Source organism: Callithrix jacchus, chromosome X (genome assembly GCF_049354715.1).
Source record: "Callithrix jacchus isolate 240 chromosome X, calJac240_pri, whole genome shotgun sequence".
Classification (NCBI taxonomy): domain Eukaryota; kingdom Metazoa; phylum Chordata; class Mammalia; order Primates; family Cebidae; genus Callithrix; species Callithrix jacchus.
Genome location: NC_133524.1, coordinates 131,522,832 through 131,594,920, shown reverse-complemented (window position 1 = coordinate 131,594,920; position 72,089 = coordinate 131,522,832). Strand labels below are relative to the sequence as shown.

General features: G+C 42.8%; 3 protein-coding genes across 3 annotated transcripts; 1 reads left to right on the top strand and 2 right to left on the bottom strand.

Annotated features, from left to right (window-relative positions):
- Positions 1 to 11,995: 11,995 nt before the first annotated feature.
- On the bottom strand, positions 11,996 to 25,451 carry LOC128930689 (uncharacterized). Its single transcript, XM_054251316.2, is given in 28 exon segments — positions 11,996 to 12,202; positions 12,205 to 12,251; positions 12,636 to 12,729; positions 13,090 to 13,224; positions 13,709 to 13,849; positions 14,095 to 14,235; positions 15,239 to 15,379; positions 15,626 to 15,766; positions 16,017 to 16,157; positions 16,413 to 16,547; positions 16,794 to 16,934; positions 17,185 to 17,325; positions 17,581 to 17,715; positions 18,350 to 18,490; positions 18,740 to 18,880; positions 19,124 to 19,264; positions 19,515 to 19,655; positions 19,910 to 20,044; positions 20,679 to 20,819; positions 21,067 to 21,207; positions 21,454 to 21,591; positions 21,842 to 21,982; positions 22,238 to 22,372; positions 22,646 to 22,756; positions 23,086 to 23,145; positions 23,391 to 23,531; positions 23,774 to 23,914; positions 24,149 to 25,451. Coding segments are annotated over 28 exon segments (3,582 nt in total). The 5' UTR covers positions 24,255 to 25,451; the 3' UTR covers positions 11,996 to 12,107.
- A 127-nt stretch (positions 25,452 to 25,578) lies between these two features.
- On the bottom strand, positions 25,579 to 42,866 carry LOC144581107 (uncharacterized). The gene is made up of 7 exons (XM_078363442.1): positions 42,727 to 42,866; positions 42,460 to 42,527; positions 40,100 to 40,186; positions 29,306 to 29,408; positions 26,865 to 27,005; positions 26,526 to 26,618; positions 25,579 to 25,848 (listed from the first exon to the last, which is right to left on the bottom strand). Exons 1-7 carry the CDS (start codon positions 42,794 to 42,796, stop codon positions 25,691 to 25,693), a joined length of 720 nt encoding a protein of 239 aa, XP_078219568.1. The 5' UTR covers positions 42,797 to 42,866; the 3' UTR covers positions 25,579 to 25,690.
- A 5,251-nt stretch (positions 42,867 to 48,117) lies between these two features.
- On the top strand, positions 48,118 to 69,651 carry LOC100400178 (uncharacterized). Its single transcript, XM_078363043.1, is given in 28 exon segments — positions 48,118 to 48,241; positions 50,544 to 50,684; positions 50,931 to 51,023; positions 51,701 to 51,841; positions 52,844 to 52,903; positions 53,238 to 53,378; positions 53,613 to 53,753; positions 53,996 to 54,136; positions 54,382 to 54,441; positions 54,771 to 54,881; positions 55,155 to 55,295; positions 55,545 to 55,685; positions 55,936 to 56,073; positions 56,320 to 56,460; positions 56,708 to 56,848; positions 57,495 to 57,635; positions 57,884 to 58,024; positions 58,275 to 58,415; positions 58,659 to 58,799; positions 59,049 to 59,189; positions 60,210 to 60,350; positions 60,601 to 60,741; positions 65,210 to 65,350; positions 67,916 to 68,056; positions 68,541 to 68,675; positions 69,030 to 69,123; positions 69,508 to 69,551; positions 69,554 to 69,651. Coding segments are annotated over 28 exon segments (3,495 nt in total).
- Positions 69,652 to 72,089: the final 2,438 nt, after the last annotated feature.

Sequence of the window (72,089 nt, the reverse complement as noted above, 5' to 3'; positions counted from 1 at the left end):
ATTCTTTTTATCCCAGTGCACCTGTCCTTTCAGTTTCTATTTGCCTTTGAGTGGACAGATCCAAATACACGGAACACGCACAGTACACCCGGGCGTTATAGCTCCTGGGCTTTCAAGATAGCCCTCATCTATTTGCACTAGCCCGAGGCAAAGATCTTTGAAAGTTACCGCTTAGGGAAGGCACTGTCCTACACTATGCAGATACCATCTTAATGTGTAGCCCTGCTGAGGAAACATCTGACAAGAATACCATCACAGTCTTACATTTTCTTGGAACAAGCAGATATAAAGTTTCAAATAACAAGGCACAATTAACCAAACAAAGAGTAACTTACTGAGGGTATATTATAATCCCTGGGATAAGGCGGCTCTCAGGAAAAAGCAAACAGGCCACACTAGAGTTGCCTAGCTCCCAAACCAAGAGACAACGCAGAACTTTGCTTGCAATGTATGGTCCTGTAGAATCCTGATTCCTGGATTTGGACTAACGGCTCATCCTCGCTCTGAGATCACTAAAGGGCCCGACACCGATCTTACAACGGGAAGAAGAACGAACGAGGGCATTTCAAGACATTACCAAAGGCCCTTATTGAGGTTCCTGCCCTGGAAATTCCCGACTTGGAACATCCAGGCACTTTATATGGGGCAGAGAAACAGGACCTCCTCACCAAAAACTGGGAGAACCACCTGATCCAGTTGGCTACGTTTCAAAGCACATGACTTCATGGCCTGTGGATAGCCTGGTTGCCCTAGGACAATCGCAGCCACTGCCATTCTAGTGGAGGAAGCCCTAAAGCTGACTTTTAGACACACCTTAGAGGTCCTCATCCCCCATCAAGTGCAGCTAGTTTTAGAAACTCCTCGGTCACACTGCGCAATGGAAGGGCTGGCAGGGAAGTTAGGAGGTCAGCCACGGAAGCTGTAGCCCAGCTGGCCTTCTTCCTCTCTACCCATTCCCTTTATTTCTTATTTTTTTATTTTTATTTTTTTTGAGATGGAGTCTTGCTCTGTGGCTTAGGCTGGAGTACAGTGGCGCACTCTTAGCTCACTGCAATCTGTACCTCTCTCACTCAAGCAATTCTCCTGCCTCAGCCTCCGGAGTAGCTGGTATTACAGGCTCATGCCACCACACCTGTCTAATCTTTGTATTTTCAGTAAAGACGGGGTTTCGCCACATCGGCCAGGCTGGTCTTGGGCTCCTGACCACAAGTGATCGGCTGACCTTAGCCTCCCAAAGTGGTGAAATGGACAAATGCGAGTTACCAGGCTTGGCTCCATTCTTCTGATATAAATAGATCCTATACTATAGAAAACAAGCATGGGCTCAAGAAAATCAGAAGACCCTGAATCCTGAGGGTTGGAGGTTCATAGATTTGCAGCTCTTGCTAATGCCACCCATGAAAAATTGTTAGAAATGTACATAATTCCCTCCATGTGGGGCAGGACGCTATGACCACCTGGATGGACCATGTGCTTACAGGTAAAGGCCTGGCGACCACAATAAGAAGGTGACTCCGGCCTGTGAACTTTGCTCTCAAAATTGCCATGTGGGCAGACAAAACAGGTCCCCTCCTCTATTAACCTCAAAACAGGTCCCCTCCTCTATTAACCTCAGTCCAGTGGTGAGGAACCTATTCTGGTGAGGACTGGCAAATTCACTGCACCCAAAGGCCCTCCTTCCAGGTTTTAAAATACCTTTTAGTTTCTGTAGACGCCTTTACTGAATGGGTAGAAGCTTTCCCCACCAGAACAGAGAAAGCTACAGGAGTGGCCAAGGCACTGCCGAGAGTTCATAACAGGATTTGGCCTCCCCTGCTCCTTCCAGAGTGACGGAGGGCCCTGTTTTCTTGTAACTGTGACCCAAGAGACAGCACAAGCTTTGGAAATTAAACTTCATCTCCACTCCTCATGGAGTCCACACTCCTCACGCAAAGTTAATAGGACTAATCAAACTTTAAGGCAGACCCTGGCGAAACCGTGCCAGGGAACTTCTGGACCTTGGTACACTCTGTTGCCTATAGCCCTCATGAGAATACGAGTGGCACCCAAGGAAAAGAGAAAACTTGGTCCGTTTGAAAAGACTTCTGGGAGACCCTTCCTGACCTTAGACCTGTTAATCAAACCAGAAACCCAGTCTAATACACAATATATTCAAAATCTAAGCCAGGGCTCAGGCGCGGTGATTCACAGCTGCACTCTCGTCACTTTGGGAGACCGAGGTGGGCAGATCACTGGAGGTCAGTGGTTCCGGACCAGTCTGGCCAACATGGCGAAACCCCCAAAATACAAAAATGACCCAGGCATGGAGGCGTCGGCCTTTAATCCCAGCTACTTGGGTGGCTGAGCCAGGAGAGTTGCTTGAACCCGAGAGGCGAAGGTTGCAGTGAGCCGAGACTGGACCACTGCACTCCCGCCTGGGCGACAGAATGACACTCTGCTGCCTAAAAACAAACAAACAAACAAACAAACAAACAAACAAACAAACAAACAAAACTGCTGTCTTAGGAAAAAAATCTAAGCTCTATACAGCAGGCTATCCAGGAATATAGCGATGCGGTGCTGCCCTCATGTGGACAAGTGGAAGGCATCCCCACGATCATACCTGTAGACGGGGTTCTATTGAAAACTTGGAAGGAAGGCAACCAGGCTGATCAACTTTTCTTTGTTCGTTTGTTTGATTTTTACTTCTTTTAAAATGACAGGGGCCCTAGTAAGTACTACTAACCACCCCGATGGCGGTCAAGCTGCAAGGAATAGCCAATAGGGTTCACATGGCCAGAATTAAAGGTTGCAGTACACATTTACGGGAACCAGAGGGAGCTACTAATGACACCTGCCAGGCCATAGAGGCTCTAAAGCTTCTGTTCAAGAACACAATTCCAGATAAAGCCAATCTGGAAGACAAGCAATATCTCATCTTTGTTTTCTTAGCACTGCCTGCCATACTCTAATGGCTTTTAGAGATAGTGGCCTGTGTGCTGGGGAAGTAATTAACCACAGTGTTCGTCTATTAAACAACTCACCCCTGGGCACAGCGGCTCGGCCCATAATCCCAGCACTTGGGGAGACTGAGGCAGGTGGATCACCGGAGGTCAGGAATTTTGAAACCAGCCTGACCAACATGGTGAAACGCTGTCTCGATTAAAAACACAAAATCAGCCAGGCGTGGTGGTGCATGCCTGTAATCCCAGCCACGTCAAAGGCTGAGGTACGAGAATCACTTGAACCCAGGAGGCAGAGGTTGCAGTGAGGCGAGATTATACCACTGCACTCCAGCCTTGGCAACAAGAGCAGAATTGCATGTCAAAAATAAAATTTTGAAAAAATAAACTTAACCTTGTTGACTTTGGTTCACTACCAAAAGTTGGGGATATGCCAGACCTGGGCCCTTAGAAGACTGGCCTGGCATCCCAGCACATCTCCAGGGACAAACTCACTGGGCCAAAGAATGGGGATGTCAGGCCCGACGGTCAATGCAAAGGGATTTTATTCGGTCAGGTCCTGAGTTCCTTATCAACAGCAGTTCAAATGTCCCAAACAGAAAAAAAAAAAATGCTTTCTTACATAACTTTTATTCACAGCAATTCCCTTTCTGCCTTTACAATAATTATGCCAGTGCTGTCACTTTCATGGAATTCCAAGAGAGACAGTGTAGCTGATACTTTGTCGCTGGGTCACCTATCTGCGTCAATACCTCTGCAGGAACTAAACTAATAAGTGGACACCTCACCCAGGAAACCAGTTCTTTGCTCTATTTCCTATCAATAAAGCTACAACCTCTAGATTTCGCTGAGGCCATCCTCTCACAGAAACCCCTTATTCACCTGATCTCAATATATGTCCCAGGGACTGTCAACATATCCTATCGAAAGATAACTATGCCTTGTGGTCAAACCCTAAAGGAGGAGCTTTAATTAAAGAACTTATTAATGCCACTGCCCAACTCCAGCATTCAGTTTTGGACCCAGTAACCACTACCAACTTGGCTGCACATAACCTTTCACTTACAGGCCACAAAACAGGAGACCCCTTTTATAGACCCTCCACTGCTTTCACCAGAGTAATGCAAAATATTTTGCAGCAGAAATTTCACCACCACAAGGAATGTTTGTGGTTTGTGGTACATCTGGGGTATATGAAATATTGTGATACAGACAACAATGTGTAATAAACACATCAAGGTAAATGGGGCATCTATCACCTCAAGCTTTTATCTTTTGTGTTACAGATAATCCAATTATACTCTTGCTATTTTTAATGTACAATTATATTATTACTGACTGTAGTCACCCTGTCATGCTATCAAATCGTTTTGTACGTATTAATCATCTGCACTTCCCCCCACCCCCACTAACCTTCCCAGCCTCTGGCAGTCATCCATTCCACTCTCTATCTCCAGTAGTTCAGTTGTTTAAAATTTCTGCTCCCACCAATAAGTGAGAACATGCGAAGTTTGTCTTTTTGTGCCTGGCTTATTCCACTTAACGTAATGACCTTCAGTTCCATCCATGTTGTTGCACAAGACTGAATCTCATTCTTTTCTATGGCCGAACAGCACTCCTTTGTGTATATGTACCGCGTTTTCCTTACCCATTCATCTGTTGGTGGACACTTAGGTTGCTTCCAAAGCTTGGCTACTGTGGACGGTGCTGCAATGAACACAGGAGTGCAGATATCTCTGCGGTATACTGACTTCCTTTCTCTTGGGACTATACCCAGCAGTGGGATTACTGGATCATATGATTGCTCCATGTTCAGGTTTTCGAGGAACCTCCAAACTGTTCTTCATAGTTGTCATAGTAAATTATATTCTCAACAAGAGTGTATGAAGCTTCCCTTTTCTTCACACCCTCGCCAGCATTTGTTATTGCCTGGCTAGACTACCCCTTACCATGCAGGTGCATTTCTGTCTCCATGCTGACTGTTACTTCATCCTTCTATCTCCCACAGTGCTTCCTACAGCATAGGTTCTTTGGCTCTCTTTTGGTTAATGACACGTCTCTTTCTTTTCAGGTATATGAGAGGAGACTTAATTCCGCACCTTGAAAAGAGACTGGAAGAAATGACATCTGGCTACTTGTCCAAGAAGGAACATCAGACCCTAAATGCATAATCTCTTTAATGATTGAGGAGGAAAGAGGATCAAACTGCTCTTTCCTACAATCGAGCAGGATATGGCTGAGGCCTCCTAGCATGTGTTAGTGAATAAAATGGCCTCCCAGAGGCTAAGAAATTTCTGTCAGTAAACGTTGGTCTTTTTCCCTAAGCATTTCATTTGAAAGGATAACTTATTTGTTGGTTTGTTGATTTTCCCACCTGTGCTGGCAGACATGATTAACCCATCATTTACATACTATTACAGTCGTGGTTTCTGCAGCAGCCCACATTGTTGTAGCTGGTATTTATAACTGCCTTCTTTCACTCCCCATTTCTCATTCCCTTTGCCTTGAGATGCCATGTCAGCTGCTCATGGTGCTCGGTCTGGCAGGATGACTCAAACCTTCATTACTGAACAGTCTGAACCATTAGATGTCCTGCCTAGATGGCGTTGCTGTAATTTTTCATTAACTCTGATCATAAAACACAGGAGTACTAAGAAGCTCTCTAGATATGTCAGGCATAGTGTTCCTTAGCCCCTGGTCTAGTAGGAACCCAATATCCGTTTTTGTTTGTTTTGTTTTTGTTTTTTACTTTCCATCAGCCGAGCCAGTAGTGGATCCCCTCAAGCCAGTCTCTTAGTTCAGATGAATGAAGAGTTCAAAGTGGTCAGCTTGTAGACACAACTTCCATTTCAATGGAATCATTTTTGGTTCCCCTGTTGAAAAAATTTCTCAATTCGTAACTAATACCTCTAGTCCCGCAGAGACGAAAGTTTGCTTCTTGATATCAAAGTTTGGTTTTGGAGCACAAGAAGCAAAATTTTGCTACTAGATACCCAGGAGTAACAGTGAGAGAGGCCTGCATATTGCCTCCTTCATTCCTGAGGGCATAGATGTAGCTATAGGAAAAATAGTTCCATATACTTGATGCTGCGATACAGCATTGCCAAGCCCCCAAGGCACTGCCGGGAAGGCATTCCTACATCTCAGGTTTTAAAAGATCATTGCACTCTACTATTGAGCCAACCATTTCAGCATGGGGAAGAACATCAGGAGACTCGTGTAATGCATTAGTATGATCTCATTGCCATATTCATTTCCTGTAAAGTGAGTTGCATGTTTAAAACTGGTGCAGTATGGGATACCACGATAGTTGATACAGCCTTTCGTTACAGCCTTTCCTAATACCACAGTGTTGGTTTTCTTGAAGCGCCGTGGGTAGGAATGAAAATCCTTATGCAGAAGAAGAGTCTGTTTGAGGAAGATCAAAGTGATGCCCCTTTACCTGTGGAAGCAGACCAAAGTAATCAGCGTGCCACCTGGAAGCTGACTGACCAGTCTGGGACATGGTGCAATACTGGGGAATCAGCATTGGTCTCTGCAGCTAGCAGGTGGAATAGTCAGCAGTTACTGTAGTGAGGTGGACCTGGTAAATGAAAGTTAGTGTTGCCAAGCCCATGAACAACCTCTGTCTCAGCCACCATAGTCATGATGCGCCATGACTGCTTAAAAGATAGCGGGGTGCACCTAAGGAGGTATGGATGTGGGTCAAGTAGCTTACTGTGGCCTCGGCGAAGACCACAAGTATATGGGTACCTCAGTTCTACAACTTTAAGAAGTTAGACCTGCCAGTAACACAAATGAGCTTGAAAAGAGTTTCTCTCTGAGTCTTCAATTAGTCACCAGCCTGGTTGATACCTTAACTTTGATTTTGTGAGACCCTAAGCAGAGAATCATATCCAGACAGCCTGGATTTCTGATCTACAGAACTGCTTATATATTTGCATTGTTCTAAGCTGCTAAATGGGGGATGATTTCTTTTGCCGCAGTAACAAACTAATACATGTGGTGCCTGCATATTCGGAAGTAACAAATGAAAATCAGTTATGATGTTTTTTATTATCTAGTCTACTGGTCACAGGGCACTACACATGAGACCACCGGTGTAGGATGAGAGAATTTTCTCTTTTTTCTGGGCCCAATCCATGCTAACAGGGTTTGTCACTTGTCAGTGGGTCACGGTACTGAACAACATTGAGGAATGTGCTAAAACAAGCACCTATTACAAAAAAAAACAAACCCAAAACTTAACCTTGTTGACTTTGCGTAACTACCAAAACTGGGGATATGCCAGACCTGGATCCTTAGAAGACTGGCCTGGCATCCCAGCACATCTCCAGGGGCAAACTCACTGGACCAAAGAATGGGGATGTCAGGCCCAACAGTCAATACCAAGGGATTTTGTTGCATCAAGTCATGGGTTCCTTAAGTTCCTCCTCTTAATTATCAACAGTAGTTCAAATGTCCCAAAAGGAAAAAGTGCTTTCCTACATACCTTTTATCCAGAGCAGTTCCCCTTCTGCCTTTACAGTAATCATGCCAGTGCTGCCACTTTCGTAGAACTCCAGGACAGACAGTGTAGCTGAAACTTTGTCACCGGGTCACCTATCTGAGTCAATGCATCTGCAGGAACTAAACTAATAAGTGGACACCTCACCCAGGAAACCAATTTTTTTGCTCTATGATGTCCCTGGACCGGCACCACCTCTATTTCCTGTCAACAAAGCTACAACCTCTAGGTTTTGCTGAGGCCATCCTTGCATGAAAAGCCCTTGTTCGCCCCATCTCAACGTATCCCCCAGGGACTGTCAACATAGCCTGTCTAGAGATAACTCTGCCTGTGGTCCAACCCTAAAAGGGGAAGTCCATTGAAAGATCTTACTAATGCCGCCACCGAACTCTACCATTCATTAACGGGTCCAGTAACCACTGCCGACTTAGCGGCACAGAAACTTTCAATTATACGCCAGAAAACGGGAGACCCCTTTTATCGGCCCTCCACTGCTTTCACCACTTTAATGCAAAATACTTTTGCAGCAGAAATTTCAGCATCAAACAAATTTTGGGGGTTTGAGGATCTTCAGCATATCTACAATTACCCACTGTGGAAGGGGCGATGCTCTATCACTTACGTTTCCCTTATCTAACTTTCACATGGGCTAACACGTCTCTCCCTTTCCCCGTGTACCAGCGTAGCAAGATTCAGCTAACAGCAAGACCCTGTATTCCCTTAAGTTTACTACTGCCCTCTCTATGGGGATTATCATGGTCAGCTACGGGAGGTAGAGCCTCGACATCCAGCATAACCGGTTTGAGGAGATGACGGTGGCCCTCCCACGAACGGCAGAGGGCCTCCCTACACTTCAACAGCAGCTGGACTCCCTAGCCATTATAGTCCGACAAAACCGAAAAGCCTTCAATCTTCTCACAGACGGTCAAAGACACACGTTGGTATGTGAGAGATGAATGCTCTTTTTACATCAATCAGTCTGGTTTAGCCCAAGAAAATATCAGAAATGTCATCACCCAGGCAAACGAAATGAACACTTTAGGAACTTCCATGGGAACTGGAAGCATTAGCTATTGTCTGCTCTGCTCCCTTTAACATTGCCAGTCGTTAACATACTTTTAGCTTTGACTTTTGGTCCCAGTGTGTTTAAAATGCTGATTTCTTACTCTCTTGCTTACAGCTTCTCCAGGTCCATATGATGGTCTTGCAAGGCTTTCAACCTTGGGTTGCTAATGAGCTATCTCATGTCTTGCCCACCAGTCCAGTGAAACATGTGGTTCCCACCCTGTAGGATCAGGCAGGAAGAGACGTTAGGGCCCAGGCTAGGCAGGGAGAATGCTCAACTCAGCAGGAAACAGCGTTAGAAGAACATTAATCGACCTAAAACAACACACGTGTATTATCCACAGTTCTGCAAGTCAAGACCAGGAAGGCTCAACCGGCCTCTCTGCTGAGTCTCTCCCAAGGCCAACTCTAAATGGGCCGGCTGGGTGCTAATGTGGAGATTGTGGAATAATCCACTTCCGAGCTTATTCAGGTTATTGCTCATTCGGATCTAGTTCCTTAAGGTGGTACGAGTGTGGTTCCCATGTTTTGGTTGGCTGTCATCCAGGGACTGCTTTAAACGCTTAGAGCCACCCTATACCTTCTCGGGAGCACTGCTTTATCCTCAAAGAGGGCCTGCTGTGTCACATCCTTCTTGTGCTTTGACTCTCTTAGCTCTTCTTCTGCTCCTGTGTGATGAAAATGCTCTACTTTTCAAGGATTCCACTGCCAGGTCTGGCCCAGCCACACCACACTCATGTCTCAAGGTTAACTGACTTGACACCTTAATTCTCCGGCAAAATCCCACCATAGCAGTATTAGGATTAGTGCTTGTTTGAGTATCCGGGAGATGGGAATCTGGGGAATCAGACTACAGCTGTCTCAGTCAGCTCCAGCTGCTATCACAGAATACCACAGACTGGGTGGCTTCATCACCAGGCATTTCTTTCTCATCGTTCTGGAGGTTAGAAGTCCAAGATCAGGATGCCAGCGTGCTCAAATTCTGGTGGGGGTCCTCTTCCTGGCTTGTAGTCAGCCACTTTGCTATATCCTTACATTTTGAAGAGGCATGGAAGAACAAATTCTCTTTTCTCTAATTAGAAGGGTGTTAATCTCATCATAGGGACCCAACCATCATGACCACATCTAAACCTAATGACCTCCCAAACAGTCTACCTCCAAATATCATCCCATTGGGATTTAGGGTTTCATCGTATGAATTCTCAGAGGTCACACATATTCAGTCCGTTCATAATGCCTGCCAACCACGCAAGACAGAAGTGGGCAGCAGCATTACGACAGGACCAACTGGGATAGCCCTGAAGGACAGTAGAGAAGGGAAATCCTCCCAGAGGAAAGAACGTTGAGCGGTGCTCCTGTGTGGAGGAGAGATGGCCAGACTTTTAAGTGTGTATCCTTGTACAGGCTGTGTCTCATTTATTGGCCGAATGATTAGGGACTTTGAGGACACATGATTGAAAATCTGTGACAAGGAGGTCTGGGGAAAAATATGTGGACAGACCTGTCAGAGTGGACTTCCAATGTGAAGATATTTGAGTCTCATGAGAGTTCTCACCAAAGGGTAACCTCAGCAGAGCAGAAGTTTAATAATCTGAAGGATAAGGTACCTATTATCTAGATATTAATCAGCCTCTCTCCCCAACACTTGTGTCACAGCCTCATGAGCTCACAAAGTGGCCAAAGTGACAGGGATAGAGATTATGCTTCAGAGGCATGGACTTCCACTCACCAAGGCCAACCTGGCTACAGTCGATAGAGACATCAGACAGCCAAGGGTCCCTGGCTAAACTCCACTTTCAAGCCTAAAACGGCCTGAAGGTTGAAAAACCAGACTGCTGGTCCTGAATGAAACCCACAACCCAGAAAAAGAATTGTCACTGTTTGCTTGCCCTTTCCCAACTGAGTCTTTCTCATTAATGCTGCCGGGTACCCGGGGGAAGAGGGTAGAGCCATGGGAAAGTTGTGTCTCGTGCAGGAGTGGCAATGGGGAGCCTGGTCTCTTCGGTTTCTGTGTGATGGCACAGAAACAATCTGGGAGGTGGGGGCCTGTTAGCAGGATTCCCTCTCGCTTTGCTGAGAGTTCCTTCCTCCCTAATTTTCCTTTTCAACCGACACATTCCCCTCCTCACCCTGTAATGTGTGCGTGAACTTAATCTTTCCTGGTCATGTGACAAGAACTCAGTTTCAGCTGAACTAAGGAACAAAATTCTGTAACATAGTCATTGCTGAGTGTACAATCTGCCAGAAACAGAGAGCAACACTGAGTCTCTTATATGGCACCTGTCTCCAGGGTGATCAGCTAGCCACCAGATGGCAGGTGCTTACATTGGACCACTTTCAATATAGAAGGGACAGGGCTGTGTTCTTACTCAAATAGACACATATACTGACTATGGATCTTCATTTCCACCCACAGTAATTTGAGAAAATCAACATTTGTGCAGTTAGAAAAAACGCCTTATTTACCACCAGGGTATTCCACACAAGGCACTCACAGATAATAAAGTGTAGCGATGGGCCCACCCTCATAGGAATTCACTGGTCTTAATATTTATATTCCCTTATCCTCCATCAGCTTTTTTTTAAGGTGGTACTGTCTTACCCACACTGGCCTTGAACTCCAAATCAGGCTCCCGAACTGTCCCACATTATCTGAAGATGACTGGATCAACAGAACTGTGCAATGGACTTGTGGAACTCAGTTATAGTGCAAGCTAGGTGGCAATGTCTTGCAGATCTGAGAAATCACTTAGGAAGCAGTGTTTGCTGTATATTTGCATCCAACACAGTTTGCTTTCTTTCCCATAGTCAGGATTCTTGGTCCTAGATTCAAGGGGTATAACTGGGGGTGTCTCTACTCATACTCTATACCCCAGTGACCCACTAGCAAAAACGTTTCCTATTCTCCTGACGTTAGGCTCTGCTGAACTAGAAGTCTTATTTCCAAAGGAAGAAATGCTTTCACCAAGGGACACAACAGTGATTCCATTGAAAAGACATTCATACTGCCAGCTGGCCATTTTGGTCTCTTCATCACTTTCCATCTAGAGGCAAAGGAGGGGGTCATCCACTGGCTTGGGATGATGAACCTGACGATCAAAGGGGGATTAGTTGCACTACACCAGGAGCTAAAAAGGAGTATGTCTGCTGTGTCTAGAGAGCTTCTTAGTCCTCCCATGTTTTCTGATTACACTTAATGGAAAAGTACAGCAACCCAATCCAGGCAGGTATCTAATGGTCCTTCAGACTGTTCAGTGATGAAGGTTTGAGTCAACCTGCCAGGTCAAGCACCATGACCAGATGACATACTATCTCAGGGCAAAGGGAATGAAAAATGGGTAGTGAACGAAGGCAGTTATAAATACCGGCTACAACTATGCAGAAACCATGACCGTAATACTAAATACATTGGTGATTTATCAACTCGTATCCCTCCTCAGGTGGAAGAATAAACCAACAAACAAACCACAAAAGTCTAGCTTTTACTAACAGAAATTTATTAAATTTCAAAAGCTCCATCTTTTCTTAGCTTCAGGAAGGGAATTTTCTTCACTTCAAAATTACAGGAAGCTTCAGCAATGACCTACTCCACTTTACAGCACATATCCTTGTTTCTCCTTGGTATTTGCATTAACACAATTATTTTTTCTCATGTGCTTAACTTTGCTGAGATGGCAGTGGGAATCTACTCTTTTAGCACCTTCTTGAGTTGCTGAATTAAGGCAAAATTTTTAAGCCTGAAATGAAAGAGGTATTCCATTAACCAGAGGATACCCACGGCATCTGTGATATGTAAGAGGTAGTAGTGGATACAAAACAGACTTTACAATGTACATGCAGATAGAAAATGCATGCTCATGGAAAATACAAACTAGAAAATGACCAAGTGAGTCACCTGAGGGCCCACACCCACTCCCAGATTATCATAAATTTGGAAGGCTCCATGGCATTGGAAAAAGGGGTTAGAATAAGAAAATATCAACCTAAATGCTTGGGGAAATAGCATGAACTATGACTGAGGGCCAGGGATTAGGAAGAACAAGGCATGATTTCTTCCTGCTCCTGTCCCAAACTGGGCACAAGTGCTTAAAACAATAGAAGAGTTTTCTTTTGGCACCCACCTTGCTGCTTCCTTAATGGCAAATTTAACAAGTTGTTTCTTGACTTCCATAGATCCTTGTACTTCATCAAGCAAAATGAAAATTCTTTCATAATCTGAAGGTATTAAAAAGTTAGTATTTCTAAAATTATGAAAATGAAATATACTTCAATCTCATTGCATCCACTACCGCAGTATACATTTTTTATGGGCTACAATGTTACACAGTGTTTGTGTTTTGAATGCTTAAATCACATCAGTATATTACTAAGGAAACTATTGTGAACACTAACAAAGAAAAACACCTAAGCAGATGTATTTGAAATTTTCAGTGAAATTAAATAGAAGCCCTGCTAAATTACAGACAGATCCAATTTAGCCAAACGATGAGCTCAAGGGGAAGCATAATTGTGTTCTAAATCATAGAATGGGAGACTTCTCAGGCTTTCATTGATAGACATTCTTGCACTACTTACTTCGCCCACACCTTCGAACTTCTTTCATCAATTGATGTTTTATATCATCATTAACTTTCTTTGCCATAGCAGGAGATATTCGTGCTGTATTTGGCACAGTTTCCACCGGAGACCTTGCTGTGACTGGTGAATCACCTGCAGAGACACGGTAGTTTTGGGCTCCTACCACAAATTCGTTACTATCAGGTTTGTAAAGCAGCTTATCTTTGCTGAGACTAGTGCAGTTGTAAGACAAAGAATCTAATGTGTTGGGTTGCATACAATCTCCTGTCATATTTATAAGCTCTGGGGGAGCAGAATCTGACAGGAAGCCATCAGGTGGGGTCTGACCATTTTCTATCTCCTTCTGGATATCATGAATGACAGTAGCATCTGGAATCCAAATGGAAAAATTGAGCTGCGAGGTAAGTGCATTATGTCACTCCCACAGGTATATCCCTCGGAGGCTCAGTTTCGAGGAAGTTATGTCAGAAAGCAGGAGGATATACAAGGTGGCGATACCAGACCCCTCGGACTGAGCTCAAAAAAGACAATACAACAAAACCACCTGCTTCCCTGCTGGACACTATGCATGCATACAGAAACCAAGTAGGACAGTACAACCAATACACAAACATACACGGATCCCTGCTACTCCTGGATGAAGCACCAGCTCCTGACAGATTACTACGCCCTGGTGGAACCGCTGATGAGGAGTTATCAGGTGCTTGTTGGCCATTATTCGTCTTCTTCTCATGGACATTGTGAGAGATGGTGGCATCTGGAAAAAAAATGAAGAGGCCGAGCTGTGAGGTTAAGTGCATAATGAGAGCCCCACAGGTATATCCCGCTCATGCTCAGTTTCTAGAAAATTATCCCATAAAGCATGAGTATATACCAGGTGGCAACCAGAGAACCCTGAAATTGAGGCAAGAAAAGATAATACAACAAAACCACCTTCTTCCCTTGATGACACTATGCCCGCATATGGAAATCAAGTAGGACACAACTTATAAGGAAACATACACAGATCCCTGGTACTCATGGCTACGATGCTAGCCCCTGTCATATTAGGAAGTCCTGATGGAAGAGTTGACAAGAAGTTTTGAGTTGCTGGTTGGCCGTTTTTTATCTTCTCTTCATGGACATTGTGAGTGATGGAAGCATCTGGAAATCAAGTGAGGAGGAGGAGGTGTGAGGTATGTGCATTATGTGAAGCCCCAGGTATATTCCACTGAGGCTAAGTTTCAAGGAAATTATGCCATAAAGCAGGAGATGATGTGCCAGGTGACGATCTGAAAACCCTCAAACTAAGCTAACAAAAGATAATACAACAAAACCACCTTCTTCTCTTTATGACACTATGCATTCATATGGAAACCAAGTAGGAAGTACAACTAGTAAACAGATCCCTCGTAGTCTTGGCTATGATACCAGCTCCTGCCAAATTATTAAGCCCTGGTGTAACAGTGGGCAGGAAGTTATCAGGTGCTAGTTGGCTGTTTTTTATCTTCTTTTCACCGACATTGTGAGTGATGGTAGCATGTGGAAACCAAATGAGTTGTGAGAAAAATACATGATGTCAACCCTACGGGTATATTCCCGATGCTCAGTTTCTAGGAAATCATTGCATAAAGCAAGAGGACAGGCCAGGTGGTGATCTGAAAACCCTAAATTCAGGTCACAAAAGATAATACAACAAAATTGCCTCCTCCCTTTCATGACACCATGCATGCATGTGGAAACCAAGGAGGACAATCCAACTTATAAGCTAACATATACAGATCATTGCTACTCATGGTTGGAATACCAGCGTTTGCCATGTTAATAAGCCCTGGTGGAACAGCTGACAAAATATTATCAGGTGCTTGTTGGCCATTTTCCATCTTCTCTTCACGGACATTATGAGTGACAGTAGCAACTGGAAACCGAGAGAAGACGTCAAGCTGTGAGGTCAGTGCATAACAACAACCCTGCAGGTATATCCCTCTGATGCTCAGTTTTTAGAACATGATCTCATTAAGCAGAAGGATATACCAGGTGGCTATCTGAGACCTCCCAAAATGAGCTCACAAAAGATAATATAATAAAACGACCTTGTTTGATGTATGACCCTGCATGATTATGGAAACCAAGTAGGAAACCAAGCAGAAACAACCAGGAAACATACACTGAGCCCTGGTACTCATGGGTGGAGTACCAGCTCCTGATACATTAATAAGCCCTGGTGTAATGGATGACAAGAAGTTCTCAGGTGCTCTTTGACCATTGTTCATCTTCTCTCCATGGACATTGTGAGTGACTGCAGCATCTGGAAACCAAAGAACGTGGTTTTGCTGAGAGGTAAGTGCATTATGTCAACTACATAGGTATAACACTCTGATGGGTAGTATCTAGGAAATTATCTCATACAGAAGAAAGATATACCAGCTAGTAATCTGAGAACCCTAAAATTGAGGCATGGAAAGACAGGAAAAGAACACTACATCCTTCCCTGCTTACACTATGCATGCATGTGGAAACCAAATAGGACAGTACACCGAGTGAACAAACTTACACTGATCCCTGGTACTCGTGGATGAAACACCAGCTGCTGCCATATTAATATGTGTAGGGGAAACAGTTGGGAAGACTTTATTGGGTGCTCCTTCAGCATTTTTAATCTTTCCCTCATGTACACTGTGAGTGACGATAGCATCTGGAAACGAAATGAAAAGGTTTAGTTTTGAATTAAGTGCATTATATCATCCCCACAGGTATATCCCCCTGATGCTCCGTTTCTAGAAAACTATTTCATAAAATCAGAGATGATATGCCAGAAGGCCATCTGAGAACACTCAAATGCAGCTCATGAAAGATAATACAACAAAATCACCTTCTCCCTTTCAGAGCACTAGGCATGCCTATGAAAACCAAGTAGGATAGTACAAATGAATAAGCAAACATACACTGATCCCTGGTTCTCATGGCTGGGAGACCAGCTGTTGCCAAATAAGGAGGTCCTTGGAGAACAGTTGACAAGACGTTATTAGGTGTTGGTTGCTTGTTTTCCATGTTCTCTTTGTGGACATTTTGAGTGATGGTAGCATCTGAAAACCAAATGAAGAGGTTGAGCTGTGATGAAAGTGCATTATGTCAACCGCACAGGTATATCCCTCTGATCCTCAGTTTCTAGAAAACTATCAAAGAAATCAGGGTAGTATATGCCACGTGGCTATCTGATACCCCTCAAATTAATGCTAGGAAACTATATACAACAAAATTAACTTGTAGCATTCATTAAACTATGCCTCCTTAGGGAAATCAAGTAGGACAGTACAACTAAGAAGCAGATATACACAGACCTCCTGTCCTCCTGGATGAAATTCCAGCTGCTGCCATATTACCAAGACCTGGTGGAGCAGCTGACAACACGTTGTCAGTTGCTAGTTGGATGTTATTTATCTTTACTTCATGGATATTGTGAGTGACTGCAGCATCTGGAAACCAACAGAAATGGCTGGGCTGTGAGGTACGTGCATCCTGTGAACGTCACAGGCATATCCCTCTGATGCTCAGTATCTAGGACATTATCTCATAAAGAAGAAGGACATATGAAGTAGCAGTCTGAGAACCGTAAATTTGAGGCCAGTAAAGATAGTACAACAACACTGTATTCTTCCCTCATGACACTACGCATGCATATAGAAATCAAGTAGGACAGTATGCCAAGTGAACAAACTTACACTGATCCCTGGTACTCATGGATGAAACACCCGCTGCTGCCATATTAATATGTGCTGGTGGAATAGCTGAGAAAACATTCTTGGGTGCCGTTTGGGCATTTTTAATCATCTCCTCATGGACATTGTGAGTGGTGGTAGAATCTGGAAATGAAATCAGGAGGTTCAGTCTTGCGTTATGTGTACTACGTCAACTCTACAGGTATATCCTCCTGATACTCAGTTTCTAGAAAACGATTTCAAAAAGCTGAAGAGGATATGCCAGATGGCGATCTGAGAACACTCAAATGCAGCTCACTGAAGATAATACAATAAAATCACCTTCTCCCGTTCAGGACACTAGGCATGCCTATGAAAACCAAGTAGGATAGTCCAAATGAATAAGCAAACATACACTGATCCCTGGTGCTCATGGCTGGGAGACCAGCTGTTGCCAAATAAGGAAGTCCTTGGAGAACAGTTGACAAGACGTTATTAAGTGTTGGTTGGTTATTTTCCATCTTCTCTTTGCGGACATTTTGAGTGACGGTAGCATCTGAAAACCAAACGATGAGGTTGAGCTGTGAGGTAAGTACATTATGTCAACCACAGAGATATGTCCGTCTGATCCTCAGTTTCTAGGAAATTATCAAAGACAGCAGGGTTGCATATGCCATGTGGCTATCTGATACCCCTCAAATTGACACTAGGAACGTGTATATGACAAAATTAACCTGTAGCATACATCAATATATGCCTCCTTAGGGAAATCAAGTCGGACAGTACAACTAAGAAGCAGATCTACACAGACCTGTGGTTCTCGTGGATGACATTCCAGCCGCTGCCACATTACCAAGACCTGGTGGAGCAGCTGACAAGACGTTGTCAGGTGCTAGTTGGCCGTTATTTATCTTCGCTTCACGGACATTGTGAGTGACTGCACCATCTGAAAACCAACAGAAATGGCTGGGCTGTGAGGTAAGTGCATTATGTCAACCACAGCATACCCCTCTGATGCTCAGTATCCAGGAAACTATCTCATTAAGAAGAAGGACATACCAAGTGGCAGTCTGAGAACCTTAAGATTAAGGCCAGGAAAGATAGTACAACAAAATTACATTCTTCCCTCATGACACTATGCACGCATAAGGAAACCTAGTAGGATAGTAAACCAATTGTACAAAGGTACACTGATCCCTGTTGCTCATGGATGACACAACAGCTGCTGCCATATTAATAAGTGCTGGGGGACTAGCTGGGAAGATTTTATCAGGTACTGCTTGGGCATTTTTAATCTTCTTCTCACAGACATTGTGAGTGATCGTAGCATTTGGAAATGAAAAGAAGGGGTTCAGTGTTGAGGTATGTGCATTATGTTAACCCCACAGGTATATCCTCCTAATGCTCACTTTCTAGAAAACTATTTCATAAAGCCAGAGAGGATATGCCAGATGGCAATCTGAGAACACTCAAATGCAGCTCACGAAAGACAATACAACAAAATCACCTTCTCCCATTCAGGACACTAAGCATGCCTATGAAAACCAAGTAGGATAGTCCAAATGAATAAGCAAACATACACTGATCCCTGGTGCTCATGGCTGGGAGACCAGCTGTTGCCAAATAAGGAAGTCCTTGGAGAACAGATGACAAGACTTTATTAAGTGTTGGTTGGTTATTTTCCATCTTCTCTTTGCGGACATTTTGAGTGATGGTAGCATCTGAAAACCAAATGAAGAGGTTGAGCTGTAAGGTAAGTACATTATTTCAACCCCACAGTTATATCCCTCTGATCCTCAGTTTCTAGGAAATTATCAAAGAAACCAGGGTAGGATATGCCACGTGGCTCTCTGATAACCCTCAAATTGATGCTAGGAAACTATATCCAACAAAATTAACTTGTAGCATTCATCAAACAATGCCTCCTTAGGGAATCCCAGTAGGACGGTCCAACTAAGAAGCAGACATACATAGATCTCTGGTCTTCGTGGATGAAATTCCAGCTGCTGCCAAATTACCAAGCCCTGGTGGAGCAGTTGACAATATGCTATCAGGTGCTAGTTGGCCATTATTTATCTTTGCTTCATAGACGTTGTGAGTGATCGCAGCATCTGGAAACCAAATGAAGTGGTTGAGCTGTGTGTTTCATGCATTATGTCAACCGCAGAGGCATACGCCTCTGATATCCAGTATCGAGGAAATTAACTCATAAAGAAAGACATACCAAGGAGCAGTCTGAGAACCGTAAAGTTGAGGCCAGTAAAGATAGTACAACAACACTGTATCCTTCCCTCATGACACTACGCATGCATATAGAAATCAAGTAGGACAGTACGCCAAGGGAGCTAACTTACACTGATCCCTGGTACTCATGGACGAAACACCCGCTGCTGCCATATTAATATGTGCTGGTGGAATTGCTGAGAAAACATTATTGGGTGCTGTTTGTGCATTTTTAATCTTCTCCTCATGGACATTGTGAGTGATGGTAGAATCTGGAAATGAAATCAGGAGTTTCGGTTTTGAGTTATGTGTACTAGGTCAACTCTACAGTCATATCCCCCTGATATTCCGTTTGTAGAAAACGATTTCATAAAGCTGAAGAGGATATGTCAGATGGCTATCTGAGAACATTCAAATGCAGCTCACAGAATATAATACAACAAAATCACCTTCTCCCGTTCAGGACACTAGGCATCCCTATGAAAACCAAGTAGGATAGTCCAAATGAATAAGCAAACATACACTGATCCCTGGTGCTCATGGCTGGGAGACCAGCTGTTGCCAAATAAGGAAGACCTTGGAGAACAGTTGACAAGACGTTATTAGGTGTTGGTTGGTTATTTTCCATCTTCTCTTTGCGGACATTTTGAGTGATGGTAGCATCTGAAAACCAAATGAAGAGGTTGAGCTGTAAGGTAAGTATATTATGTCAACCCCAGAGGTATATCCGTCTGATCCTCAGTTTCTAGGAAATTATCAAAGACAGCAGGGTTGGATATGCCCTGTGACTATCTGATACCCCTCAAATTGATGCTAGGAAAGTGTATACAATAAAATTAACTTGTAGCATTCATGGATCTATGCCTCCTTAGGGAAATCAAGTAGGACGGTAAGACAAACAGCAGACCTACACAGACCTGTGTTCCACGTGGATGAAATTCCAGCTGCTGCCATATTACCAAGACCTGGTGGAGCAGCTGACAAGACGTTGTCAGGTGCTAGTTGGCCGTTATTTATCTTCGCTTCACGGACATTGTGAGTGACTGCAGCATCTGGAAACCAACAAAAAAGGCTGGGCTGTGAGGTAAGTGCATTATGTCAACCACAGCATACCCCTCTGATGCTCAGTATCCAGGAAACTATCTCATAAAGAAGTGGGACATACCAAGTAGCACTCTGAGAAACTTAAGATTCAGGCCAGGAAAGATAGTACAACAAAACTACATTCTTCCCTCATGACACTATGCACGCATATGGAAACCTAGTAGGATAGTAAACCAATTGCACACAGGTACACTGATCCCTGTTGCTCATGGATGACACAACAGCTGCTGCCATATTAATAAGTGCTGGGGAACTAGCTGGGAAGCTTTTATCGGGTACTGCTTGGGCATTTTTAATCTTCTTCTCACAAACATTGTGAAAGATCATACCATCTGGAAATTAAATAAAGGGGTTCAGTTTTGAGTTATGTGCATTATGTTAACCCCACAGGTATATTTTCCTGATGCTCACTTTCTAGAAAACTATTTCAGGAAGCCAGAGAGGATATGCCAGGTGGCGATCTGAGAACACTCAAATGCAGCTCACGAAAGACAATACAACAAAATCACCTTCTCCCTTTCAGGACACTAGGCATGCCTATGAAAACCAGGTAGGATAGTCCAAATGAATAAGCAAACATACACTGATCCCTGGCGCTCATGGCAGGGGGACCAGCTGTTGCCAAATAAGGAAGTCCTTGGAGAACAGTTGACAAGGCGTTATTAAGTGTTGGTTGGTTATTTTCCATCTTCTCTTTGCAGACATTTTGAATGATGGTAGCATCTGAAAACCAAATACAGAGGCTGAGCTGTGACGGAAGTGCAGTGTGTCAACCCCAGAGGTATATCCCTCTGATCCTCACTTTCTAGGAAATTATAAAAAAATCCAGGGGTTGATATGTCACGTAGCCGTGATACCCCTCAAATTGATGCTAGGAAACTATATCCAAGAAAATTAACTTGTAGCATTCATCAAACAATGCCTCCTTAGGGAAACCAAGTAGGACAGTACAACTAAGAAGCAGACATACACAGATCTCTGGTCCTCGTAGATGAAAGTCCAGCTGCTGCCATATTAGCAAGACCTGGTGGAGCAGTTGACAAGAGGTTATCAGGTGCTGATTGGCCATTATTTATCTTCTCTTCAAGGATTGCATGAGTGACTGCAGCATCTGGAAACCAAATGAAGTGGTTGAGCTGTGTGTTTCATGCATTATGTCAACCGCACAGGCATACCGCTCGGATGCTCGGTATCGAGGAAATTATCTCATAAAGAAAAAAGACATACCAAGTAGCAGTCTGAGAACCATAAAGTTGAGGCCAGTAAAGATAGTACAACAACACTGTATTCTTCCCTCATGACACTACGCATGCATATAGAAACCAAGTAGGACAGTACGCCAAGCGAGCAAACTTACACTGATCCCTGGTACTCATGGAAGAAACACCCGCTGCTGCCATATTAATACGTGCTGGTGGAATACCTGAGAAGACATTATTGGGTGCCGTTTGGGCATTTTTAATCTCCTCATGGACATTGTGAGTGATGGTAGAATCTGGAAAGGAAATCAGGAGGTTCAGTTTTGAGTTATGTGTACTATGTCAACTCTACAGGCATATCCTCCTGATACTCAGTTTCTAGAAAACTATTTCATAAAGCTTAAGAGGATATGCTAGATGGTGATCTGAGAACATTCAAATGCAGCTCATGAATGAGAACACAACAAAACCACCTTCTCCCATTCAGGACACTAGGCATGCCTATGAAAACGAAGTAGGATAGTATAAATGAATAAGCAAACATACACTGACCCCTGGTGCTCATGGCTGGGAGACCAGCTGTTGCCAAATAAAGATGTTCTGGTAGAACAGTTGATAAGACGTTATTAGATGTTGGTTGTGTATTTCTCATCTTCTCTTTGTGGACATTTTGAGTGACAGTAGCACCTGAAAACCAAATGAAGAGGTTGAGCTGTGAGGTAAGTACATTATTCAACCCCAGAGGTATATCCCTCTGATCCTCACTTTCTAGGAAATTATCAAAGAATCCAGGGGTGAATATGCCAAGTGAAACATCTGATACCCCTCAAATTGAGGCTAGGAAAGTACATACAACAAAATTAACTTGTAGCATTCATCAAACTATGCCTCCTTAGGGAAACCAAGTAGGACAGTACAACTAAGAAGCAGACATACACAGACCTCTGGTCCTCGTGGATGAAATTCCAGCTGCCGCCATATTACCAAGACCTGGTGGAGCAGCTGACGAGACGTTGTGAGGTGCTAGTTGGCCATTATTTACCTTTGCTTCAGGGATATTGTGAGTGATTGAAGCATCTGGAAACCGAATGAAGTGGTTGAGCTGTGAGGTAAGTGCTTATGTCACTGCCACATGTATGTTTTTCTGACAAAGAGATTTAAGCAATTGTTCCATCACACAAGAGGCTGTATCAGGTGGCGATCTGAGACCCTTCAAGTTTAGGTCGGAAAAGATAATACAACCAAAGCACCTTTTTTCCTGCATGATACTGCATGTTTATGGAAACCAAGTAGGACAACGTAGTTAGTAAATGAACATGCAGAGATCCCTGGTACTCAGGGGTTGAATACCTGCTTCTGTGAAGTTCCTAAGCCCTGCTGTAATAGTTGACAAGAATTCATGAGGTGTTGTTTTGTCACTTTTTATCTTTTCTTCACAGACATTTTGAGCAATGGTAAAACCTGCAAACCACATGAAGAGTTTCAGCTGTGAGCTAAGTGCATTATATCAGCCCTATAGGTCTATCTCTCTGACGCTCAGTTTCTAGGAAATTATCTAATAAAGCAGGGGAGGATATGCCAGGTGGCCCTGTGAGAACCCTCCAATTGATCCCAGGAAAGTATATGCTATAAAACCACCTTCTACCTTTCATGAAATATGCAATCATATGGAAACCAGTGATGACACTACAAGTAATTAAGAGACATACACAGATCCCTGGTACTCATGCATGGAAGAGCAGCTGCGACCATAAGACCAAGCAGTGGTGGAACAAGTGACATGAGATTACCAGTTTGGGATGGGCCATTTTCCATCTTCTCTTCATGTACATTGTGAGAGATGGTACCATCTGGAAACCAAAGGAAGATTTTGAGCTTGAAGTAAGTGAATTACGTCAATGCCACCGGTATATCCCACTGATGATCAGTTTCTAGGAAATTATCCCATAAAGCAAAAGAACACATCAAATGATGATCTGCGGCTCCTCAAATTGAGGCCAAGGAAGACAATTCACAAAACAACCTTCTTCCCTTCATGGCACTATGCCTGCATATGGAAACCAAGGAGGACAGTACAAGTAAAAAATGAACATACACAGATCCCTGGTACTCATTGCTGGAATACCAGCTCCTGCCATATTATTAAACCATGCTAGAATATTTGGCCAGACGTTATCCTGTTGTGGTTGGTCATTTTCCATCCTTTGTTCATGGACATTGTGACTGACGGTGGCATCTGGAAAACAAATGAAGAGGTCAAGATAGGAGTAGGTGCATTATGCCGCCCCCACAGGTATATCCCTCTGATGTTCAGCTCCTGAGAAATTTTTGCACAAATCAAGATGACAAGAGCGGCATCTGGGACCCCTCAAACTGATATCAAGAAAGATAATACAACAAGATCTCCATCTCCCCTTCCTGACAATATACATGCATATGGAAACAAAGTAGGAAAATCCAACTAAAAAGTGAACATACACAGACCATCAGTACTCATGGCTGGAATAGCAGCTCCTGCCACATTAGTAAGTCCTATTGGAGCAGTTGATGAGATGTTGCCATGTTGGGGTTCGCCCTTTTCCATCTTCTCCTTAAGGACATTATAAGTTTCGGTAGCATCTGGAAACCAAATGAAGAGCTGTGAGTAAGTGTATTATGGTAACTCCACAGGTATATCTGTGCTCAGTTTCTAGGAAATTATCTCATTAACCAGAGGATATACCAGGTTGCCATCTGAGACCCCTGAAATTGCGGCCTGGAAACATAGTATAACACAACCACCTCCTACCTTTTTTGACACTATACATGCATATGGAAACCAAGTAGGACAGTAATACTAACAAACAAACTTACCCAGATCCCTGGTACTCATGGATGAAATACCAGCGCCTGCCATATTAATAAGTCCTGGCTGAAGTGTCAACAACACGTTGTCAGGTGCTGGTTGGACATATTCCATCTTCTGTTCATGGACGCTGTGAGTGATGGTAGCGTCTGGAAATCAAAGGAAGAGGTTGAGCTGTGAGGTAAGTGCATTAGGCCAAACCATACGTATATCCCTCTGATGCTCACTTTCCATGAAATTATTTCATAAAGCAGGAGGATATATAAGGTGGTGTATATATCTGGGGCCCCTCAGATTTAGTTCAGAAAATATAATACAACAAAACCACCTGCTTCCCTTCAGAAGGCACTACGCATGCATATGAAAAGCAAGTAGGACAGTACAACTTATAAGCGGACATATAGCGATCTCTGGGACTCATGGCCGGAATAGCAGTTGCTACCATATTACAAAGCCCTGTGGAATCAGTTGACAAGACGTTACCATGTTGGGGCTGGCCATTTTTCATTCTCTCTTCATTGATATTGTGAGTGACGGTAGCATATGGAAACCAAATGAAGAGTTGAAGCTCTGAGGAAAGTGCATTATGTCAACCCCACAGGTATATCCCTCTGGTGGTCAGTTTCTATGAAATTAACCCATAAAGCAGGACATATCAGGTGGAAAATGAGACGCCAGAAATTCAGAACAGAAACAATAATAAAACAAAACCACCGTCTTCCCTGCATGTCACTGCATGCATACGGAATCCCAGTAGGACAGTATAACTAGTAAACAAACATATGCTGATCCCCAGTACTCAGGGGTGGAATACCAGCCCCTGTGAAATTTATAAGCCCTTCTATAATGGTTGACAGGGATCTATCAGGTGCCATTTTCTTCCTTTTTTATCTTCTCTTCATAGACATTCTGAGTAACAGTTGAATCTGGAACCCAAAGGAAAAGGTTGAGCTGTGATGTAAATGCATTATGTCAGTCCCACAGGTGTATCCCTCTGATGCTGAGTTTCTACGAAATTATCTAAGAAACAGGATAGGATATGGCTGGGTACGGTGGCTCACGTCTGTAATCCCAGCACTTTGGAAGGCTGAGGCGGGTGGATCTCGAGGTCAGAGACCAAGACCATCCTGGCCGACACGGTGAAACCCTGTCTCTACTAAAAATACAAATATTAGCTGAGCGTGGTGGTGCATGCCTGTTATCCCAGCTACTCAGGAGGCTGAGGCAGGAGAATCACTTGAACCCGGGAGGTGGAGATTGCAGCGACCGAGATAGCATCACTGCGCTCCAGCCTGGGCGACAGAGTGAGAATCAGTTTTGAAAGAAAAAAGAAAAAAAAGAGAGAGAGAGAGAAAGAAAAAAAGAGAGATAAAGGGAGGAAGGAAGGAAGGGAGGGAGGGAGGAGGGAGGGAGGGAGGAAGGACGGATGGACGGATGATATGCGGCCATCTGAGACCCCTCAAATTGAGAGTAGGAAAGAAAATACAACAAAACCGACTTCTACCATTCATGAACATATGCATGTTAGGGAAACCAACTATTCAGTACTACTAATTAAAAGACATACACAGATCCCTGATACTCATGGATGGAATACCAGCTGCAGTCATATGGCCAAGGCATAGTGGAACAGTTGACAAGACTTTATCAGTTTGGGGTTGGCCATTTTCCATCTTCTGTTCATGGACATTTAGAGTGACAGTAGCATCTGAAAACCAAACAAAGAGGTTGAGCTGTGAGGTAAGTGCATTATGACAACCTCACTGGTATATCCCTCTGATCCTTCTAGGAAATTATCTGATAAAGCAGGAGCAGACATCATATGATTCGAGTTCCATCAAATTGAGGTCGGGAAAGATAATTCCCCAAAACCACCTTCTTCTCTTCATCATATTGTGCATGCATATGGAATCGTAGTAGGATACTACATCTAATAAACAAACATACACACATCTCTGGTACTCATCACTAGAATACCAGCTCCTGTCATATAAATCTGCTGTGACCGAGCATTTGACAAGACACTATCTGGTTGCAGTTGACCATTTTCCATCCTTTCTTCACGGATATTGTGATTGACGGTAGTATGTGGAAACCAAGTGAAGAGGTTGAGCTCTGAAGTAAGTGCATTATGTCAACCCCACAGGAATATCCCTCTGATGCTCAGTTTCTAGAAAATTATCTAAAAAATCAGGAGAGAATATGCCAGGTGGCCATCTGATATCCCCCAAATGGAGGCTAGGAAAGAACATGAAACAAAACCACCTTCTACCTTTCATGAAAATATGCCTGCTTATGGAAATCAGGTAGGATAGTACAATAAAGGAGCAGACATACACAGATCTCTGGTCCTCGTGGATGAAATTCTAGGGGCTGCCAAATTACCAAGAACTGGTGGAGCAGTTGAAAAGACGGTATGAGGTGCTGGTTGGCCGTTATTCATCTTCTCTTCATGGATGTTGTGAGTCACCGCAGCATCTGGAAACCAAATGAAGTGGTTGAGCTGTGTGTTATGTGCATTACGTCAACTGCACAGGCATACCCCTCGGATGCTCAGTATCTAGGAAATTATCTCATAAAGGAGGAGGACATACCAGTTAGCAATTTCAGAACCCTAAAATTGAGGCCAGAAAAGATAATACAACAAAATTACCATCTTCCCTCATGACGCCATGAATGTATACGGAAACCAAATAGTACAGTACAACAAGTGAACAAACTTACACTGATCGCCGAAACCCAGGGATGAAATACCAGCTGCTGTAATATTAATAAGCGCAGATGGAACAGTTGGAAAGACATTATCGGGTGTTGGTTGGCCATTTTTAAACTTTTCTTCACAGACATTGTTACTGACGCTAGCATCTGGAAACCAAATGAAGAGGCTCAGTTGCAAGATAGGTGTGTTTTGTCCCATCATCCTGGTGAGACAGCTATGTATCAATCAGTTTCTATGGAATTATTCATTTCATGAAACAGAAGGACTTACCACATTGAAACACATATCAGGTCAGATTACACAATAAAACTATGTATGTATCTCTTGGCATAACGATGGTATGTAGTAAGTACGACAGTAGAATAAACATTCACAGATTTCTTGCACTCATCATTTTGTATCATCTTGCTGCCCTTTACAATTCTCATTTGATAGCGCTTTTATAGTTCACCTATACATGCCATGCTGTGCGCAGCAGGAAAGCCAGACTAAGTGAGGCCTTGTTAACTTGCCTCCTTTCTACCTCATATAATCTGAGAAAATAGAGGTGGCTATTGGAGTTGAACACTCTTATCTCCACTCCATTGTCACACATCCCTAGTTTTTACGTGATTCTACAGATCCTCCCCTTTTGTCTGGAAAAGTAACATTCCTTTTACTCCAGGTCTGTCACCTGATTCATTTATTCATTGTCTGTGGCAGGCGGCATGCCAGGAGCTGGGGATCAGCAGTAAAGAGGACGGAGAGCAACGGTCCCTGCCTTTGTGGGACTCATATCCCCATGGGGCAGTAGGACAGGACATACAAAATGAGCAAATGAAACAAGCAGCATTGGGCTGGTGTCGGGGAAGTAGTCCACATGCCTGAGGGAGACAGCAGCAGAGGGAGCCTCAGGGGCTCTGGCTCCTTGGGCAGAGCCATCTGAAGAAGTGCCATTGGACAGGGCTTGGAGGAAAAAGCAGAGCCTCCTGTGCAGAGGCAGAGGGAGAGTTCCAGATTGCGGTGAGGCCAAGGGTAGGGGCTGGAGTGGGAATGGACCGGGCACTACAGGGTGTTAGACAGAGGCAAAGAGAGCCAGGAGGAAATGGATGGGACCATTGTTAGGAGAGGGAGCGTTGAGGATGGGGTTTTAGGAAGGAAATGGCTTGCTGACATAATTTTCTAGCCACATGGTTAGAGAGTATGCTACAGATGGGGGAAGATTAGAAAGACAGCCAAGAAGATGTTGTACTACCTTGGTCAGCGATCACGGCAGTGTGCACTGGAGGGATAGAGGGAAATGGTGGGATGCAGAGTTTATACTGGGCATTGACTGCTGAACTTGATAAGAGATTGGAAATGAGAGAATAATAAAAGAATCATAAGAGAAATCATAAGTGACTTTAAGTATTTTGGGGTGACCTACTAAGTAAAAGTATACCAGGGATGTTCAGGAGGGGTTAGGCAACCGACTACGGGAGCGGAATGCTGCCAACTCTTCCTGATTCTGGTTCAGTGACCTTATGTCGACAGCTTGAACTAGGCCATGGTGGGATTATTTGTACTGTGGACAGCTGAAAACTCTAAAACCAGGACTTCTGAATCCCCCATACCTGTGAACAGCTGCTTGTTACACCTTTGTGGATGTTTCACCTAATGGACAGTGTCTTTAACTGAAACAGTTAAGGCTGTGAATAAAGTATTTTTGGAGAGAGGGAGGTCAGAAATTTGAACTTGCAGAGCTGGTTGAAATTTAGATGCCTATTAGACACCCTATAGAGATACTACACGTGTAGTTGTTTATGAGTTTGGATTTCAGGAGCAAGTCGTAGCCTAGAAGTTTAATGGTGACAGTTCTTGTAGTGTCAATCATTTAAAATTCTAAGACAGCATGACATCACCTATGGAGATAGTATATTGAAGAGAAGAGAGGCTAGGATCAAGTTTTGGTGCCCTGAAATATTTAGAGGTAGGAAGGAAGAGGAGAAAAACAAAAAAGGAGAAGGAAAATGAGCCCTTAGTAACAGAGTAAGAAATCCAGGTGTCTGGGGACCCAAGAAGTTTTCCGTGCAGGAGGGCGTAAACAACTGTGTCACATGCTGCTGAGGAATTGATGTCAAAGTGCAGCAAACATGGCGACCTCGATGGCACTATTTTCATTGGAGTAGACTAAGAAGAAGCCATACTGCACTGGGTTAGAGAGGAGTGTGTGGACAGGCAGAAAGTGAGCAGACCTGTCCTCTTGTTGTGCCCACCACCTCCTTCTGCCTCAGGAACCTGCTTTATTCATCTCACGCTTGCAGCAACTGCAAATTGTTGCACCTAATTAGAACCTTGCACTTCCACTTCCAAATGCTCATATCTGTTCATCCTTCAAGGACAAGGCCACAAATGTCCTTTGACACGATTGAAGCCCAAAGATTGGATTCCCCCTCAGCTTCCTGTTGGTGTAACCACCGGGACGTACCCTGCCTTGTCGTAGAATAATAGCGTCTCTTGGATTTTCTGGAACGTCTCCTTTTCCTTCGATGCCTTCTTGCAGCCTGATTTACTTTGTCCCTCCTCATTTGCTGAAAAACATCAGTGAACATATTCCATTAAAGACAAATACAACCATTGCAAAGTCACAGTCTTCATATGCATACACAGCCATGCATTTATATCATTAAGTTTTAGCCAAAGGTCCAAGATTCATCATCACACACGATGCTCGCAGAAAAGGCAAGCCAACTAAAATGTAGTTTCAGTGAAACAAGCGAAGGCAAAATACAAGGTGTTATGCAAAGTCAAACATGGTACGGTCATGATTAATCAGAGTGCTTGGGGAATGAGTGGCTTTCATCAACAAAGGCAAGAAACATGCTTATCTCTCTAATGTAGTACACATAATTGTCTCTCAGCCCTTGTTAGGGGACAAAAAAAAGCAAATACCGTTTTTATTTTTTAGTTGTTGAAAGTTACTTATTAACAAATACTGATTAATACTATATTAGATAATACATGTAGACAGTGAAAGGTAGCATCGATTGAAAAGGTAAATTTTCCCACTTCCAACCTTATGGAGACTCAAATATGTTCATTTTGGAGCCAGGTAGGGGCAGGAGGTGCTTTGAAATATTGGTGGTAAATAAAACATGAAATTGAAGGATATACTAGGTTAACTAAAAGGTCCTGCCATCAAAAGTTAACCCGAGAATATGCTCCTGCCTACTTAAAAAGTACTATTTGGCACTATTTCTACTGAAACTATAAAAAAAAATTGAAAAGGAGGGACTCCTACTACATTTTAGGAGACCAGCATCATCCGGATACCAAAATCTGGCAGCGATACAGCAACAACAAACACTTCAGGCTGGTGTTCCTGATGAGCAATGACGCAAATATCCTTAATAAAATACTGGCCAACTGAATCGTGCCGCACATCAAAAAACTTATCTACCATGAACAAGTTGGCTTCATTGCCAGGACTCAAGGTCAGTTCAGAATAGGTAAATCAATAAATGTAATTCATCACATAAATAGAACTAAAGGCAAAAACCACATGATTATCTCAATGGATGCAGAAAAGGCCTTTGATAAAATTCAACATCCCATTATATTAAAAGCTCTCGGGCAGGGCGCGGTGGCTCAAGCCTGTAATCCCAGCACTTTGGGAGGCTGACGCGGGTGGATCACGAGGTTAAGAGATCGAGACCATCCTGCTCAACATGGTGAAACCCCGTCTCTACTAAAAATACAAAAAATTAGCTGGGCGTGGTGGCGCGTGCCTGTAATCCCAGCTACTCGGGAGGCTGAGGCAGGAGAATTGCCTGAACCCAGGAGGCGGAGGTTGCGGTGAGCCGAGATTGCGCCATTGCACCCCAACCTGGGTACCAAGAATGAAACTCTGTCTCAAAAAAAATAGCTCCCAAGAAACCAGGTATTGAATGCACACATCTCCAAACAGTAAGACCCATATATGACAAACTTACAGCCAATATCATATCGAATGGGAAAAAGCTGGAAGCATTCCTCTTGAAACTTGCACGAGACAAGGATGCCCTCCCTCACCAGTCCTATCCAACATAGTATCAGACGTTCTGGCCAGGGCAATCAGGCAAGACAAAGAAAGAAAGGGTATTCAAATAGGGAAAGAGGACATGAAGTTATCTTTCTTTGCAGATGACATGGCCCCATATATAGAAAATACCATCATCTCAGTCCAAAAGTTTCTGAAGATGATAAGCAACTTCAGCAAACTCTCATGATATAAAATCCATGCGCAAAAATTGCTAGCATCCCTATATACCAAAAACAGGCAAGCAGAGAGCCAAATCATGAATGAACTCCCATTCACAATTGCTACAAAAAGAATAAAATACTTATGAATACAGCTAACAAGGGAAGTGAAGGACTTCCTCAGAGAGAACTTCAAACCACTGCTCAATGAAATCGAAGAGGACACAAACAAATGGAAAAACACTCCATACTCACGGATAGGAAGAATGAATATCGTGAAAATGGCCATACTGCCAAAAGTAATTGAGAGATTCAGTGCTATTCCCATTAAACTATCATGGACATTCTTCACAGAAGTAGAAGAAACTCTCTTAAATTTCATATGGATCCCCCCCAAAAAAGCCACAATCGCCAAGACAATCCTAAGCAAAAGGGAGAAAGCTGGAGGCATCATGCTACCTAACTTCAAACTATACCGTGGGGCAACAGTAACCAAGACGGCATGGTACTGGTAGAAAAACAGATACATGGACCAATGGACCAGAACAGAGAACTTGGAAGTAAGATCACACAATGATAAACATCTGATCTTGACAAACCTGACAAAAATAAGCAATGGAGACAGGATTCCCTATTTAATTAATGATACTGGGAGAATTGGCTAGCCATATACAAAAATTGAAACTGGGCCCCTTCCTTACAACTTATACAAAAATTAACGGAAGATGGATTAAATACTTAAATGTAACATCCAAAACTATAAAAACCCTATAAGAAAATCAAGGCAATATTATTCAGGACATAAGTTCGGCCAAAGATTTCATGACAAAAATCCCAAAAGCCATGGCAACAAAATAAAAATCTGACAAATGGGATCTAATGAAACTAAAAGCCTTCTGCAGAGCAAAATGAACAATGATCAGAGTGAACAGACAACCTACAGAATGGGAGAAAACTTCTGCAATCTGTCTATCTGACAAAGGTCTAATATCCAGAGTCTACAAGAAACTTAAACACATTTACAAAAGAAAACTAAACAACCCCATTAAAAAGTAGGCAAAGGACGTGAACAGACACTTCTCAAAAGAAGATATTCATGCGGCCAACAAACATATGAAGAAAAGCTCAACATCACTGATCATTAGAGAAATGCAAATCAAAACCATAATAAGATACCATCGCACAGTAGTCAGAATGGCGATTATTAAAACGTCAAAAACTACAGATGCTGGCAAGGTTGCGGAGAAAAAGGAACACTTTTACACTGTTGGTGGGAATGTAAATTACTTCATCCATGTGGAAGACAGTGTGGTGATTCCCAAAAGATCTAGAGGCAGAAATATAACTTGATTCACCAATCAAGTTATACTGGGTATACACCCAAGGAAATAGAAATCATTCCATTATAAAGATATATGCACACGTATATTCATTGCAGCACTATTTACAATAGCAAAGATGTGGAATCAACCCAAATGGCCATCAATGCTAGACTGGATCAAGAAAATGTAGTACACATACACAAGGGAACACTATGCAGCCATAAAAAGGAATGAGATCATGTCCTTTGCGGAAACATTGACGGAGCTGGAAGCCATTATCCTCAACAAACTAATGCAGAGAAAGAAAACCAAACAGTGCGTGTTCTCACTTTTAAGTGGGAGCTGAATGATGAGAACACACAGACACATCAGGTAGGGCAACACACGCTGGGTCTTTCTGGGGGAGGGCTGGGGGGAGAGAGTACATCAGGAAGAATAGCTAATGGATGCTGGGCTTAATACCAAGGTGATTGATTGACAGGTGCAGCAAACCACCGTGCCACACATTTACCTATGTAAGAAACCTCCATATCCTGCACATGTACCCCAGAACTTAAAATAATAGGTGAAGTAATAACGAATATGCTCCCGCATTAAATAGGAAAGAGTATCAGCGTATATTTCAAGAAATACATATAATATATATATATACCATGTAATATATAGAACGTATATAATATATAATTTTGATTTTAAAATTTTCCAAAGCATTCTCACATCCTATAAAAGAGGAGCTGAGAATGTGTGAAGACATTTTTACTGAACATTTACTACCCTCCAGGTACTTTTCTAAATGCTTTGCATGTATTAACTCAATCCTTGGCCAATCCCTATGAGTGAGGTGTGATTCTTATCTCTTTCCTTAAGAAAGCGAAAATAAAGGCACGGAAAATTAGGGAAGAGTCTAATTAATTGAGGAGTGGGAAAGAATACAGACTATGCATTCGAACCCTGGCTCTATGTCCTACCATGTGTCACGTAGGGCAAGCCATTTGACCGCTGTCAGCCTTGATTTCTCATTAAAGGCGAGATAGTGGTGACTGGGGACTTAAGATGGCGCTGTGAGAACAACCCAGGATTGGAGCCCGCGTTGAATTCGCAAACGGTGAGTCAGTGCTGCATTTCCAGACTGATCTTTGTTGCCCACAGAACGGGGAAACTCCCAAGTATAAAAAGACACGGGACGCCAGGCAGTAGGTCGGCCTGGCGAAGCCGGCAGCCGGGGCGGCGGCGGCCGGCCCTACCCAGCAATCCCCACAGGGCGCGCTTGTCCGGCTGCCTTGTTGAACCGGCAACCTGAGACTTGAGAGGGCTGGACTTGAGACTGAACGAGACTTGCACAGTAGCCCAGCCCAGGGGATTGCAGGGACAGATCGCTTGGGATACCCAGTGGGACGAACAAAACCGCGATTTCAAACTATCCCGGGCAGACGGTCCGAGACGCTCTGTGGGGGAAGGGCGTCCACCACTACGGAGGCAACCTGCCCCAACTGATATACACGCCCACTGCTGAGGCAGCCAGCCGTTGCCGAGGCAACCCGCCCCAACTGAGATACACGCCCACTGCTGACGCAGCCAGCCGTTGCCGAGGCAACCCGTCCCTACTTAGATACACGCCCACTGCTGACGCAGCCTGCCGTTGCTGAGGCAACACGCTACAACGAAGAGACTCCACCGCAGGGCGTGGCGGAGACCACAGCAGAGCCGGCAGGAACAGCGCGAATCACACAACAGCAGGGCGGAGCCTCGGCAGCCAAATAGTGGCTAGTCTGCCTTTGAGCTGGGCAGGACACCTGATCGGACATCCAAAAATAAAGCCCAAACCCCTCAACACAGAGCATTTGAGAAAAAAAAAGGGTTGTTTAATGAGCTGTGTTGCAGCAGAATCAAATATAGCAGCCTAACAGCCCTGAATGAACAACAGAGCTCACAGCTCAGCAATTAAACCCCTATAAAGTACAAACTGTCTCCTCAAGCAGCTCCCTGACCCCTCTATATCCAAAAGACTGTCATTAGGCAGGCATCATCCTGGGACAAAGAGAGCAGAAAAAGAAACTGGTAGCATCCCTCACTGTGCCACGGCTACTAGAGGTGCACCCCAGACAAGCAGGGTCTGGAGCGGACCTCAACAGTCGTACAGCGAAGGGGCTAGACTGGTAGAAGGAAAACCAAGCAACAGAAATACTTCATCATCAACATTCTGGGTGTCCACTCAGAGACCCAAACGAAAAGTCAGCAACTACGCAGACGACCAGCAGACAAATCCACAAAGATGGGAAGAAACCAGCGCAAAAAGGAGGAAAACACCCGAAACCAGAACACATCGCCTCCTAGAAAGGACCAAGACTCCTCACCAGCAAGGGAACAAAGCTGGACGGAGAATGATTGTGACGAAATGACGGAATTAGACTTCAGAAGATGGATAATGAGAAACTTTTGTGAGCTAAAAGATCATGTATTAAATCAATGCAAAGAAACTAAGAACCTTGAAAAAAGATTTGAAAAAAGATTCGAGGAAATGATAACAAGAATGGATACCTTAGAGAGGAATATGAATGAATTAAAGGAGCTGAAAAACACAATACGAGAACTTCGCGAAGCAAACGCAAGTTTCAATAGCCGAATTGACCAAGCAGAAGAAAGAATATCTGAAGTCGAAGACCAACTCAATGAAATAAAACGAGAAACCAAGATCAGAGAAAAAAGCGCAAAAAGGAATGAACAAAGTCTCCAAGAAATGTGGGACTATGTGAAAAGACCTAACCTACGTTTGATAGGTGTACCAGAAGGGGACGAAGAGAATGAATCCCAGCTGGAAAATACTCTTCAGGACATCATCCAGGAAAATTTCCCCCACCTAGAAAGACAAGCCAACACTCAATTGCAGGAAATACAGAGAACACCACAAAGATATTCCGCAAGAAGAGCAACCCCAAGGCACATAATCGTCAGATTCAACAGGGTTGAAATAAAGGAGAGAATACTAAGGGCAGCCAGAGAGAAAGGTCAGGTCACCCACAAAGGGAAGCCCATCAGACTCACAGCAGATCTCTCGGCAGAAACACTACAAGCCAGAAGAGAGTGGGGGCCAATATTCAACATTCTTAAAGAAAAGAACTTTCAACCCAGAATTTCATATCCAGCCAAACTGAGCTTCAGAAGTGAAGGAAGAATAAAATCCTTTGCGAACAAGCAAGTACTCAGAGATTTTGTTACCACCAGGCCTGCTTTACAAGAGCTCCTAAAAGAGGCACTACACATAGAAAGGATCAATCAGTACCAGCCATTCCAAAATCACACTGAATGCTAAAGAGCTTCAACATAATGAAGAATCTACAACAACTAACAGGCAAAACAGCCACTTAGAATCAAAATGGCAGTATCAAATTCACACATAACAATCTTAACCCTAAATGTAAATGGACTAAATGCACCAATCAAAAGACACAGACTGGCAAATTGGATAAAAATCCAAAACCCATCAGTGTGCTGTATCCAGGAAACCCATCTCACATGCAAGGATACACAAAGGCTCAAAATAAAGGGATGGAGGAAGATTTACCAAGCTAATGGAAAGCAAAAAAAAGCAGGAGTTGCAATTCTCATCTCTGATAAAATAGACTTTAAAGCAACAAAGATCAAAAGAGACAAAGAAGGCCATTACATAATGGTAAAAGGATCGATACAACAAGAAGAGCTAACGATCCTAAACATCTATGGACCCAACACAGGAGCACCCAGATACATAAGGCAAGTTCTTAATGACTTACAGAAGGACTTAGACTCCCACACAATAATAGTGGGAGACTTTAACACTCCACTGTCAATACTAGACAGATCAACCAGACAGAAAATCAACAAGGATACCCAGGGCTTGAACTCAGACCTGGAGCAAGCAAACCTGGTGGACATTTACAGAACTCTCCACCCCAAATCCACAGAACATACATTCTTCTCAGCACCACATCACACCTACTCTAAAATTGACCACATAATTGGAAGTAAAGCACTGCTCAACAAATGCAAAACAACTGAAATCATAACAAACAGCCTCTCAGACCATAGTGCAATCAAGTTAGAACTCAGAATTCAGAAACCGACCCAGAACCGCACAGCTTCATGGAAACTGAACAACTGGCTCTTGAATGTTGACTGGGTAAACAACGAAATGAAGGCAGAAATAAAGAAGTTCTTCGAAACCAATGAGAATGAAGACACAACGTGCCAGAACCTCTGGGACACATTTAAAGCAGTCTCTAGAGGAAAGTACATAGCAATAAGTGCCCATATGAGGAGAATGGAGAGATCCAAAATTGACACCCTATCATCAAAATTGAAAGAGCTAGAGGAGCAAGATCAAAAAAACTCAAAACCCAGCAGAAGACAAGAAATTACTAAGATCAGAGCTGAGCTGAAGGAGATTGAGACACGAAAAACCCTTCAAAAAATCAATAAATCCAAGAGCTGGTTTTTTGAAAAGATCAACAAAATAGACAGACCACTAGCCAGATTGATTAAAAATAAAAGAGAGAACAATCAAATAGATGCAATAAAAAATGATAAAGGGGAAATCACCACAGATTCCACAGAAATTCAAACCATCATCAGAGAATATTACAAACAACTCTATGCACATAAACTAGTAAACCTGGAAGAAATGGATAAATTCCTGGACTCCTGTGTCCTCCCAAGCCTAAACCAGGAGGAAGCTGAAACTATGAATAGACCAATAACAAGGTCTGAAGTTGAGGCAGCAATTAAGAGCCTACCTCACAAAAAAAGCCCAGGTCCAGATGGGTTCACAGCCGAATTCTACCAGACACACAAGGAGGAGCTGGTACCATTCCTTCTAAAACTATTTCAAACAATCCAAAAAGAGGGAATCCTTCCCAAATCATTTTATGAGACCAACATCATCCTGATACCAAAACCCGGCAGAGACCCAACGAGAAAAGAAAACTACAGGCCAATATCCATGATGAACATAGATGCAAAAATCTTCATTAAAGTATTGGCAAGCCGATTGCAACAGCAAATCAAAAAACTTATTCATCATGATCAAGTAGGATTCATCCCGGGGATGCAAGGCTGGTTCAACATACGCAAGTCTATCAACGTAATTCACCACATAAACAGAACCAAAAACAAAAACCACATGATTATCTCAATTGACGCAGAGAAGGCATTTGACAAAATTCAACAGCCCTTTATGCTAAAAACCCTCAATAAACTCGGTATCGATGGAACGTATCTCAAAGTAATAAAAGCTATTTATGACAAACCAACAGCCAATATCATACTGAATGGGCAAAAACTGGAAGCAATCCCTTTGAAATCTGGTACTAGACAAGGATGCCCTCTCTCACCACTCCTATTCAATATAGTACTGGAAGTTCTAGCCAGAGCAATCAGGCAAGAAAAAGAAATAAAGGGTATTCAAATAGGAAAGGTGGAAGCCAAATTGTCTCTATTTGCAGACGACATGATAGTATACCTAGAAGACCCCATCGCCTCAGCCCAAAAACTCCTGAAACTGATAAACAACTTCAGCAAAGTCTCAGGATATAAAATCAATGTGCAAAAATCACAAGCATTCGTCTACACCAATAACAGACTTAAAGAAAGCCAAATCAAGAGCGAACTGCCATTCGCAATTGCTACAAAAAGAATAAAATACCTTGGAATACAACTCACAAGGAACGTAAGGGACCTCTTCAAGGAGAACTACAAACCACTGCTCAACGAAATCAGAGAGGACACAAACAGATGGAGAAACATTCCATGTTCATGGTTAGGAAGAATTAATATCGTGAAAATGGCTATACTGCCCAAAGTAATTTACAGAATCAACGCTATCCCCATCAAGCTACCATTGACTTTCTTCACAGAACTGGAAAAAACCACCATGAACTTCATATGGAACCAAAAGAGAGCCCGCATAGCCAAGTCAATTCTAAGCAAAAAGAACACAGCGGGGGGCATCACACTACCGGATTTCAAACTATACTACAAGGCTACAGTAATCAAAACAGCATGGTACTGGTACCAAAACAGAGATATAGACCAATGGAACAAAACAGAGGCACCGGAGGCAACACAACATACATACAACTATACAATCTTTGATAAACCTGACAAAAACAAGCAATGGGGCAAGGATTCCATGTTTAACAAATGGTGTTGGGAAAACTGGCTAGCCATGTGCAGAAAGCAGAAACTGGACCCCTTCCTGACACCTTACACTAAAATTAACTCCAGATGGATTAAAGACTTAAACATAAGACCTGGCACCATAAAAACCCTAGAAGGAAATCTAGGCAAAACTATACAGGACATAGGAGTAGGCAAGGACTTCATGAACAAAACACCAAGAGCATTGGCAACAAAAGCCAAAATAGACAAATGGGACCTAATGAAACTCCACAGCTTCTGCACGGCAAAAGAAACAGTCACTAGAGTGGATCGGCAACCAACAGAATGGGAAAAAATTTTCGCAGTCTACCCATCTGACAAAGGGCTGATATCCAGAATTTACAAACAACTCAAGCAGATTTACAGGAAAAAAACAAACAAGCCCATTCAAAAGTGGGCAAAGGATATGAACAGATACTTTACGAAAGAAGACATATATGAGGCCAACAATCATATGAAAAAATGCTCATCGTCACTGGTCATCAGAGAGATGCAAATCAAAACCACATTGAGATACCATCTCACGCCAGTTAGAATGGCGATCATTAAAAAATCTGGAGACAACAGATGCTGGAGAGGATGTGGAGAAAAAGGAACACTTTTACACTGTTGGTGGGAGTGTAAATTAGTTCAACCATTGTGGAAGACAGTGTGGCGATTCCTCAAGGCCTTAGAAATAGAAATTCCATTTGACCCAGCAATCCCATTACTGGGTATATATCCAAAAGACTATAAATCGTTCTACTATAAGGACACATGTACACGAATGTTCATTGCAGCACTGTTTACAATAGCAAAGACCTGGAATCAACCCAAATGCCCATTGATAATAGACTGGATTGGAAAAATGTGGCACATATACACCATGGAATATTATGCAGCAATCAGAAATGATGAGTTCGTGTCGTTTGTAGGGACATGGATGAATCTGGAGAACATCATCCTCAGCAAACTGACACAAGAACAGAAAATGAAACACCGCATATTCTCACTCATAGGTGGGTGATGAAAAATGAGAACACATGGACACAGAAAGGGGAGTACTAAACAGTGGGGTCTATTGGGGGGAAAAGGGGAGGGCCAGTGGGAGGGGGAGGTGGGGAGGGATAGCCTGGGGAGAAATGCCAAATGTGGGTGAAGGGGAGAAGAAAAGCAAAGCACACTGCCACGTGTGTACCTACGCAACTGTCTTGCATGCTCTGCTCATGTACCCCAAAACCTATAATCCAATAAAAAATTAAAAAAATAAAAATAAAAATAAAAATAAAAATAAAGGCGAGATAGTAATACACATCTGCAGAACAATTATGAGCATTAAATGTGATAATTAAAAACATCAGCTCCTAGTCCAATGAATCTACTCTTGGACCAAAAAGTTCCCATTTTATGTTCACATGAGAATTCCTGTGTCATATTCTTATCTTTTAAATCAAGAGAATTAACACATATAGTTTATATTCATCTTTCCACTGAGAAAATACTTATACTAAGAATGTCACAATTAGGGCAGAAATACAAAGTTATCTTACCTGGCCATCATTTGTAAGCACAGAGCCAACAGTGTGACGTTTTCCAGGTGGAGTTGGCTGACTCGTTTGAAGTGGAGGAACCGGCATCTGCAGATATGTCTGATAATTATCTCTGTGTGTTACTAGAACACTTTCATTTATACCTGGAACATAACTGGCACATAAATTGGCACTATACAGCTGAAATATATGATCCTCCTGAGAGCACATGATCACAGACTGTTTTAGCAATGGGTGCCTTGGTAGCAAACAGAGTTTAGAATCTCATATCTAGAATCTATATCATGTTCTGTGATCTATAAATCTCACTTTATCTAAGTGATGACTCACGCTACCATCACGACTTCCTGTAGGTTCACACCACTAGGTTAAACAAATCCCTTATGCCTCCAGCTTAGTTTGAGAACAGACTGACCTTCCTTATGCCACCATCCCGACTAAAAGATCTATAATTCTAAATATTAATACGTAAATATTTAGAATGCCAATTTTTGTAATTCCACAAGTTCATCTTTTCAGGCTTAAAGGAGAAGTATGTATTAATGAGCACATACACTTTCCTAGTTGTCCTACCTGCCCATCATTTGTAAACCCATAGCCAACTGTATGAAGTTGTTCAGGTGGAGAAGGGTGTAGGCTACATGGCATTCTCTCACCTTCCAGGGAACGCTGAGTAGCGGGCCTAACCCTCTTTGGAAAATTTGATGAAATCTACAGATATTTTCCCCTGGAGAAGTACCCTTACACACAAAGTTGGTGTGCAAATTCAGAAGTGTGACCAGCCTAAGATCCGATTAGATTAGTGGACAGGTGACCGCACACAAAATCACCAAAGTAGCGGTAAAGAGGGTTTATAAACTGCTGCCAATTATCCTGGATATTATCAGTTTTGTGATTTCCATATAAACAAGGAATTCTCTACCAAACTCACAGCAGTAAGCAGTGTGATATAGTATTTGTGTGTGCAATCTCTGGAATCTGACATACCTAGATTTTGTCACTTTCCAACTGGTTAAACCTGAAAGAGCTACTTAAATGTGCACCCTAAGATTCTATTTCCGTAAAATGGGCATAAAACAGTACCTAACTCGTGGTGCTCTTACAAGGATTATCAGAGATAAAGCACAAAGAGGATAGTGAATGTGCTGGTTGATACATACTTCGAAGCTTTAAAAAAATAAATTTGGGGGATTAAGTGAAAATGAGAAGTCTAAATATTAAAAAAACAAACTTCTCATGCAAAAAACACCTTCTTACAAACTAGATTTATATTTTCAAAATTAATAAAACCTGGTACAAAAAACTTGTCTGGTTTCAGCATACCAAATTTCCTTCTGGTTAACTGGTCGAAAATGACTACTACTTGGCAATATCATAAGCATTTCTATATGTTTAAGGTTTCAAATCCTCCTTTATGAAACAAACCATTTGTTATTCCTGAAGTTTTAAACTGATGTATTTCATACTAGCAAGCAGAAAGAGGGGAATGATGAAAATTAAAGAAAATCAGTGAAATAAAAATCAATGAAATAAAAAATTGGTTCACAGAATAGTTGGAAAAAAAAAAAAAAACTAACTTATCTTTCAGCTTGACTGACCAAGAATAAAAGAAAGGACTACACAGATTACCAAAATCAAGAATGAAAAGGGTGTTATGAATACTGACCTTACAGAAATTAAAAGGGGCCAGGCGCGGTGGCTCACTCGCGTAATCCCAGCACTTTGGGACGCCGAGACCAGCGGATCACCTGAGGTCAGGAGTTTGAGACCAGCCTGGCCAACATGGTGAAACCCCGACTCTACTAAAATACAAAAAATTAGCCGGGCGTGATGGTGCCACCTGTAACCCCAGCTACCCAGGAGACCGAGACAGAAGAAGTGCTTGAACCAGAAAGTCAGAAGAAGTAATGAGCCCAGATCGCGCCACCGCACTCCATCTTCAGCAAAAGATCGAGACACCGTCTCACGTGCACACACACGCAAAGAAAGCGAGAAATTTAAAGACATACATTATGAACACCTTTATGCCAACAAATTAAACAACGTAGGTGAAACAGAGAAATTCCTAGAGAACAAATTAGTGACTCAAAAAAATAGAAATTTGCAATAGGACTATAGCATGGAAAGGTATTTAATTAGTAATTTAAAATCTCCCCACAAATGGAAGGCAAGCCGAGGTGGTTTCGCATGTAAATTCTATCAAACATTTAAGGAAGAAGTAATACCAATACTTAGCAAAGGATTTCAAAAGAATAAAAGAGGAAGGAACACTACTTCATTCTATGAGGCCAATATTACCCTGATATCAAAGCCAGACAAACATACTATAAGATATTTTTGCCCGTCAGCTCCAAATTCACCCTTTGATTCCGCTGTGTGAGGTTCCGCGTTCCTCTGCCTATGTCCGCCGTACTGCCGATACCGAAGGCTGCGCGTAAAGAGGGTTAGAGTTAGCGAAGGGCGGGGACGCCACGCTTCCCGGTTCTTCCGGTTGGCGCCGGCGGTCTCGCAGTGCACGAGGCTTCACTTCGGGACTCTGGCCCCCCCAACAGGCTCCCAGTGTTCGGCTGGGGCGGGGCCCGCGGTGGCCGGCAGCTTCCCTGCCTTCTGCCTCCCTTGAGCCTTACCAGATTGGTGCTTCTGGTGGGACGCCTCCCAATGAGCATCACTCACAGGCATCCGGGGCACACTTCCCATAACTCCCAGAGAGCAAGTTTCTAGAAAGTTCCAGCAGTGGGGAGGCGCCACAACTTCTCTGCCATTTTGGGAAGTGCAGACGCAGCTCCTCTGGCAAGGTCAAGACTTCATGACTACGTAAGTGGGCAGTTTTTCCCTGGATGCTTTAATTTCTCCCCAGAATGTGTCCTTTTTCCTAGGAAAGCTTCTTTTCTGGGGTGTTCTTTGTCCGGTGAGTGGTACGGCTTCGCTGTGTGGACACTACCATGGGCTCGTGTGTCAGCTGTCGGGGAGTCTTTTCCTTGGACACCCCGTCTCGGTTATGTTGTGGGGCTGGGGAGCTTTTCTTGGGGACTCCCTCTTAGTGATGCGACGAACTTTTCCTGCTGCAATGACTGAACCCAGGGGTGGGGACCCTACATTGGTCGCCTGTGTCACCTTCGGGTGCGGCGGTGTTTCTTCCCCGCTTGGCCACGACCCTGCGGGGAGACTCTGCCTTAGGGACTCTGTCTGTGTTCGGGGCTGGGGTGAGGGTGGCTGTCCTGCGGACACATAATCACTGCCCTGTGGGTTCACTCTCTGTCGCGGGGTTTATCTCAGCCCGCGAGAGACTCTTCGCTGGGTGCTGATGTCAGCCGTGGGGCACATTTGGCCTTGGATGTTGCTCACTCTCAGCTAGGATGTGTTGGCTTTTCTTTGGATCTGTTTATCCCCGATTGGGACGCCTATCGGATGCTTTCTCTTGGTGCTGGGTTTTTAAATTATTATCTGTGGGTGCTGTCTCCCAGTGCTGCGAGGGAGTGGGGTGCTGTTTCTTGGATTCTCTAAGCCTATGGTGGGACTCTCAGAGCTCTGTGTCAGCCATGAGGGAGGCCACCTGACCTTGGGAGCTCTATCTGGCCCCAGGTTGGGGTGCTTTTCCTCCGTTGGTTCTCAGTCGTGAAGGAGCTCTTTCCCCGGGAACTATCTCACCTTTCAGCAGTACCCATCGGGTGTCTGTGTAGGAAACATTTCTGTCCAGAAATGTTTGAAGGTTCCAGATGCACATCCTGGGTGTGCAATTAGTCTTTCATTTCAGCCACTCTGATGGGTGTGCAGTGATCTCTCCTTATGTCTGCATTTGCAGTTTTGGGCATGCCGCCAAGTCTGGCTAATCGTTGTATTTTTTGGTAGAGATGGCGTTTCGCCAAGTTGCCCAGGCTGGTCTCGAACCCATGGGCTCAAGTGGCCTCTGCCTGCATCAGCCTCCCAAGGTGCTGGGATTACAGGTATGAGCCACTGTGCCCAGCTATTTATTATTTTTAGAGCACTTTTTAAATGTGTTTATTCGCCATTTATATATGTCTTTTACGATGTCCCTTTTCAGCACTTTTCCTCCAAATTTTATTGAGATATTTGTATTTTAAAAATGGATTCGTGGTTTACATATAAGTTCTGGGTTTCAGTTAGACACATACACACAGGCATATATGTACATGTATTAAAATACACACACAATTTTAGTATCTTCTACAAATCTGTTTTGCTTTTACACTATCTCAATATTGTGTTTTAGATGAACAGATTCTCTTAATTTTATTAATCAGTTTCTTGTTTAGGGCTGGTGCTTCCTATTATTTTAAGAATAATTTTTGCCTCGCCCAATGCCATGATGATAATATTCTAAGCTGTCTTTTAGCTCTCCCATTCATCTCAAATAAATTTTCATGGATTGGAGTAAAGTCATAGTCTGGGTATATTTTATGTGATGATTAAAGTCATCTTTGAGTATGACTCTTATGAATGAGTACTCAGCTGTTTCCTGCACGTTTTATTGCAATGTTTATTTTTTAAAATTGATTTGTAGTTCTGGTTGTATTCTGGATTCCACTCATTTTTTTGTCAGATATATACATACATATGATTAATGTATATTTTTATATATAACCTATACTATATATTATATAATATGTAATCTACAGATATGCTTTGCTTTTTCACTCCTAAGACTGTCTTTTGAGGAATACAAGTTTTACATTTAATTATGTCTAATTAAACAATGTATTCTTTATCGTTAGTGCCTTTTTATCCTAATCAAAAATACCTTGGCCTATTCTAAAGCTGTAACACTAATATCTTATGTTTTTTACTGGATTTACTATCCATCTTTAGTAACTTTTTCTGGAGTGGGATGGGGTAAGAGTCCAAGTTTGTATTTTCCCTGCATTTATGAAGTGCATTTTTTAAAAACACTAGTCTTTCCACTCTTCTGTGGTAAATCTAGCTGTTTTCCATTTCCAGATCCTTTCTGGCCTCCATGTCCTCTACCTTTAGTGTATTTGTCTGTCATTGATCCAATACCATACTGTTTCAATTACTCTACCGTTATGGTAAATCTCATGTTTAGTAGTGTATGTCTACAAACTTAGTTCTTTTTCTTAAATATTGTCTTAGATTTTCCAAATATATATATGTTCCTTTTTCTCCGCAACCTTGCCAGCATCTGTAGTTTTTTGACGTTTTAATAATCGCCATTCTGACTAGTGTGCGATGGTATCTTATTATGGTTTTGATTTGCATTTCTCTAATGATCAGTGATGTTGAGCTTTTCTTCATATGTTTGTTGGCCGCATGAATATCTTCTTTTGAGAAGTGTCTGTTCACGTCCTTTGCCTACTTTTTAATGGGGTTGTTTAGTTTTCTTTTGTAAATGTGTTTAAGTTTCTTGTAGACTCTGGATATTAGACCTTTGTCAGATAGACAGATTGCAGAAGTTTTCTCCCATTCTGTAGGTTGTCTGTTCACTCTGATCATTGTTCATTTTGCTCTGCAGAAGGCTTTTAGTTTCATTAGATCCCATTTGTCAGATTTTTATTTTGTTGCCATGGCTTTTGGCATTTCTGTCATGAAATCGTTGGCCGAACTTATGTCCTGAATAATATTGCCTTGATTTTCTTATAGGGTTTTTATAGTTTTGGATGTTACATTTAAGTATTTAATCCATCTTCCGTTAATTTTTGTATAAGTTGTAAGGAAGGGGCCCAGTTTCAATTTTTGTATATGGCTAGCCAATTCTCCCAGTATCATTAATTAAATAGAGAATCCTGTCTTCATTGCTTATTTTTGTCAGGTTTGTCAAGATCAGATGTTTATCATTGTGTGATCTTACTTCCAAGTTCTCTGTTCTGGTCCATTGGTCCATGTATCTGTTTTTCTACCAGTACCATGCCGTCTTGGTTACTGTTGCCCCACGGTATAGTTTGAAGTTAGGTAGCATGATGCCTCCAGCTTTCTCCCTTTTGCTTAGGATTGTCTTGGCGATTGTGGCCTTTTTGGGGGGGATCCATATGAAAATTAAAAGGGTTTCTTCTACTTCTGTGAAGAATGTCCATGGTAGTTTAATGGGAATAGCATTGAATCTCTCAATTACTTTGGGCAGTATGGCCATTTTCACGATATTCATTCTTACTATCCATGAGCATGGATTGTTTTTCCATTTGTTTGTGTCCTCTTCGATTTCTTTGAGCAGTGGTTTGAAGTTCTCTCTGAGGAAGTCCTTCACGTCCCTTGTTAGCTGTATTCATAAGTATTTTATTCTTTTTGTAGCAATTGTGAATGGGAGTTCATTCATGATTTGGCTCTCTGCTTGCCTGTTTTTGGTATATAGGGATGCTAGCAATTTTTGCGCATGGATTTTATATCATGAGAGTTTGCTGAAGTTGCTTATCGTCTTCAGAAACTTTTGGACTGAGATGATGGTATTTTCTATATATGGGGCCATGTCATCTGCAAAGAAAGATAACTTCATGTCCTCTTTCCCTATTTGAATACCCTTTCTTTCTTTGTCTTGCCTGATTGCCCTGGCCAGAATGTCTGATACTATGTTGGATAGGACTGGTGAGGGAGGGTATCCTTGTCTTGTGCAAGTTTCAAGAGGAATGTTTCCAGCTTTTTCCCATTCGATATGATATTGGCTGTGAGTTTGTCATATATGACTCTTACTGTCTTGAGATGTATTCATTCAATACCTGGTTTCTTTAGAGCTTTTTTTATTTTATTTTTTTTTTTTTTTGAGATGGAGTTTCGCTCTTGTTACCCAGGTTGGAGTGCAATGGCGCAATCTCGGCTCACCACAACCTCCGCCTCCTGGGTTCAGGTAATTCTCCTGCCTCAGCCTCCCGAGTAGCTGGGATTACAGGCATGCGCCACCATACCCATCAAATTTATTGTATTTTTAGTAGAGACGGGGTTTCACCATGTTGAGCAGGATGGTCTCGATCTCTTAACCTCGTGATCCACCCGCCTCGGCCTCCCAAAGCGCTGGGATTACAGGCTTGAGCCACCGCGCCTGGCCCAGGAGCTTTTAATATAATGGGATGTTGAATTTTATCAAAGGCCTTTTCTGCATCCATTGAGATAATCATGTGGTTTTTGCCTTTAGTTCTATTTATGTGATGAATTACATTTCTTGATTTACCTATTCTGAACTGACCTTGAGTCCTGGCAATGAAGCCAACTTGATCATGGTAGATAAGTTTTTTGATGTGCTGCTCGATTCAGTTGGCCAGTATTTTATTAAGGATTTTTGTGTCATTGCTCATCAGGAACACCAGCCTGAAGTGTTTGTTGTTGCTGTATCTCTGCCAGATTTTGGTATCCGGATGATGCTGGTCTCCTAAAATGTAGTAGGAGTCCCTCCTTTTCAATTTTTTTATATAGTTTCAGTAGAAATAGTGCCAAATAGTACTTTTTAAGTAGGCAGGAGCATATCTATTGATGGCAGGACCTTTTAGTTAACCTAGTATATCCTTCAATTTCATGTTTTATTTACCACCAGTATTTCAAAGCACATCCTGCCCCTGCCTGGCTCCAAAATGAACATATTTGAGTCTCCATAAGGTTGGAGGTGGGAAAATTTACCTTTTCAATCGATGCTACCTTTCACTGTCTACCTATATTATCTAATAATATATTAATCAGTATTAGTTAATAAGTAACTTTCAACAACTAAAAAATAAAAACGGTATTTGCTATTATTTGTCCCCTAACAAGGGCTGAGAGACAATTATGTGTACTACATTAGAGAGATAAGCATGTTTCTTGCCTTGGTTGATGAAAGCCACTCATTCCCCAAGCACTCCGATTAATCATGACTGTACCATGTTTGACTTTGGAAAACACCTTGTATTTTGCCTTCGCTTGTTTCACTGAAACTACATTATAGTTGGCTTGCCTTTTCTGGGAGCACCGTGTGTGATGATGAATCTTTGACCTTTGGCTAAAACTTAATGATATAAATGCATGGCTGTGTATGCATATGAAGACTGTGACTTTGCAATGGTTGTATCTGTCTTTAATGGAATATGTTCACCGATGTTTTTCAGCAAATGAGGAGTGACAAAGTAAATCCGGCTGCAAGAAGGCATCAAAGGAAAAGGAGACGTTCCAGAAAATCCAAGAGACGCTATTATTCTACGACAATGCAGGGTACGTCCCTGTGGTTACACCAACAGGAAGCTGAGGGGGAATCCAATATTTGGGCTTCAATCGTGTCAAAGGACATTTGTGGCCTTGTCCTTGAAGGATGAACAGATATGAGCACATTTGGAAGTGGAAGTGCAAGGTTCTAATTAGGTGCAACAATTTGCAGTTGCTGCAATCGTGAGATGAATAAAGCAGGTTCCTGAGGCAGAAGGAGGTGGTGGGCACAACAAGAGGACAGGTCTGCTCACTTTCCGCCTGACCACACACTCCTCTCTAACCCAGTGCAGTATGGCTTCTTCTTAGTCTACTCCAATGAAAATAGTGCCATCGAGGTCGCCATGTTTGCTGCACTTTGACATCAATTCCTCAGCAGCATGTGACACAGTTGTTTACGCCCTCCTGCACGGAAAACTTCTTGGGTCCCCAGACACCTGGATTTCTTACTCTGTTACTAAGGGCTCGTTTTCCTTCTCCTTTTTTGTTTTTCTCCTCTTGCTTCCTACCTCTAAATATTTCAGGGCACCAAAACTTGATCCTAGCCTCTCTTCTCTTCAATATCCTATCTCCATATGTGATGTCATGCTGTCTTAGAATTTTAAATGATTCACACTACAAGAACTGTCACCATTAAACTTCTAGGCTACGACTTGCTCCTGAAATCCAAACTCATAAACAACTACACGTGTAGTATCTCTATAGGGTGTCTAATAGGCATCTACATTTCAACCAGCTCTGCAAGTTCAAATTTCTGACCTCCCTCTCTCCAAAAATACTTTACTCACAGCCTTCACTGTTTCAGTTAAAGACACTGTCCATTAGGTGAAACATCCACAAAGGTGTAACAAGCAGCTGTTCACAGGTATGGGGGTTTCAGAAGTCCTGGTTTTAGAGTTTTCAGCTGTCCACGGTACAAATAATCCCACCATGGCCTAGTTCAAGCTGTCGACATAAGGTCACTGAACCAGAATCAGGAAGAGTTGGCAGCATTCCGCTCCCATAGTCGGTTGCCTAACCCCTCCTGCACATCCCTGGTATACTTTTACTTAGTAGGGCACCCCAAAATACTTAAAGTCACTTATGATTTCTCTTATGATTCTTTTATTATTCTCTCATTTCCAATCTCTTATGAAGTTCAGCAGTCAATGCCCAGTATAAACTGTGCATCCCACCATTTCCCGCTATCACTCCAGTGCACACTGCCGTGATCGCTGACCAAGGTAGTACAACATCTTCTTAGCTCTCTTTCTAATCTTCCCTCATCTGTAGCATACTCTCTAACCCTGTGGCTAGAAAATTAGGTCAGCATGCCATTTCCCTCCTAAAATCCCATCCTCAACTGTCCCTCTCCTAACAAGGGTCCCATCCATTTTCTCCTGGCTCTCTTTGCCTCTGTCTAACACCCTGTAGTGCCCAGTCCATTCCCACTCCAGCCCCTACCCTTGGCCTCACCGCAGTCTGGAACTCTCCCTCTGCCTCTGCACAGAAGGCTCTGCTTTTTCCTCCAAGCCCTGTCCAATGGCACTTCTTCAGATTGCTCTGCCCAAGGAGCCAGAGCCCCTGAGGCTCCCTCTGCTGCTGTCTCCCTCAGGCATGTGGACTACTTCCCCGACACCAGCCCAATGCTACTTGTTTCATTTGCTCATTGTGTATGTCCTGTCCGACTGCCCCATGGGGATATGAGTCCCACAAAGGCAGGGACCGTTGCTCTCCGTCCTCTTTACTGCTGATCCCCAGCTCCTGGCATGCCGCCTGCCACAGACAATGAATAAATGAAAGAGGTGACAGACCTGGAGTAAAAAGAATGTTACTTTTCCAGACAAAAGGGGAGGATCTGTAGAATCACGTAAAAACTAGGGATGTGTGACAATGGAGTGGAGATAAGAGTGTTCAACTCCAATAGCCACCTCTATTTTCTCAGATTATATGATGTAGAAAGGAGGCAAGTCAACAAGGCCTCACTTAGTCTGGCTTTCCTGCTGCGCACAGCATGGCATGTATAGGTGAACTATAAAAGCGATATCAAATGAGAATTGCAAAGGGCAGCAAGATGATGCAAAATGATGAGTGCAAGAAATCTGTGAATGTTTATTCTACTGTCGTACTTACTACATACCATCGTTATGCCAAGAGATACATACGTAGTTTTATTGTGTAATCTGACCTGATATGTGTTTCAATGTGGTAAGTCCTTCTGTTTCGTGAAATGAATAATTCCATAGAAACTGATTGATACATAGCTGTCTCACCGGGATGATGGGACAAAACACACCTATCTTGCAACTGAGCCTCTTCATTTGGTTTCCAGATGCTAGCATCACTCACAATGTCTGTGAAGAAAAGGTTAAAAATGGCCAACCAACACCCGATAATGTCTTTCCAACTGTTCCATCAGCGCTTATTAATATTACAGCAGCTGGTATTTCATCCCTGGGTTTCGGTGATCAGTGTAAGTTTGTTCACTTGTTGTACTGTCCTATTTGGTTTCCGTATACATTCATGGCGTCATGAGGGAAGATGGTAATTTGGTTGTATTATCTTTTCTGGCCTCAATTTTAGGGTTCTGAAATTGCTAACTGGTATGTCCTCCTCCTTTATGAGATAATTTCCTAGATACTGAGCATCCGAGGGGTATGCCTGTGCAGTTGACGTAATGCACATAACACACAGCTCAACCACTTCATTTGGTTTCCAGATGCTGCGGTGACTCACAACATCCATGAAGAGAAGATGAATAACGGCCAACCAGCACCTCATACCGTCTTTTCAACTGCTCCACCAGGTCTTGGTAATTTGGCAGCCCCTAGAATTTCATCCACGAGGACCAGAGATCTGTGTATCTCTGCTTCTTTATTGTACGATCCTACCTGATTTCCATAAGCAGGCATATTTTCATGAACGGTAGAAGGTGGTTTTGTTTCATATTCTTTCCTAGCCTCCATTTGGGGGATATCACATGGCCACCTGGCATATTCTCTCCTGATTTTTTAGATAATTTTCTAGAAACTGAGCATCAGAGGGATATTCCTGTGGGGTTGACATAATGCACTTACTTCAGAGCTCAACCTCTTCACTTGGTTTCCACATACTACCGTCAATCACAATATCCGTGAAGAAAGGATGGAAAATGGTCAACTGCAACCAGATAGTGTCTTGTCAAATGCTCGGTCACAGCAGATTTATATGACAGGAGCTGGTATTCTAGTGATGAGTACCAGAGATGTGTGTATGTTTGTTTATTAGATGTAGTATCCTACTACGATTCCATATGCATGCGCAATATGATGAAGAGAAGAAGGTGGTTTTGGGGAATTATCTTTCCCGACCTCAATTTGATGGAACTCGAATCATATGATGTCTGCTCCTGCTTTATCAGATAATTTCCTAGAAAGATCAGAGGGATATACCAGTGAGGTTGTCATAATGCACTTACCTCACAGCTCAACCTCTTTGTTTGGTTTTCAGATGCTACTGTCACTCAAAATGTCCATGAACAGAAGATGGAAAATGGCCAACCCCAAACTGATAAAGTCTTGTCAACTGTTCCACTATGCCTTGGTCATATGACTGCAGCTGGTATTCCATCCATGAGTATCAGGGATCTGTGTATGTCTTTTAATTAGTAGTACTGAATAGTTGGTTTCCCTAACATGCATATGTTCATGAATGGTAGAAGTCGGTTTTGTTGTATTTTCTTTCCTACTCTCAATTTGAGGGGTCTCAGATGGCCGCATATCATCCTTCCATCCGTCCTTCCTCCCTCCCTCCCTCCCTTCCTCCCTTTATCTCTCTTTTTTTCTTTCTCTCTCTCTCTCTTTTTTCTTTTTTCTTTCAAAACTGATTCTCACTTTCTCACCCAGGCTGGAGCGCAGTGATGCTATCTCGGTCGCTGCAATCTCCACCTCCCGGGTTCAAGTGATTCTCCTGCCTCAGCCTCCTGAGTAGCTGGGATAACAGGCATGCACCACCACGCCCAGCTAATATTTGTATTTTTAGTAGAGACAGGGTTTCACCGTGTCGGCCAGGATGGTCTTGGTCTCTGACCTCGAGATCCACCCGCCTCAGCCTTCCAAAGTGCTGGGATTACAGACTTGAGCCACCGTGCCCAGCCATATCCTACCCTGTTTCTTAGATAATTTCGTAGAAACTCAGCATCAGAGGGATACACCTGTGGGACTGACATAATGCATTTACATCACAGCTCAACCTTTTCCTTTGGTTTCCAGATTCAACTGTTACTCAGAATGTCTATGAAGAGAAGATAAAAAAGGAACAAATGGCACCTGATAGATCCCTGTCAACCGTTATAGAAGGGCTTATAAATTTCACAGGGGCTGGTATTCCACCCCTGAGTACTGGGGATCAGCATATGTTTGTTTAGTAGTTATACTGTCCTACTGGGTTTCCGTATGCATGCAGTGACATGCAGGGAAGACAGTCGTTTTGTTTTATTATTGTTTCTGGTCTGAATTTCTGGCGTCTCATTTTCCACCTGATATGTCCTGCTTTATGGGTTAATTTCATAGAAACTGACCACCAGAGGGATATACCTGTGGGGTTGACATAATGCACTTTCCTCAGAGCTTGAACTCTTCATTTGGTTTCCAGATGCTACCGTCACTCACAATATCAATGAAGAGAGAAGGAAAAATGGCCAGCCCCAACCTGGTAACGTATTGTCAACTGATTCCACAGGGCTTTGTAATATGGTAGCAACTGCTATTCCGGCCATGAGTCCCAGAGATCGCTATATGTCCGCTTATAAGTTGTACTGTCCTACTTGCTTTTCATATGCATGCGTAGTGCCTTCTGAAGGGAAGCAGGTGGTTTTGTTGTATTATATTTTCTGAACTAAATCTGAGGGGCCCCAGATATATACACCACCTTATATATCCTCCTGCTTTATGAAATAATTTCATGGAAAGTGAGCATCAGAGGGATATACTTATGGTTTGGCCTAATGCACTTACCTCACAGCTCAACCTCTTCCTTTGATTTCCAGACGCTACCATCACTCACAGCGTCCATGAACAGAAGATGGAATATGTCCTACCAGCACCTGACAACGTGTTGTTGACACTTCAGCCAGGACTTATTAATATGGCAGGCGCTGGTATTTCATCCATGAGTACCAGGGATTTGGGTAAGTTTGTTTGTTAGTGTTACTGTCCTACTTGGTTTCCATATGCATGTATAGTGTCAAAAAAGGTAGGAGGTGGTTGTGTTATACTATGTTTCCAGGCCTCCATTTCAGGGGTCTCAGATGGCAACCTGGTATATCCTCTGGTTTATGAGATAATTTCCTAGAAACTGAGCACAGATATACCTGTGGAGTTACCATAATACACTTACTCACAGCTCTTCATTTGGTTTCCAGATGCTACCGAAATTTATAATGTCCTTAAGGAGAAGATGGAAAAGGGCGAACCCCAACATGGCAACATCTCATCAACTGCTCCAATAGGACTTACTAATGTGGCAGGAGCTGCTATTCCAGCCACGAGTACTGATGGTCTGTGTATGTTCACTTTTTTGTTGGATTTTCCTACTTTGTTTCCATATGCATGTATATTGTCAGGAAGCGGAGATGGAGATCTTGTTGTATTATCTTTCTTGATATCAGTTTGAGGGGTCCCAGATGCCGCTCTTGTCATCTTGATTTGTGCAAAAATTTCTCAGGAGCTGAACATCAGAGGGATATACCTGTGGGGGCGGCATAATGCACCTACTCCTATCTTGACCTCTTCATTTGTTTTCCAGATGCCACCGTCAGTCACAATGTCCATGAACAGAGGATGGAAAATGACCAACCACAACAGGATAACGTCTGGCCAAATATTCTAGCATGGTTTAATAATATGGCAGGAGCTGGTATTCCAGCAATGAGTACCAGGGATCTGTGTATGTTCATTTTTTACTTGTACTGTCCTCCTTGTTTTCCATATGCAGGCATAGTGCCATGAAGGGAAGAAGGTTGTTTTGTGAATTGTCTTCCTTGGCCTCAATTTGAGGAGCCGCAGATCATCATTTGATGTGTTCTTTTGCTTTATGGGATAATTTCCTAGAAACTGATCATCAGTGGGATATACCGGTGGCATTGACGTAATTCACTTACTTCAAGCTCAAAATCTTCCTTTGGTTTCCAGATGGTACCATCTCTCACAATGTACATGAAGAGAAGATGGAAAATGGCCCATCCCAAACTGGTAATCTCATGTCACCTGTTCCACCACTGCTTGGTCTTATGGTCGCAGCTGCTCTTCCATGCATGAGTACCAGGGATCTGTGTATGTCTCTTAATTAGTTGTAGTGTCATCACTGGTTTCCATATGATTGCATATTTCATGAAAGGTAGAAGGTGGTTTTATAGCATATACTTTCTTGGGATCAATTGGAGGGTTCTCACAGGGCCACCTGGCATATCCTCCCCTGCTTTATTAGATAATTTCCTAGAAACTGAGCGTCAGAGAGATAGACCTATAGGGCTGATATAATGCACTTAGCTCACAGCTGAAACTCTTCATGTGGTTTGCAGGTTTTACCATTGCTCAAAATGTCTGTGAAGAAAAGATAAAAAGTGACAAAACAACACCTCATGAATTCTTGTCAACTATTACAGCAGGGCTTAGGAACTTCACAGAAGCAGGTATTCAACCCCTGAGTACCAGGGATCTCTGCATGTTCATTTACTAACTACGTTGTCCTACTTGGTTTCCATAAACATGCAGTATCATGCAGGAAAAAAGGTGCTTTGGTTGTATTATCTTTTCCGACCTAAATTTGAAGGGTCTCAGATCGCCACCTGATACAGCCTCTTGTGTGATGGAACAATTGCTTAAATCTCTTTGTCAGAAAAACATACATGTGGCAGTGAGATAAGCACTTACCTCACAGCTCAACCACTTCATTCGGTTTCCAGATGCTGCAGTCACTCACAATATCCCTGAAGCAAAGGTAAATAATGGCCAACTAGCACCTCACAACGTCTCGTCAGCTGCTCCAGCAGGTCTTGGTAATATGGCGGCAGCTGGAATTTCATCCACGAGGACCACAGGTCTGTGTATGTCTGCTTCTTAGTTGTACTGTCCTACTTGGTTTCCCTAAGGAGGCATAGTTTGATGAATGCTACAAGTTAATTTTGTTGTATGTACTTTCCTAGCCTCAATTTGAGGGGTATCAGATGTTTCACTTGGCATATTCACCCCTGGATTCTTTGATAATTTCCTAGAAAGTGAGGATCAGAGGGATATACCTCTGGGGTTGAATAATGTACTTACCTCACAGCTCAAACTCTTCATTTGGTTTTCAGGTGCTACTGTCACTCAAAATGTCCACAAAGAGAAGATGAGAAATACACAACCAACACCTAATAACGTCTTATCAACTGTTCTACCAGAACATCTTTATTTGGCAACAGCTGGTCTCCCAGCCATGAGCACCAGGGGTCAGTGTATGTTTGCTTATTAATTTATACTATCCTACTTCGTTTTCATAGGCATGCCTAGTGTCCTGAATGGGAGAAGGTGATTTTGTTGTGTTCTCATTCATGAGCTGCATTTGAATGTTCTCAGATCACCATCTAGCATATCCTCTTAAGCTTTATGAAATAGTTTTCTAGAAACTGAGTATCAGGAGGATATGCCTGTAGAGTTGACATAGTACACATAACTCAAAACTAAACCTCCTGATTTCATTTCCAGATTCTACCATCACTCACAATGTCCATGAGGAGATTAAAAATGCCCAAACGGCACCCAATAATGTCTTCTCAGGTATTCCACCAGCACGTGTTAATATGGCAGCAGCGGGTGTTTCTTCTATGAGTACCAGGAATCAGTGTAAGTTAGCTCACTTGGCGTACTGTCCTACTTGGTTTCTATATGCATGCGTAGTGCCATGAGGGAAGAATACAGTGTTGTTGTACTATCTTTACTGGCCTCAACTTTACGGTTCTCAGACTGCTACTTGGTATGTCTTTTTTCTTTATGAGATAATTTCCTCGATACCGAGCATCCGAGCGGTATGCCTGTGCGGTTGACATAATGCATGAAACACACAGCTCAACCACTTCATTTGGTTTCCAGATGCTGCAGTCACTCATGCAATCCTTGAAGAGAAGATAAATAACGGCCAATCAGCACCTGATAACCTCTTGTCAACTGCTCCACCAGGTCTTGCTAATATGGCAGCAGCTGGACTTTCATCTACGAGGACCGGAGATCTGTGTATGTCTGCTTCTTAGTTGTACTGTCCTACTTGGTTTCCCTAAGGAGGCATTGTTTGATGAATGCTACAAGTTAGTTTTCTTGGATATAGTTTCCTAGCATCAATTTGAGGGGTATCACGGCTACGTGACATATCAACCCCTGGATTCTTTTATAATTTCCTAGAAAGTGAGGATCAGAGGGATATACCTCTGGGGTTGACACACTGCACTTCCATCAAAGCTCAACCTCTTCATTTGGTTTTCAGATGCTACCATCACTCAAAATGTCTGCAAAGAGAAGATGGAAAATAACCAACCAACACTTAATAACGCCTTGTCAACTGTTCTCCAAGGACTTCCTTATTTGGCAACAGCTGGTCTCCCAGCCATGAGCACCAGGGATCAGTGTATGTTTGCTTATTCATTTGGACTATCCTACCTGGTTTTCATAGGCATGCCTAGTGTCCTGAAAGGGAGAAGGTGATTTTGTTGTATTGTCTTTCGTGAGCTGCATTTGAGTGTTCTCAGATCGCCACCTGGCATATCCTCTCTGGCTTCCTGAAATAGTTTTCTAGAAAGTGAGCATCAGGAAAATATACCTGTGGGGTTAACATAATGCACATAACTCAAAACTGAACCCCTTTATTTAATTTCCAGATGGTATGATCTTTCACAATGTTTGTGAGAAGAAGATTAAAAATGCCCAAGCAGTACCCGATAAAAGCTTCCCAGCTAGCTTCCCAGCTAGTTCCCCAGCACTTATTAATATGGCAGCAACTGTTGTGTCATCCTTGAGCAACAGGGATCAGTGTACCTTTGAGCAATTGGTTTAGTATCCTACTAGGTTTCCATATGCGTGCATAGTGTCATGAGGGAAGAATGTAGTTTTGTTGTACTATCTTTCCTGGCCTGAATCTTAAGTTTCTCAGAGTGCTACTTGGTATGTCCCACTTCTTTATGAGATAATTTCCTGGATACTGAGCATCAGAGGGGTATGCTGTGGTTGACATAATGCACTTACCTCACAGCCCAGCCTTTTTTGTTGGTTTCCAGATGCTGCAGTCACTCACAATGTCCGTGAAGCGAAGATAAATAACAGCCAACTAGCACCTGACAACGTCTTGTCAGCTGCTCCACCAGGTCTTGGTAATATGGCAGCAGCTGGAATTTCATCCACGTGGAACACAGGTCTATGTAGGTCTGCTGTTTGTCTTACCGTCCTACTTGATTTCCCTAAGGAGGCATAGATCCATGAATGCTACAAGTTAATTTTATTGTATACACTTTCCTAGCATCAATTTGAGGGGTATCAGATAGTCACAGGGCATATCCAACCCTGCTGTCTTTGATAATTTCCTAGAAACTGAGGATCAGACGGATATACCTCTGGGGTTGACATAATATACTTACCTTACAGCTCAACCTCTTCATTTGGTTTTCAGATGCTACCATCACTCAAAATGTCCGCAAAGAGAAGATGGAAAATAACCAACCAACACCTAATAACGTCTTGTCAACTGTTCTCCAAGGTCTTCCTTATTTGGCAACAGCTGGTCTCCCAGCCATGAGCACCAGGGATCAGTGTATGTTTGCTTATTCATTTGGACTATCCTACTTGGTTTTCATAGGGATGCCTAGTGTCCTGAACGGGAGAAGGTGATTTTGTTGTATTATATTCTGTGAGCTGCATTTGAATGTTCTCAGATAGCCATCTGGCATATCCTCTTCAGCTTTATGAAATCGTTTTCTACAAACTGAGTATCAGGGGGATATGACTGTAGAGTTGACCTAGTACACATAACTCAAAACCAAAACTCCTGATTTCATTTCCAGATTCTACCATCACTCACAATGTCCATGAGGAGAAGATTAAAAATGCACAAACACCACCCAATAATGTTTTCTCAGCAATTCCACCAGCACATATTAATATGGCAGCAGCGGGTGTTTCGTCCATGAGTACCAGGGATCATTGTAAGTTAGCTCACTTGGCGTACTGTCCTACTTGATTTCTATATGCATGTGCAGTGTCATGAGGGAAGAATACAGTGTTTTTGTACTATCTTTACTGGCCTCAACTTTACGGTTCTCAGACTGCTCCTTGGTATGTCCTTCTTTATGAGTTAATTTCCTCGATACTGAATATCAGAGGCGTATGCCTGTGCGGTTGACATAATGCATGAAACACACAGCTCAACCACTTCATTTGGTTTCCAGATGCTGCGATCACTCACAACGTCTATGAAGCAAAGATAAATAATATCCAACTAGCACCTGATAGCATATTGTCAACTGCTCCACCAGGGCTTGGTAATTTGGCAGCAGCTGTAATTTCATCCACGAAGACCAGAGATCTATGTATGTCTGCTTCTTAGTTGGACCGTCCTACTGGGATTCCCTAAGGAGGCATTGTTTGATGAATGCTACAAGTTAATTTTGTTGGATATAGTTTCCTAGCATCAATTTGAGGGTTATCAGAGAGCCACGTGGCATATCCTACCCTGGTTTCTTTGATAATTTCCTAGAAAGTGAGGATCAGAGGGATATAACTCTGGGGTTGAAATAATGTACTTACCTTACAGCTCAACCTCTTCATTTGGTTTTCAGATGCTACCATCACTCAAAATGTCCGCAAAGAGAAGATGGAAAATAACCAACCAACACTTAATAAAGTCTTGTCATCTGTTCTCCAAGGACTTCCTTATTTGGCAACAGCTGGTCTCCCAGCCATGAGCACCAGGGATCAGTGTATGTTTGCTTATTCATTTGGACTATCCTACTTGGTTTTCATAGGCATGCTTAGTGTCCTGAATGGGAGAAGGTGATTTTGTTGTATTGTCTTTCGTGAGCTGCATTTGAGTGTTCTCAGATTGCCGTCTGGCATATCCTCTCTGGCTTTATGAAATAGTTTTCTAGGAAGTGAGCATTAGGAGGATATACCTGTGGGGTTAACATAATGCACATACCTCAACACTGAACCCCTTCTTTTCATTTCCAAATGCTACGATCACTCACAATGTCTGTGAGAAGAAGATTAAAAATGCCCAAGCAGTACCTGATAAAATCTTCCCAGCTAGTCCCCCAGCACTTATTAATATGCCAGCAGCTGTTGTGTCATCCATGAGCAACAGGGATCAGTGTACCCGTATGCAATTGGTTTACTATCCTACTAGGTTTCATTATGCGTGCATAGTGTCATGAGGGAAGAATGTAATTTTGTTGTACTATCTTTCCTGGCCTTAATCTTAAGGTTCTCAGACTGCTACTTGGTATGTCCTTCTTTATGAGATAATTTTCTGGATACTGAGCATCAGAGGGGTATGCTGTGGTTGACATAATGCACTTACCTCACAGCCCAGCCATTTCTGTTGGTTTTCAGATGCTGCAGTCACTCACAATGTCCGTGAAGCGAAGATAAATAACGGCCAACTACTACCTGACAACGTCTTGTCAGCTGCTCCACTAGGTCTTGGTAATGTGGCAGCGGCTGGAGTGTCATCCACGAGAACCACAGGTCTGTGTAGATCTGCTTCTTAGTTGTACTGTCCGACTTGATTTCCCTAAGGAGGCATAGATCGATGTATGCTACAGGTTAATTTTGTCATATACACGTTCCTAGCGTCAATTTGAGGGGTATCAGATAGCCACATGGCATATGCAACCCTGCTGTCTTTGATAATTTCCTAGAAACTGAGGATCAGACGGACATATCTCTGTGGTTGACATAATGTACTTACCTCACAGCTCAACCTCATCTTTGGTTTTCAGATGCTACCGTCACTCAAAATGTCCGCAAAGAGAAGATGGAAAATAACCAACCAACACTTAATAACGTCTTGTCAACTGTTCTCCAAGGACTTCCTTATTTGGCAACAGCTGGTCTCCCAGCCATGAGCACCAGGGATCAGTGTATGTTTGCTTATTCATTTGGACTATCCTACTTGGTTTTCATAGGCATGCCTAGTGTCCTGAACGGGAGAAGGTGGTTTTATTGTATTATCTTCAGTGAGCTGCATTTGAGTGCTCTCAGATCGCCATCTGGCATATCCTCTTCAGCTTTTTGAAATCGTTTTCTAGAAACTGAGTATCAGGAGGATATACCTGTAGAGTTGACATAGTACACATAACGCAAGACTGAACGTCCTGATTTCATTTCCAGATTCTACCATCACTCACAATGTCCATGAGGAGATGATTAAAAATGCCCAAACGGCACCCAAGAATGTTTTCTCAACTATTCCACCAGCACATATTAATATGGCAGCAGCGGGTGTTTCATCCATGAGTACCAGGGATCAGTGTAAGTTTGTTCACTTGGCGTACTGTCCTACTTGATTTCTATATGCATGCGTAGTGTCATGAGGGAAGAATACAGTGTTGTTGTACTATCTTTACTGGCCTCAAATTTACGGTTCTCAGACTGCTACTTCGTATGTCCTTCTGCTTTATGAGATAATTTCCTCGATTCTGAGCATCCGAGGGGCATGCCTGTGCGGTTGACTTAATGCACATAACGCACAGCTCAACCACTGCATTTGGTTTCCAGATGCTGCGGTCACTCACAACGTCCGTGAAGCGATGATAAATAACGGCCAACGAGCACTTTACAACATCTTTTCAACTGCTCCACCAGGTCTTGGTCATAGGGCAGCAGCTGGAATTTCATCCACGAGGACCAGAGGTGTGTGTATGTCTGCTTCTTAGTTTTCCTGTCCTACTTGGTTTCCCTAAACAGGCATAGTTTGATGAATACTACAAATTAATTTTGTTGTATATACTTTCCAAGCCTCAATTTTAGGGGCATCTTATGCACATTTAGCATATTCACCCCTGCTGGCTTTATGAAATAGTTTTCATGTCCTCTATGGCTTTATGAAATAGTTTTCTAGAACGTGAACACCAGGAGGATATACCTGTGGGGTTAACATAATGCACATACCTCAACATTGAACCCCTTCATTTCATTTCCATATAGTGCGATCACTCACAATGTTTGTGAGGGAAGATTAAAAATGCCCACGCAGCACTCAATGAAACCTTCCCAGCTAGTCCCCCAGCACTTATTAATATGGCAGCAGCTGTTGTGACATCCATGAGCACCAGGGATCAGTGTACCTTTGTGCAATTGGTTTACAATTCTACTAGGTTTCCATGTGCGTGCATAGTGTCATGAGGGAAGAATGTAGTTTTCTTGTACTATCTTTTCATTTTTTTTAAATTTTTTATTGGATTTTAGGTTTTGGGGTACATGAGCAGAGCATGGAAGACAGTTGCGTAGGAACACACATGGCAGTGTGCTTTTCTTTCCTTCTCCCCTTCACCCATATTTGGCATTTCTCCCCAGGCTATCCCTCCCCACCTCCCCCTCCCACTGGCCCTCCCCTTTTCCTCCCAATAGACCCCAGTGTTTAGTACTCCCCTTTCTGTGTCCATGTGTTCTCATTTTTCATCACCCGCCTATGAGTGAGAATATGCGGTGTTTCATTTTCTGTTCTTGTGTCAGTTTGCTGAGGATGACGTTCCCCAGATTCATCCATGTACCTACAAACGATACAAACTCATCATTTCTGTTTGCTGCATAATATTCCATGGTGTATATGTGCCACATTTTTCCAATCCAGTCTATTATCAATGGGCATTTTGGTTGATTCCAGGTCTTTGCTATTGTAAACAGTGCTGCAATGAACACTCGTGTACATGTGTCCTTATAGTAGAACAATTTATAGTCTTTTGGATATATACCCAGTAATGGGATTGCTGGGTCAAATGGAATTTCTATTTCTAAGGCCTTGAGGAATCGCCACACTGTCTTCCACAATGGTTGAACTAATTTACACTCCCACCAACAGTGTAAAAGTGTTCCTTTTTCTCCACATCCTCTCCAGCATCTGTTGTCTCCAGATTTTTTAATGATCGCCATTCTAACTGGCGTGAGATGGTATCTCAATGTGGTTTTGATTTGCATCTCTCTGATGACCAGTGACGATGAGCATTTTTTCATATGATTGTTGGCCTCATATATGTCTTCTTTCGTAAAGTGTCTGTTCATATCCTTTGCCCACTTTTGAATGGGCTTGTTTGTTTTTTTCCTGTAAATCCGTTTGAGTTCTTTGTAAATTCTGGATATCAGCCCTTTGTCAGATGGGTAAACTGCAAAAATTTTTTCCCATTCTGTTGGTTGCCGATCCACTCTAGTGACTGTTTCTTTTGCCGTGCGGAAGCTGTGGAGTTTGATTAGGTCCCATTTGTCTATTTTGGATTTTGTTGCCCATGCTTTGGTGTTTTGTTCATAAAGTCCTTGCCTACTCCTATGTCCTGGATAGTTTTGCCTCGTGGCCTCAATCCTAAGCTTCTCAGACTGCTGCTTGGTATGTCCTTCTTCTTTATGAGATAATGTCCTAGATACTGAGCATCAGAGGGATATGCCTGTGATGTTCACAGGATGCACTTACCTCACAGCCCAGCCATTTCTGTTGGTTTCCAGATGCTGCAGTCACTCACAATATCCATGAAGTAAAGATAAATAACATCCAACTAGCAACTGACAACGTGTGGTCAGCTGCTCCACCAGGTCTTGGTAATATGGCAGTAGCTGGAATTTCATCCAGGAGGACCGGAGGTCTGTGTATATCTGCTTCTTAGTTGTACTGTCCTACTTGATTTCCCTAAGGAGGCATAGTTTGATGAATGCTACAAGTTAATTTTGTTGTATATAGTTTCCTAGCATTAATTTGAGGGGTATCAGATAGCCACGTGGCATATACTACCCTGATTTCTTTGATAGTTTTCTAGAAACTGAGGATCAGAGGGATATACCTGTGCGGTTGACATAATGCACTTTCATCACAGCTCAACCTCTTCATTTGGTTTTCAGATGCTACCATCACTCAAAATGTCCACAAAGAGAACATGGAAAACAAGCAACCAACACCTAATAACGTCTTGTCAACTGTTCTCCAAGGACCTCCTTATTTGGCAACAGCTGGTCTCCCAGCCATGAGCACCAGGGATCAGTGTATGTTTGCGTATTCATTTGGACTATCCTACTTGGTTTTCATAGGCATGACTAGTGTCCTGAATAGGAGAAAGTGAATTTGTTGTATTATATTCCATGAGTACATTTGAGTGTTCTCAGATGCCCATCTGGCATATTGTCTCTGGCTTTTTGAAATAGATTCCTAGAAACTGATCATCAGGGGGATACACCTGTGGGCTGACATAATGCGCTTAACTCAAAACTTAACGTCTTCATTGTCTTTCCAGATTCTACCATCACTCACAACGTCCATGGGGAGAAGATTAAAAATGCTGAAGCAGAACCCAATAATGTCTTCTCAACTATTCCCCCAGCACTTATTAATATGGGAGCAGCTGGTGTTTCATCCATGAGTACCAGGGATCCGTGTATGTTTGTTCACTCGATATACTGTCCTACTTGGTTTCTATATGCATGCACAGTGTCATGAGGAAAGAATCTAGTGTTGTTGTACTATCTTTCCTGGCCTCAAGTTTAGGGTTCTCAGATTGCTGCCTGGTATATCCTTCTCCAGGTGATAATTTCCTAGACGCTGAGCATTTGAGGGCGATGCCTGTGTGGTTTACATAATGCAAGTAACTCACAGCTCAACCATTTCATTTGGTTTCCAGATGCTGCAGTCACGCACAGCGTCCGTGAAGAGAAGAGAAGTAACAGCCAACCAGTACCTGATAACGTCTTGTCAACTGCTCCACTAGGGCTTGGTAATACGGCAGCAGCTGGAATTTCATCCAGGAGGACCAGAGGTCTGTGTATATCTGCTTCTTAGTTGTACTGTCCTACTTGATTTCCCTAAGGAGGCATAGTTTGATGAATGCTACAAGTTACTTTTGTTGTATATATTTTCGTAGCATTAATTTCAGGGGTATCAGATAGCCACGTGGCATATACTACCCTGATTTCTTTGATAGTTTTCCAGAAACTTTCATCACAGCTCAACCTCTTCATTTGATTTTCAGATGCTACCATCACTCAAAATGTCCACAAAGAGAACATGGAAAACAAGAAACCAACACCTAATATCGTCTTGTCAACTGTTCTCCAAGGACCTCCTTATTTGGCAACAGCTGGTCTCCCAGCCATGAGCACCAGGGATCAGTGTATGTTTGCTTATTCATTTGGACGATCCTACTTGGTTTTCATAGGCATGACTAGTGTCCTGAAAGGGAGAAGGTGATTTTGTTGTATTATATTTCGTGAGCACATTTGAGTGTTCTCAGATGCCCATCTGGCATATTGTCTCTGGCTTTTTGAAATAGTTTCCTAGAAACTGATCATCAGGGGGATACACCTGTGGGCTGACATAATGCGCTTAAATCAAAACTTAACGTCTTCATTGTCTTTCCAGATTCTACCATCACTCACAACGTCCATGGGGAGATGATTAAAAATGCTGAAGCAGAACCCAATAATATCTTCTCAACTATTCCCCCAGCACTTATTAATATGGGAGCAACTGGTTTTTCATCCATGAGTACCAGGGATCAGTGTATGTTTCTTCACTCGATATACTGTCCTACTTGGTTTCTATATGCATGCACAGTGTCATGAGGAAAGAATCTAGTGTTGTTGCACTAAATTTCCTGGCCTGAATTTTAGGGTTCTCAGATTGCTACCTGCTATATCCTTCTCCAAGTGATAATTTCCTAGATGCTGAGCATTTGAGGGCTATGTCTGTGTGGTTTACATAATGCAAGTAACTCACAGCTCAACCATTTCATTTGGTTTCCAGATGCTGCAGTCACGCACAGCGTCCGTGAAGAGAAGAGAAGTAACAGCCAACCGGTACCTGATAACGTCTTGTCAACTGCTCCACCAGGGCTTGGTAATATGGCAGCAGCTGGAATTTCATCCAGGAGGACCAGAGATCTGTGTATGTCTGCTTCTTACTTGTGCTGTCCTACTCGCTTTCCCTAAGCAGGCATAATTTCATGGATGGTAGAGGGTAATTTTGTTGTATATACTTTCCTAGCCTCAATAGGAAGGGTATCAGAGGGCAACTTGGCATATCCACACCTGCTCTCTTTGATAATTTCCTAGAAAGTCAGCATCAGAGGGATGTACCTGTGGGGTTGAAATAATGCACTTACCTCACAGCTCAACCTCTTCATTTGGTTTTCAGATGCTATAGTCATTCTCAATGTCCATGAGGAGAGGATGGAAAATGGCAAATCCGCAATCGCATAACATATAGTCAAATGTTCCTTCAGGGCTTACTAGTATGGCAGGAGCTGCTCTTCTGGCCACGAGTACCATTCAACTGTGTATCTTCTCTTATTAGTTGGATTTTCCTATTTGATTTCAGTATATGCTCATAGTGTCATAAATGGGAGAAAGTGGTTTTGTTGTATTCTCTTTCTTATGTGCAATTTGAGGGGTCTCAGAACACTGCCGTCGTGTCCTCCTGCTCCATGCAATAATTTATTAGAAGCTCTGCATCATAAGAGTATACCTGTGTGTTTAAATAAGGCATTTATTTCACAGCTTGACCTGGTCATTTTGCTTCCAGATGCTACCACGCCTCACAACATCCGTGAGGAGAGGATGGAAAATGCCCAACTGCAATTCAGTAACATCTTGTTAACTTTTCCACCAGGGTGTATTAACATGGCAGCAGCTGGTATTCCAGCCATGAGTACCAAGGATCTGTGTATGTTTGTTTATAAGTTGGAATGTCTCACTTGGTTTTCATATGTATGCATAGTGTCATCAAGGGAAGGAGGTTGTTCAGTTGTACCTTCTTTCGTGAGCTCAATTTGAGTGTTCTCAGATCGCCACCCAGCATATCCTCTCCTGCTGCATGAAATATTTTCCTAGAAACTGAGTGTCAGAGGGATATACCTGTAGGGTTACCATAATACACTTACCTTACAGCTCAACCTCTTCATTTGGTTTCCAGATGCTGCAGTCACTCACAATGTCCATGGAGAGAAGATGAACAATGGTCAAAGAGCACCTGAGAACTTCTTGTCATCCATTACACCAGGGCTTATTAATGTATCAGGAGCTGGTACTCCACCCATGAGTACCAGGGCTCAGTGTATGTTTCCTGGTTGTTTCTGCTTGGTTTCCTACTTGGTTTCCATAATCATGCAGGGTCATACATCAAACAAGGTCGTTTTATTATATTATCTTTTGTGAGCTCATTTTGGGAGGTCTCAGATAGCCACCTGGTATATCCTTCTGCTTAATGAGATCATGTTCTAAAAACTGAGCATCAGAGGGATATACCTGCAGGGTTGTTGTAATGCACTGACCTCACAGCTTGACGTCTTCTCTCGGTTTCCAGTTGCTACTGTCACTCATAATGTCCGTGAAGAGAAGATGGAAAATGGCCAACAAGCACCTGATAACATTTTGTCAGCTGTTCCACCAGGGCTTATTAACATGGCAAAAGCTGGTATTCCAGCCATGAGTAGCAATGATCTGTATATGTTAGCTTATAAGTTGGATTGTCCTCCTTGGTTTCCACATGCATGCATGGTGTCATGAAAGGGAGGAGGCAATTTTGTTGTATTATCTTTTGTGACCTGAATTTAGGGTTTTCAGAACACCGCCTGGCCTGTCCTCCTGCTTTATGCAATGATTTCCTAGAAACTGAGCATCGGGAATATACCCGTAGGGTTGACATCATGTATTTTTCTCACAACTCATCCTCTTCATTTGGTTTCCACATGCTACCATCACTCACAATGTCGGTGAAAAGAAGATAAAAAACAGCCAACTAGCACCTGATAACTTCCTGCCCACTGTTACACCAGGGCTTAATAATTTGGCAGGAGCTGGTATCATGGCCAAGACTACGAGGGATCTGTTTACTAGTTGTACTTCCAACTTGGTTTCCATATGAATTCATAGTGTCATAAAGAGAAGAAGGTGGTTTTGTTGTATTATCTTTTGTTAGCTTAGTTTGAGGGTTTTCAGATCGTCACCTGGCACATCATCTCCTGCTTTATGGCATAATTTCCTTGAAACTTAGCCTCAGTGGAATATACCTGGGGCTTCACATAATGCACGTACCTCACACCTCCTCCTCCTCACTTGATTTCCAGATGCTTCCATCACTCACAATGTTCATGAAGAGAAGATAAAAAACGGCCAACCAGCAACTCAAAACTTCTTGTCAACTCTTCCATCAGGACTTCCTAATATGACAGGGGCTAGCATCCTAGCCATGAGTACCAGGGATCTGTGTATGTTTCCTTATAAGTTGTGTCCTACTTGATTTCCATATGCGGGCATAGTGTCATCAAGGGAAGAAGGTGGTTTTGTTGTATTATCTTTTCTTGCCTCAATTTCAGGGTTCTCTGGTTGCCACCTGGTATATACTCATGCTTTATGGGATAATTTTCTAGAAACTGAGCATGAGCGGGATATACCTGTGGGGCTCTCATTATGCACTTAACCTCACAGCTCGGCCTCTACATGTTTTTTCCAGATGCCACCATCTCTCACAATGTCCATGAGAAGAAGACGAATAATGGCCAACAAGCACCTGATAACTCCTCATCAGCGGTTCCACCATGGCGTAGTAATCTGTCAGGAGCTGGTGCTTCATCCAGGAGTAGCAGGGATCTGTGTATGTTTGTGTATTGGTTGTACTGTCCTACTTGGTTTCTGTATGCATGCATAGTGTCCAGCAGGGAAGCAGGTGGTTTTGTTGTATTGTCTTTTTTGAGCTCAGTCCGAGGGGTCTGGCATCGCCACCTTGTATATCCTCCTGCTTTCTGACATAACTTCCTCGAAACTGAGCCTCCGAGGGATATACCTGTGGGAGTGACATAATGCACTTACCTCGCAGCTCAATTTTTCCATTTGGATTCCAGATGCTACTGTCATTCATGATATCCAGAAGGAGATAGAAAATGGTCAGACCCCACCTGATGGCTTCCTGTCAGATTCTGCTCCCCCAGAGCTTATAAATATGACAGGAGATTGTATGCAACCCAACACATTAGATTCTTTGTCTTACAACTGCACTAGTCTCAGCAAAGATAAGCTGCTTTACAAACCTGATAGTAACGAATTTGTGGTAGGAGCCCAAAACTACCGTGTCTCTGCAGGTGATTCACCAGTCACAGCAAGGTCTCCGGTGGAAACTGTGCCAAATACAGCACGAATATCTCCTGCTATGGTAAAGAAAGTTAATGATGATATAAAACATCAATTGATGAAAGAAGTTCGAAGGTGTGGGCAAAGTAAGTAGTGCAAGAATGTCTATCAATGAAAGCCTGAGAAGTCTCCCATTCTATGATTTAGAACTCAATTATGCTGCCCCTTGAGCTCATTGTTTGGCTAAATCGGATCTGTCTGTAATTTAGCAGGGCTTCTATTTAATTTCACTGAAAATTTCAAATACATCTGCTTAGGTGTTTTTCCTTGTTAGTTTTCACAATAGTTTCCTTAGTAATATACTGATGTGATTTAAGCATTCAAAACACAAACACTGTGTATGTGCACATAAAAATGTATACTGCAGTAGTGGATGCAATGAGATTGAAGTATATTTCATTTTCATAATTTTAGAAATACTAACTTTTTAATACCTTCAGATTATGAAAGAATTTTCATTTTGCTTGATGAAGTACAAGGATCTATGGAAGTCAAGAAACAACTTGTTAAATTTGCCATTAAGGAAGCAGCAAGGTGGGTGCCAAAAGGAAACTCTTCTATTGTTTTAAGCACTTGTGCCCAGTTTGGGACAGGAGCAGGAACAAATCATGCCTTGTTCTTCCTAATCCCTGGCCCTCAGTCATAGTTCATGCTATTTCCCCAAGCATTTAGGTTGATATTTTCTTATTCTAACCCCTTTTTCCAATGCCATGGAGCCTTCCAAATTTATCATAATCTGGGAGTGGGTGTGGGCCCTCAGGTGACTCACTTGGTCTTTTTCTAGTTTGTATTTTCCATGAGCATGCATTTTCTATCTGCATGTACATTGTAAAGTCTGTTTTGTATCCACTACTACCTCCTACATATCACAGATGCCGTGGGTATCCTGTGGTTAATGGAATACCTCTTTCAATTCAGGCTTAAAAATTTTGCCTTAATTCAGCAACTCAAGAAGGTGCTAAAAAAGTAGATTCCAACTGCCATCTCAGCAAAGTTAAGCACATGAGAAAAAATAATTGTGTTAATGCAAATACCAAGGAGAAACAAGGACATGTGCTGTAAAGTGGAGTAGGTCATTGCTGAAGCTTCCTGTAATTTTGAAGTGAAGAAAATTCCCTTCCTGAAGCTAAGAAAAGATGGAGCTTTTGAAATTTAATAAATTTCTGTTAGTAAAAGCTAGACTTTTGTGGTTTGTTTGTTGGTTTATTCTTCCACCTGAGGAGGGATACGAGTTGAGAAATCACCAATGTATTTAGTATTACGGTCATGGTTTCTGCATAGTTGTAGCCGGTATTTATAACTGCCTTCGTTCACTACCCATTTTTCATTCCCTTTGCCCTGAGATAGTATGTCATCTGGTCATGGTGCTTGACCTGGCAGGATGACTCAAACCTTCATCACTGTACAGTCTGAAGGACCATTAGATACCTGCCTGGATTGGGTTGCTGTACTTTTCCATTAAGTGTAATCAGAAAACATGGGAGGACTAAGAAGCTCTCTAGACACAGCAGACATACTCCTTTTTAGCTCCTGGTGTAGTGCAATTAATCCCCCCCCTTTGATCGTCAGGTTCATCATCCCAAGCCAGTGGATGACCCCCTCCTTTGCCTCTAGATGGAAAGTGATGAAGAGACCAAAATGGCCAGCTGGCAGTATGAATGTCTTTTCAATGGAATCACTGTTGTGTCCCTTGGTGAAAGCATTTCTTCCTTTGGAAATAAGACTTCTAGTTCAGCAGAGCCTAACGTCAGGAGAATAGGAAACGTTTTTGCTAGTGGGTCACTGGGGTATAGAGTATGAGTAGAGACACCCCCAGTTATACCCCTTGAATCTAGGACCAAGAATCCTGACTATGGGAAAGAAAGCAAACTGTGTTGGATGCAAATATACAGCAAACACTGCTTCCTAAGTGATTTCTCATATCTGCAAGACATTGCCACCTAGCTTGCACTATAACTGAGTTCCACAAGTCCATTGCACAGTTCTGTTGATCCAGTCATCTTCAGATAATGTGGGACAGTTCGGGAGCCTGATTTGGAGTTCAAGGCCAATGTGGGTAAGACAGTACCACCTTAAAAAAAAGCTGATGGAGGATAAGGGAATATAAATATTAAGACCAGTGAATTCCTATGAGGGTGGGCCCATCGCTACACTTTATTATCTGTGAGTGCCTTGTGTGGAATACCCTGGTGGTAAATAAGGCATTTTTTCTAACTGCACAAATGTTGATTTTCTCAAATTACTGTGGGTGGAAATGAAAATCCATAGTCAGTATGGACAGCCCTGTCCCTTCTATATTGAAAGTGGTCCAATGTAAGCACCTGCCATCTGGTGGCTAGCTGATCACCCTGGAGACAGGTGCCATATAAGAGACTCAGTGTTGCTGTCTGTTTCTGGCAGATTGTACACTCAGCAATGACTATGTTACAGAATTTTGTTCCTTAGTTCAGCTGAAACTGAGTTCTTGTCACATGACCAGGAAAGATTAAGTTCACGCACACATTACAGGGTGAGGAGGGGAATGTGTCAGTTGAAAAGGAAAATTAGGGAGGAAAGAACTCTCAGCAAAGCGAGAGGGAATCCTGCTAACAGGCCCCCACCTCCCAGATTGTTTCTGTGCCATCACACAGAAACCGAAGAGACCAGGCTCCCCATTGCCACTCCTGCACGAGACACAACTTTCCCATGGCTCTACCCTCTTCCCCCGGGTACCCGGCAGCATTAATGAGAAAGACTCAGTTGGGAAAGGGCAAGCAAACAGTGACAATTCTTTTTCTGGGTTGTGGGTTTCATTCAGGACCAGCAGTCTGGTTTTTCAACCTTCAGGCCGTTTTAGGCTTGAAAGTGGAGTTTAGCCAGGGACCCTTGGCTGTCTGATGTCTCTATCGACTGTAGCCAGGTTGGCCTTGGTGAGTGGAAGTCCATGCCTCTGAATCATAATCTCTATCCCTGTCACTTTGGCCACTTTGTGAGCTCATGAGGCTGTGACACAAGTGTTGGGGAGAGAGGCTGATTAATATCTAGATAATAGGTACCTTATCCTTCAGATTATTAAACTTCTGCTCTGCTGAGGTTACCCTTTGGTGAGAACTCTCATGAGACTCAAATATCTTCACATTGAAAGTCCACTCGGACAGGTCTGTCCACATATTTTTCCCCGGACCTCCTTGTCACAGATTTTCAATCATGTGTCCTCAAAGTCCCTAATCATTCGGCCAATAAATGAGACACAGCCTGTACAAGGATACACACTTAAAAGTCTGGCCATCTCTCCTCCACACAGGAGCACCGCTCAAAGTTCTTTCCTCTGGGAGGATTTCCCTTCTCTACTGTCCTTCAGGGCTATCCCAGTTGGTCCTGTCGTAATGCGGCTGCCCACTTCTGGCTTGCGTGGTTGACAGGCATTATGAACGGACTGAATATGTGTGACCTCTGAGAATTCATACGATGAAACCCTAAATCCCAATGGGATGATATTTGGAGGTAGACTGTTTGGGAGG

Excerpts from the sequence above, each read along its gene's own strand:
- LOC144581107 (XM_078363442.1), bottom strand. The coding sequence starts at position 42,796 with ATGGGAAGTGTGCCCCGGATGCCTGTGAGTGATGCTCATTGGGAGGCG. Across the intron at positions 27,006-29,305 it reads TTATTCTACGACAAGGCAGG|ATGCTAGCGTCAGTAACAAT; the intron begins GTACGTCCCGGT and ends TTTGGTTTCCAG. Across the intron at positions 25,849-26,525 it reads AACTGCTCCACCAGTTCTTG|ATGCTACTGTCACTCTAAAT; the intron begins GTAATTTGGCAG and ends TTTGGTTTTCAG.